The following is a 71,235-nucleotide window of genomic DNA, read 5'->3' as shown; positions in this document are numbered from 1 at the left end:
TTAGCAGAAGCTGTTGCGACAAATGCTCCCGAAATGGTTTCTGGAGCGCCGGCGGTTGCTTCTAACGGGAGAAGTCAGCTGCAGCTGCCATCCCTATGGCAATGTGGGGGAAGGCAGGACCCGCTGGGATCCCAGTTGAAAGCCTTAGGTCTGACAAACCACGGCACGGCAGGATGAGATGACGGGCCGGGGCAGCTTCACGTCATGCAAATGGACTGCTAATTAATGCAATTTTTTTTCGCATTCGTCTTCCCGTCTCTGTCTCCATCCCCAAGGCCTGACTTCTGCAGCAGTGTTCAAACCCATCTCATAAATGGCTCACAGCTGCTGAGTGACGGCTCTCGCCTGGTGCTGGGAGTTGCTCCATCACCTCCAGAGGAGCCTGAGCCTCTCTGAGATGAGTGTGAGCTTTCCCTGTAGTTTGTCGTGGCTTTGGGTGAGGCTCGTTGTGCCCAAACTCCCCCCATTTAAACAAGAGATCAGAACAACACGTCACCAAGTTGTGTGGGTTGTCATACAGGGCATGCAGGAATGGTCTTTGATGGTCCTTGCATGAAACCATACGTAACTGATTCTTCATGGAGTGACCTTTGGTCGTTCCTACTGCCCACAAGGCCAAGGGCATCTTGTGTGTATCCCCAAGCACGGCCTGGTGGTGGGTATTTTTGGAGGAGTAATGGTGTGAAGTGGGCACTGGTTGTGCTGCAGGAGTGCGTGTGGTGGCCGAGTGGTGATGGAAGAGCTGCCATGTCCTCATGTGGAACCCAAAGGAGAAGAGGAAAACTCTGTGCCTGCTTCTTTGCAGACAGAAGGTGAGTGATGAATGAGAGCTGTGAGTGTCGATTCCCAGCTTTGATCAGCATGCCAATTATACATATATATATTTATGTATATATATATATATGGATGGATTTTGTATTTTTTTCCATCAAAGTTCAGGACTAACTGCAGTGTCTCTTACTGCTGGGAAATGGAGGAAGTGTTCTCTGGGGAGAAGAACACAGCCAGTGTGTCAGTTATGTACTGAACAGACTGAATGTCTGTTCATTACCAGCATCCCAGGGTGGTTGACCTGAGGATTAAATACACAGCAGTGGGGCTGTGTAGGTGTATAGGAAAGTCACCGAGACTGCTGGCAATTGGAAAGCTCAATGTGGGAAATGTGCTGGCAAGGGCTACAGTGCCTTGCAGAGAAATGACACAAAATAAAGCAGAGAGCACCAAACTGGAAGAGTTGCCCCGGTTGAGCATCCCTTGGTTGCTCTCACTGATAATTTGGGCAAACCATCAACATTGCACCAAGGCGTTGCCAAGACCTCGTGCCATGGGATTAGGACATGTCTGTGCTTCCCTTTTCTTCCATATTTGCAAAGGCAGAAGGGACGTGCAGCTGCATCCCTCACCCTTCGATCCAGCACTGCAAATCACCAGGGCCAACCACTGACCCCCAGTACTCCACTCCACAGCCCCATAGGTTGCTCCTGAAGCCCCACTTCATAACATCAGCTCATCCCCAACCTCCTGGCTCCCTTCCCCATCCCAAACGACGAGGGCTGAGGCATCCCACCCAGCACTTTGATGCACCCGCAGGGACAGCTGGGCTGTGCCACAATCCCTTTGGCCCTTTGGGCTAAGCCAGCATTTTAAAATAGTCCCCCCCAGCCCAATGGTGACAACTGCACAATTATTTTAGATGCTGTTTACGGACCCGCGGCGTAACCGGAGCCCACGGGTGGCACAGAGGAATGGGAGGCAGTGGGTGAAGGGGGCTGGAGGTGAGAGGAGCAATGAGTGGTTTTCAGCCTAATGAGCAGCCCCTTGGCTCTCACAGGGCAGCTGAGGATGGTGGAAAACCCATTCATATGTGCAGAAGTCCCAGGTTTTCTCCTCTCCGGTGGTTGAGCTGTATCATGGCTTTCAAAATACACCTATTATTAATTGTTATTTATTTTTAACTTTTCAGATTTGGAACAAAATTATACCGTTCCATCCACCCTGAAGCCATCTTTGGTAAGCCAGAATCTGCCAGCAGGTGCTATTTCACATCAGAAAAACAGGGATACAATCTGAGATTCACCATGAAGCAACAGCAGACCCCAAAAAGGGACTCAGCCTCCATCCTCACTGCTGCCTGGGGCGCACAGCTGGGCGTGATGCCTCAATCCCCCCCTACTGCTGGATACTTTCAGCCTTTCCCATCCGTTTCAGGGCTGAACGTGTGGCCACATCACCTCCTTGCTGGGATAGATGGGGAAGGAGGCTGCGCGATCCCCCTCGTACTTCAGTTTCCCCATCGCCAAAAGAGATGCGAGGGATGCTCGGCCCTATAAAAACCTCCCTGCGGAGGAGAGAGGGCTGCGATAAAGGGACAGGAGGGCTCGGGGCCGGCTGTGCGGTGGGAAAGCAGCACCTCGAGCATCTCTCGGAGCCGCTCCGTGCAGCCCCAGCACCACCTGGCGGCTCCTCATCGCCCCGGGCGGCGCCTGCGAGCGGAGCGGTTCGGGATGGCATTCCTCCCTCTGCCACCGAGATGCGCCCTTGCTCCACGCAAAACCCTCCGGGAGGATTTATTTATTTTATTCTTTCGTTGTTTCATGACTTGTTTTATCTTCTCTTACCTTATTTTGTTTCGGTTTTTTTCCCCACTGTTCCCATTTCCCGCAACTCTGTGCTCCCTTCTCTCAGCCTCCATCCCTTCTCTGCGTTTCCCTCGCTGTTTTCTCGCTATCCACCTTCACTTTCCCTTAAATTCCTCTTGTTTGACTGCACTGTTTTTTTTTTAATGATTTTTTTCTGTCCCTTATTAACAGCTTTTGCCTTCCCAATCACTACACAGTGCTGGTGTCCTGCCTGATGGATGCAGTTGGAATTGCAGCACAGCTGAGCTCTCTCTGTTTTTATTCATCTGATTTCACCTGTTTTTACCCACCCAGCGGCTCAGGTCTGTTCATGGGGGCTATCCCAGAAACCTTTATTTTTCTGCTTCATTTTGGCCAACTTGTGCCCCAAAGTGATCCCTTCTCTGTGTGCTTTTGGTCTGGCTGCATGGTGCAGCAGATGTCCTCTATGAAATGGATTCTTTTTCTCATCTTGCCTTGAGGCAGGAGCCTTGAGCATGAGCTGAAGGATTTCTTATTTCTTACCTTTATCTGTCAGCTTGCTTTCATGGCTGTGCCATGCAGCTCATCAGCCCGCTGTCCTGGCCCCTGAAATCACAGCTTACCTTCAGGCTGCCGTCCTTAACTTGCAGAAATGAGGAACTCATTTCCTGGCTGTGACGCTCCATCATTTCCCCCATTTCCCTCAGCAATTAATTCTGAGCTCTATCCAAGCAATTCTACACATCCTAGAACAGGAATTGGTGCCAGGGCTGATTTCACGTCAAGGTAACAGGGTTTGGGCACGCTGCCATTTGGGATGGAGCCTGGTTTGTGTCTGCAGCCCACGGTGACCCCGAGCCCACCCTGGTGGCAGCCCCATGCTCACAGCTTTGGAAAGCAGAATGCTGATGCATGCTGGGCAAGGTGCAGCCCATGTGTTGTTTCAAGGATGGTGGAGAAAACAACCTCCAGCAGAAGCATAGCTATAAATCGGAGATTATTTTTGTGTGCGTGTGTTTTGTTGGGAAATGTTTGTTTTGGATCATGTGAGCATTGCTGAGGTTAAACATGCACACATTCAGCCTAACTGCCAGCTCCGGGATGGCGTTTGCTGTAGTAAATACACACAGAGAGGTTTCCTATTTCCCCACCCCATGGGCTCCATGGTTTCGTTCTGCAAATATTTCACAGTGCAAATTTCCTGCTAGACAAGAAACAGCAGCAATAGGCAACAGAGCCTGGGCTGAGGGCAAACTTCAATTTCAACGCTTTGCCTGAGCAGCTCAGCTCTGTGACAGCAGGAGCCATAGCAGTATCACAAACCCAGCCCAGCAGCTTGGATTTCTATCACTGATGAAAGAGCAACCCCACATTCTGGTGCTTTGTTGATATTTGTAGACATCCCATGGCTTTCGTTCCATAAACTTCCTCAGGAGAGCCAGCCCCTCCGCACAGAGAAAGAATTATTCCTATTTCCAGGCCCTCCATCACTTACTGCTTACCTTTAGGTGTAGGGGTGAACCTAGAGACTAGATGGTTGGACTTGGTGACCCTTTCCAACCTTAAGGATTCTGTGGTTCTGTTTAGGGACACAATCAGTGAACATGCTGGGGAGGGGCTGGGGTTGGGCTTTGTGATCTCAGAAGTCTTTTCCAACCTTAATGACTTCATGATTCTGTGACATTAATGAACCAATTTAGTGGTGGAGCTGCAGAGGTGGAGGAGAGGAATGCCTCAGTGCTGCAACCCAACCCCTGTGCTGCAGAACAAGATGCTGCTGCAGTCAGCATGGAGCAGATGCCTGCAGGATGCTGCCTTCCTCCCCCAGCTCAGCAGCTCTCAGAGAGAAGAGGAACAAGCAGGGCAATATTTTTACAAGAAATCACCCATTTAAACAACATTGTGAGCAAATTGCTTTGATTTTCATAAACGCCCCTCTTCCTGAATGCTGGGGTGGGCAGCCAGGCAAAGCTCTGAGCCATGAAGCCATTTACAAAGCTCCCAGACAGTAAAACTCAGCTTTCTCCCTGCAAATTCCCTGCTGCAGGTGTATGTGCTCTGGGTGATGTAAGTATCTGTGCTGCCCCATAAAAGTGAGTTAAGCTGAGGGCTGGCAGGACTTTAGCACAGGAGGCTCTGTCAGTGCTTCTGTTACAAATAGCGATAATAACGCTTACCTCCCTCCCCAGGGTGTCGTGGGGGTTAATTATTTAACATTTGTAAAGCACTTGCAGGGCTGGAGATGAAAGTGGGAAGTATTATTAAGAATAAACTGCGTTTTGTAGGAGGTCTGGTCAGAAAATTGCGTTCGGAGTTGAAATATGGGTTATGATCGTGGGTCCCTGGAGGAGCATCTGTCACAGCCTGGGATGTGTGGGAAAGGAACAAACTGAGAAAATGAAGACGTTTGGTGACTCCCTTCATTGTTGCAGCACTGGGGGGGATGGGGATGATGCCCTGTGCCCCTGCTTTCTGCACAGGGTGGGTGATGCAGAGACATGGAGAAGGATATTTGGTTGTTGAGGTGATTAAGTATATAACCGTTTGAGGTTAAGGATTCTGCACAAAGCTTTACCATGGCCAGCCAGCATTGCTCATTGAGTCAGGAAGGTTCTGAAGGGAGAAAACTTCAAGCGAGCTGCTCAGTGTGCCTTGAGGTGTGGGGCTTTGGTGTGCCCGGCCCCCGGCTGCAGGTAGGTGGGGAGGTGCTTGAGGCGGAGCACAGCTCACCTGGGCGAGGTGCAGCAGCAGCTGGCAGGTAATGTGGGGCTCTGTGGGGAGGGACTGTGTGTTGGGCAGGGGTGGGATGGTGATGGATGGGATGGGATGAGATGGGATAGGGTGGGTGACCACCCCCCTGCCTTTGGTATTGCGCTGCAAATTCTGTAGCAGGGAGGGAAAGGAGCCCACCTGGTTGTCCAAAGGGTCCGTGAGTGGGCTTTGGGGTGGTGGACCCTGAAATTTGGTGTTTGGGTTGAGTCCATAAGGAGTGAAGGGTGTGGGTGGGTGAGGAAGGAGGTGCTCTCCATGGAGAGCAAAGTGGGGGTGGGGGTTCTGCCTGCTCCATTGCTGGGGTGTCCCACCAGCATGTCCCAGCAGTGGTGGGGGCCATGGGATGGGGTGAATAAGGATTCACAGGCTGCACCCAGCAGTGGGACACAATGGGTGGCCAGGCAGAAACACCGGGCAAGGAGGAAGTTGGAAATACAGCGCAGTGCTTGGGGCTCAAGTGCAGTGGAGGGGAGAAGAGCTGCTCAGGACAGGGGTCCCCATGAATCCCCCCTGCACCTCGTAGGGCTGCCTGCAGGGTGCCCTCCCCACTGCGGCTCTGCTCCTAGCCAGCTTACACACAAAGGCTCTGTCTGACAGCGGGACTGAAATCACCCTACGTGCACCGAAGCAGAAAGCCTTCCCCCATCCTCCTCTCTCTGCAGAATTGCCCAGAAATTCCTCTTTTCATGCCTGAAAATGAGGAAGGAACGAGTCCTTCAATGCCCTTCTCCAAGGCCGGTGCCTCCCCCAGCAGGTCTCTATTCTGGGAAGGTTTCTTCCTCCTTCCTACCAGCTGGAAACCAACAGCATTTCAGTTTTGCAGTGCAGCCCCAGGTGCCCAATAAGCCGAGGAATACAGGTGTGGGAGTTTTAGGTGAATAATTGCTTCTGCCTTGAGTATATCAGAATTGAAACGGTTTCTTAAATAGTTTGGTATATAAAGGCTTTTTCTTGAGGCGTGACAAAGGCAGTACTGTGCTGCTGGGTCACGGTGTGGGTCTGCCCAAATACAGCTCCAGGTGCAGCAAAGGGGAAATGCTGCTTGTGGGGCTGGGGATTTTCCAGGTAAATGGCAGGGGAGGAAGGAGCAGGGAGCAGTCAGGGGTTGATTGGTAAATTGGAACAGGGCTGTTCCAGAGCCGTGGGGATGTGGCACTGAGGGACCTGGGCACAGTGGGGTGAGGTTGGATTCGGGATCTGAGAGCTCTTTTCCATCCTCAAGAGCTGTATGAGACTGCAGAAGCAGCAGCTTTGGGATGGTTTCAGGACACGTTACTGCCTTGCCTTCTGCCAGTGGTGACTTCGTGGCACTTCTGGTGGCAGCAGTTTGGGGTTTGAGTCGCAGTGGGAGCGCAGCCCTGGGCTGGCTGAGTCCCATGGCAACCAGCACCTTGAAAAAGCACTCCAAGCTCTCAGGCAAAATGCAGAAGAAAAATGCCTTTTAAGATAGCAACACGTGTTTCCCAAAAGAGGTCGTTTTTAAAGTCAGACCCCGTTTCCTTAAAACCACAAATAAACAAATGCACATCGTAAAGAGAAGCAAAAGGATGACAAAGCGCCCGCCCTGAGCATCTGTCATTAAGGTGGCTTTAGGTAATTTGTTTTATTGCTCAGCTTTCTCTGCCGGGCTGGGGGATGGTCACTGCTTTGTGGCCCTGGGCTCACATCCTTCCCTCTGATGGAGTAAAAGCAGGATCTGTTTATGATGATGATTTTCAGCCTAAGAGGAAAAGCCCTATGTATCTTCTGTAGGCAGAAAGCTGCAGATGCAGCTGGGCTTGTAAGTGCTGCTAACAGATAACAACGTGATGGTTCCATGGCACTGGTGTGGGTGCAGGCAGAAATACAAGAAAAAAGATGATAATAATGGGATGAAATGGCTCAGTGGGGCTTTAGGCTGACGTGAATGCATCAGGGGTCTGGCTCCTGGGGGAGTGATGGAAGTGCTGCTCACACCAGGAGCAGCTCTGGGCTGCTTGGACAGATGGGGGATGTCAGGCAGCGGAGCTCCTATTTGTGCCACTTTTGCAGTTTTTTCACCTGCAGAGATGTTATCTCACTTCCATGGCTGCTCCTCCAGACACACGCTGAGACCTCCTGCACTCGCAGGATCAGCAACAGGAGGCCAGGACGTTCCCAAGAGGGTCTGAATTAGCCACTTTCTTCCCAGACGTGGCACCCAGAGGCATTTCCAGCTGGGATCCAGGCGGAGCTCAGCTTTTTTGCAAGCAAAGCCATTTCTCTTCATCCCTGAGTCAGTGCTCCCACAGGGACTGCTGCTGTCACACCAACACTGCAGGTCCTGCAGAGAGAGAGCAGCTCTGAGCTGTCTGATTTGTGGAGGCTGAAGGGCAGAGTTAATTGCACTGGTGATGGCTGTGAGCTGTTTCCAATCGCGAACTTTAGAACGTAATTTCCAAACTGGTGACATGGAAGCAGCGCCCTGAACGAGTCATTATTGATGCACTAATAAAACCTTTGCAAGAAAAAAAGAAAGAAAGAAAGAGAGAAAAGAAAAAGAGAGAAGTAAAGCAAAGAAGGCAAACTCTATGGCCCCAGGATTTGGCTGAAAAGAAATGGCACGGCCTCACATCAGGAAGGTGAGAGGAGGAAGCAAAGCCTGTCGGGTTCCTTACCATCCTCCTGACAGTGCTGGATGCTTTCCTGGGTGATTTGGTGCATTAGCTTTAAGACAAAAAGAAGCCAACTCCTCTGGGAGGCGATAAGAGCAGAGGAAACAGTAAATCATTAAGCCACCTCGGTGTAATGAACAGGCAGGGGACAAAGTGCATTAATTACAAGGGATGCGGGTGTGTTGTTGAGCAGATCAGACAAGTGGGAGCATTGAGAAGTCGTGCCCTGCAGGGATGCCCGGTGTCAGTGCTCACAAATGGTGGTGGCAACAGCAGCTGCAGCTCCAGTGTTTGGATTTTGGGTTTATTCCTGTTTGAAGGATTGCGCCACCCCTCTGCATGTGGAGCTGCATGGGCAGACAGGAGCTGCTCAGAGCTGAAACCAGAATCGTTGGCTTTTCTTCATCCTATCAGTGGGTTGTGCATTTAACACAGAGAATGGCCTTTCAGTTTCCCCCCTTTGAAGTCCGTCGGGTCCTATGAGCACCAACTATGAAATATAACTGCAGGAGATGGTTTGTGAAGTTATATGGCATGCAGTAGAGCATTATGACATGATGATCACAGCATTTGCTGCAGGAGTGCCTTGCCATGTTGTTCTCTCAGGGGTTTACTGTGCTTTCGGTCATTGCTTGGGCTCTCCTGCACGTACACAGTGTGGCTCATTTCTCACCACAACACACACACATTCAGCCTCCTTTGGCCCAGACCAGGCGCTCCCTTTGTTGCAGGGTACAGGTAGATGCTCTGATTGCAGGTTTGTCTCCTCGAAAGGACCAAAGAGCCCATTGTATTTGCCTGCTGGACTGTGCCAGCAGAGCTGGTAAGCAGCGCCTTGCTTTGATTTTGTCTTTAATTATCCAACGTGCCCACTGTCCATAAATCTCTGCTTCTAAGCCACAAAATAAGGCAGAGCCTTGCAGCACTGCTAAAACCTTCCTGCAAAGCTGCTATCAAATACAGCAGGAAAAAATTACTTTAAGCATGGCATTATCTTCCTAGCATTAAGTTCCCTCCTTTATTTTTGGCATGAAAATGTTGCAGGTATTTGATGAAGGCTCCTGCAGCACCAGCCTGGTGGAGGAGGCATAGTGGCTTGCAGGCAGCTGCATGCATAGGGCAGTGTTTGCAGCAGAAGCAATGTTTGCCCCAAAATATGCCCTCACCATTGCAGTGGGCCGCGTCTGTGCTGTGAGCTGGCTCCTGTTGGTGCAGCTCAGAGCCTTAAGGGACGGAGGAGGGATTGCTCAGCATCACCAGCACAGCCTTTGCTATCAATTAAAATCTCCTAATTGACCAGCTCGACACAGCCGACCTGTACCCGCGCCAAGGCAGGCCCCCAAACATATGCTTGAGCCCACATCAAAGAGCTAATCGTTTCTCCACCTAATTAAACAAACCGGCAAATGGCAAGCAGGAGCCGGCTGGGTTTTAATTGCTGTGATTCTCCTAGGAAACGGGTCCCTCTGCTCCTACAGCCCTGCACTGTGCTGGCACTGAGGGCTGAGCTGAGCTCTGCTGCGAGCTCAGCTGCCTGGTGATGCTCAGGGGGAATGCTGGTGCAGCTGGTTTGGGTTGGGGGCCATTTCTGAAGCTTTGTTTTTCACCAAACCCTTTGGCTTGGTGCGTTTGGGTTGAAGAAATTCCAGGAATTTAAAACGTTTTTGCTGATAGCACAGCACTCCCAGGGCTGTTCAAATCCTTCTGTATGAGCTAAACAACCCGAGTGATGTTTATTTGCAGCAGACCTCCCAGTTCTCCCCATGTGTTGGCCTTCCTGCCCAGCCCCAGCTCTGCAGGGGATGTTTTTGCTCAAGAAGCTAGGGAGAACTCCAAGGTTTAAGCAGGGATGCCAGAGATTGCAGCAAGGACAGGGCCTCTGCTAGACCAGCCTGGGCTCTGGTGCTTCCAGTGCTCCCCAAAAGGTGAAGGGAACAAAGCCTTTGTTTTTCCCCACAGCATCACACAAATGCCAATGTGATTTGTGTAATGGTAGTGTTTTTCTTTGCCTTCTAGTCAGAGGACGTTGTCAGCATGGCAAACTTCAAGGGCCATGCACTTCCAGGCAGTTTCTTCCTGGTCTTTGGGCTCTGGTGGTCTGTGAAATACCCACTGAGGCACCTCAGCCAGAAAGCAAGCAAGAAGTCCCAAAATAATTACTGCTTCCAGCGCATGGATGCCATTGAAGGAGGAGTTAAAATCACCTTTGCTCTAATAGGTAAGAGCTATGTTGAGTTGACAATGCCAACAGCTTCCCATGCTGTAGCAATGACCATTATGGAATCCTCGCTCCAGAGAAACTGGTCCAGATGTGGAAGGATGCATCTCCTTGATGCTCACCTTGTGTTGAGAGATCAAATCTCACATCCCTTCCCAAAGCTGAGCTACCATTAAGGCAGCCAATCCTGACCCTAGTCAGTGGCTGTTGCCTTCAGAAAGCCCCCGAGGCAACCAGCAGCATCAAACCATCTTTGCATATAAGCCACAATCTTGTGTGCCCACGCAGGGATGCTGGCAGAGCAGTTCGTCCCCGATGGGCCCCATTTGTACCTCTACAGCGGGGAGAAACGCGACTGGGTGAAGCTGATGAACTGGCAGCACACCACCATGTACCTCTTCTACGGCCTCTCCGGAGTGGTGGACATCTTCACCTACGTCTGCACCACGGTGCCGCGGGGGCTGGACCGCCTGATGCTGTCCGTGGCCGTGTTTGTGGAAGGTCAGTAGGAGATAAGAGGCGTCTTGTTGGGTGAGTCACAGTGAGAACAAAATTTGGCAGGCTGAGATATCGCCCTGGACATCCCCGAGGACAGGACAGTTCTGATATATTATCAACGGACTGCCTGCTGCAAGATGAGAAATATAGGCATTGATGCATCCTGGCTCTCCTGGTTTGGGGTTTCTGGTGCGACAGCGGGCTGAGTTTCCTTGTTATGATGAATTGCTGGTGGATAGCCCATCTATCTTACATCCACTGAGCTGTTTGCATGCCCCGTGCTCCCCCCAAGGGCCATTAATTGTGCTGCAGGCATTGTCATTCTCATCTGCTTGCATTGCAAGTGGCAAATTGAAGTGACTTATTCTGGCTTCAGCACATCATGAATATCATTATGTCTTCAGACTGTCTTGGATATTGTGAGCCTGGATTTCAGACCTCTCGGCTCACACAGGGCAGGAAGAAGACACTAGGAAATGAAGTTCTTGCTTACATTAGTGAGAAATATCGGTGGTAGGTGGGTGGTTGGACAAGATGATTGCAGAAGTCTTTTCCAACCTTGATGATTCTATGATTCTGATATTTTCTTTTCCCTTATCTCAGTGGTGTTTGAAGCACAGCACAGGCAGCTCAGCAGGTAATGTGTAGCATGCAAGAAAAGGGAATCACAGAATTGTAGAATATCCTGAGTTGGAAGGGACCCACGAAGATCATTGGGTCCAACTCAATGCACCCAGGAAACGTATCTCAGAGGAGACCCAGGTGCTCCCCGTGGCCACGCCACTCATGTGGCATTAAGAAACGATTTCACTTCCACGTCCTCCTAGATTGCTAATTTGATATAAACTAGGGGCTCACTTTTCCCATCGGATAAAGCTCCCTGAGAGCCGGTGGAACGTGATTGACTCTCAGTGGTGGTGGTCAGTATGGTTGATGCTACCCTAAGCATGGTGCTCGTTTTGGCAGGTTGTCTCTTTTATTACCACGTCCTTCACCGCCCCATGCTGGATCAGCACATCCACTCCCTGCTGCTCATCGCCATATTTTTGGGGGCCTGCAGCACCATGCTGGAGGTCTTCCTCAGGGACAACATCGTGCTGGAGATGTTCAGAGCCGGCATCACCATCGTCCAGGGAACGTGGTTCTGGCAGGTGAGGGCTGGCTCCTCCTGCAGAGCAGAGCACTGTGGTGGCAGAGCCACGTGGAGAGGAGAAGGAGCCATACTTCACGTCTCAATCACGCGTCTCTAGAGAGCAATTTTGCAAGTAGATCGTAACCCAGAGTGAAAATTTCCTCATCGCAGGTCATCTCTGATGGCTGCTCTGGCTGAGATGGCTGTTTGTCTTGGCTTATTGCTTCTCTGGGGGGAAAGGCAAGTGCTCACAGTAAGCAAGAGGCGTTCTGCGGTATCTGACAACCAAGTCCTAATTGCTTAATGTGTCTAATGCACCCTGCAGCACTCCCTGTGGCTCAGTAGAAAGATGCAGTCCCCACCAAGCAGTCAAATGGCTGAGTGAAAGCACGGCCACCTGCTCGCTTTGGTGGTGGAGATGCAAAGAGATCAGTTAGAGAGAACTGCTCCCAAAACTCAGCTGCCAGCAACAAATGTGAGCTCTCCTCCTCTGCCTCAGCCCCAGAGCTGCTGTGTTGACTCAGAGCAGCCCTTATCCAGGGATGTGAAACACCAAAGGTGCTGCACAGCTGCCCAGGGTGTGGTGGGGTCCCTGAAGGGGTTTCATAACCATAAGGATGTGGCACTGAGGAATGTGGGCACAGCTGGGGTTGGAGATCTCAGAGGTCTTGTCTGACCTTAATGATTCTATGATTCTATGGTTCTATGATCCTATGACTCTAAATTTGGAGGGCTGGGAGTCTGCAGTGCAGAGAGACAACTAGAAGCTTCAAAGCTCCTGTAGCAGCTTCTCATGCCTCCAGAATATCTTGGAAGGTCAGGAAGCGATAACACCGTTTGCAAACCAGCCCAGGCTCATGTCTCAGAACACTGATTTCCCCCCAAGGTAACAAAGTTCTCATCCCACCCAGGTCGGGATCGTGCTGTTCCAGCCATGGGGAGGTCCCATGTGGGATGAGAGCGACCACAGCAACATCATGTTCCTCACCATGTGCTTCTTCTGGCACTGGGCAGCTGCAGTGGTCATCCTGGCTGTGAACTACATCATTGCTTACAGGTACAGCTGGGGCTTGGGAGGGAGGAGCTGGGCTGAGATGTGAAGCCACAGCTGGATCCACAGCCTGTGCCTGCTGCAGGTTTCAGAGCACAGCAACAAATGTATGCTTTATTTGTTGAATGCACAGAATGCAAAATAGGGGCAGCAAGAGGCACAGGCACTGAGCATGGAGAAGGCAAGAAAGCACGACCCCGAGCTGCTGTGCAAGCTGTGCACTGCTGCTGCTCTGCAGTGGGTGCTGGCTGACACCTGAAAGTCAGCATTTAATTCAATAGAAAAACCAAAGCTTTCCCATCACCACCCAACTCCCGCCCTTTGTCCCCTCCCTCACAAGGACTTTGATGCATTTGACCTTCCTTGGGCTGTTAACAAGAACGCCTGATGTTTAGGACCTCTATAGCAGTTTATCCCCTTCTGTGTGTTCACTTTGCCAAACATTTGGGGTTGGGCTGTCAGTGATGTCTTGCCCTGTGTGTTGCAGCTGCATGCAGCGGTGTGGGAGAGGCAGTGGAGAGCCCTACATCAGCCTGGGGGTCCGGAAGCAGAAGGGTGATATGGGCTCCCAGGCTGCATTCCTGAATGGATCGGATGAAGAGTGAGGAGGATGCAACCTCCTCCTGCAAACTGGAGAAGAATCAGCTTTCCAGAAAGAAAAAATACAAACAAAACCTAACAAAATGTCTGGGGAGATTGGAGAGGGGCTGTCCTTGTGCTGCTTGGAATCCTATTGTCTGATGGTGGTCTCTGCCCTCTGTTGTACCCAGATTCACCAGCTCTGACACAAGCACTGGTTGCAGTGATTTTAGCAACAAAATGAAGCACAGAAATTGACTGTTAAGATAGATCCATAGGGATGGATGGCATCCTTTGGCCCTCCCCCACTGGCCCAATCTGCTATGCTGCAAGGTAGGGAAACTCCATGCTGGGGTCAGGCCCTCCAACACCCCCACACCACAGCATCATCTCAAGGAGGGAGATGGAAGGAGCAATATGAAATTACATCAGATTTGCAACACCACAGCTTCATCGTGCACCACAGGAATTTTATTGCCAAAGCTGTGAACTGAAGACATTTTAAAAACAGATTTCTATTCACTAAAAGTTCTTAAAGAGGGAATAAATATGAAGCAAAAATCCTTTCAGTCTGATAAATTCAGGAGTGTGTAGCAGTGGCTCTCAGACTTGCGGAGCCCCGTGAGATGCATTGCTGAGCACCAGGACCCACCAAACAGCCCTGATTTCCATAAGCAAATCCCCCACAGCTGGGAAAGTGTGATGAAATGGGTGCATGTTGTGTCCCCAGCCCACCTGTGCTGGATAATTCCTGGCAAAAAGGTCACTTCCAGGTAAGAGGAAAGCAGACGCTCGGCCTCCCTGGGTTTCCAGCCTTTGGAGCAGGTTTGTTTCTTGGTGCTCATTTTCAGGAGGCTCAAATGGGCTCAATGCAAAGGGAATTTAGCAGCACAGCAATTCACCTCTGCAGATCTGTCCAATTAATGCCAAGCAGTGAAGTGCCATGAACTGTACCTGGAGGGTACCAGCAGATGCTCATTCTGCTATGGTTGGGGGCAGCTTTCCCCAGAGCACACAGTTCTCCTCTCTGCTGTGACACGAGACCCAGGGACGGCAAGCAGGAGGAGTTCAGAGTCCTTTTCTGACATTAACGATTCTGTGATTCTACGACAGCGCCGTGCAGCCAGCAGCTCCTCACGCACAGAGCGAACCTCGCTGCAGGGCGGCACACCGAGCACTCGGGGGCTCCAGGGGGGCAGCAAGCAAACCTAAGCGGGCAGCCAAAGCAGCTCGGTGCGATGAAAACAGAAAAGCCGACGCCACTCCTTCCAGCCCACGGCCACACGAGGGCAGAGCTGCCAGGAGCTGCGGGCGGAGGCGCCTTGGGCTCCGTTCCCCCCCCCAGAGAGGGGATGCCGATAGAAGCCGACCCCCCCCCCCCAACCTCAGCATCCCCTCGTCCCCACCTCACGCTTTTCCTCTCCGTAGCTGGAATAGCTCTGTCTGCCTCATTAACTCCCGGCCCTACAAACGTCCTCTGGTGCGGCGCTCGTTAATTTGTTTCCCTGCTCGGGAATGTGTTCTTTCCGAGGTATGAAGGTCAGCAAAGGAGGAGAGAGGCAGGCTGTGACCGTACAGAAAACACAGGAGGAGCGTGGTTTGGGAGGAGAATTAACAACTTGTGTTTTAGCTGAAAAACGTTTGTAAATAGCTGAGGTACCCAAAGAATTGTTCTGGGTGCTCGGAGCACAATAAGAGCTCCAGAGATGGTTTATTATACATCAGGCACAACCAAAAGCCATCCTCACATTTATTTCTTGCGTGGCAGACATTCCAGAGCAGTTCTAAATGATATATATTGCTTTTAACACAGCCTTGCTTTCGTTCAATAGGATCCTGTATAGCATATGGAGCCGTACAAATTGAATTATCCATTAGCATCTTGAAACTTGGTGCTGGGCCCAATGTTGGTGCAGCTGGAGGGGGGGCCTTTGGAGGGCTGTATTGCCTGGGGTTGGTTTGGGACAGTTTGGTTTTTGCTGTGCTCCTGGATGGCACTGGTTGGGGCGCAGGGATGCTGATGTTCCCACAGCTGGAAATCTGCTCGTTCAAGGCAGGAAAGAGCTGCAGGTCCTCCATCTAGCCCCGTTTCTTCAGCATGCCAGGAGAACACAGAACATCACCCCAGAGCACCAAGTATCCCACACCTTGCCATCCTCCTATCCACCAGCCTCATCCCGTGCTCTTCACCAGAGGTAGGATCTACCACTGCCACTCTCTGTGGCTGCATTTATGTAAAGCTGAAGGGATGCAGCACAAGCCCAGCCTATGCTTCTACCACCTGCTTCACCTCCCCTGTTGCCTGTTTATGAAAGCCTGTCTTAGCATTCGTCATAATAATAATAATACTTTGCACTTCCCTAACAACCATCCATCTGCAGAGCCCGAGCTGCTGGCAAACCTTTAATTAGATCGTGCCTCCCACCACCCCCAGGAAGCAGGCAAACATTATCACATTTTTTCATTAGCACTGAGGCCGGTGATGAACCTTCAGGGAGAGGATGTTGCAGTTACAGCCAAGAAAAGAAGAAATAATTAAAAATGAAATGGAGTTCCGTTTGCTGTTTAGCTTGAAAACATCAGGGCTGGAGCTCAGGGAGGGCAGGAGTTGCTGGGACCATCCCATAATACTCCCCTGTGCCCCAGCAGTCTGCAGCTGGGGGCTGTAGGTGCAGCTCACTGAGCTCAGCCCCTCAGGCAGTGATTTCAGCACACAGTGTGGCTGATCCTCCAAGAGTTTGGGGGCTGCTGGCATTTATCCCACCTTACCGTCAGCACTTACCCTCACTTTCCATTGCAGGGGTTGTTTCAGTGGCTAGATCCCCTTTTCCCCAAGCATTTCATACCCCAGCTCTCCCCAAGGACTCTCACAAACAGGCTGGTAAGCACTTGATTACTGTTTGCCCTTTCTATGAGACCTTTCTCTGCTTGCTGTGCTCCTGCTGGCTCTTTAAGCTCTCTTCCAAAAGGCACCTTCAGCTCCCAGCAGCTGTGCCTTGTTTTCTCCCCTCTCCCTCCAGCTCTGACCTCCCACTGCTGGAAGTGTTTTGTTCCTTCTGCTTGCCACCAGCTTTGAGGTTAGCTGGTTTTTGGGGGGATGTTGCTTTGTAGGGCTGGGTGAGGAAAGGAAGGAAGAAAACAAAGGCAGAAAGGGGAGCTGAGTTACACAGAGGCTGCTGAAGGTGCTGCTGCTCTCTGCCAGAAACCTGGGTCTGTAAGGAGAGCTGCTATGGGGGCTTAGGGAGAGCACTTGTACCCTGCAAGGTGCTGCAGCCCTGGTTTGGTGATGCTGCACGTTCTGGCATCCCCTCTAAGCTGAAGGCTCCTGTTGCAGCACGCTCAGCTCCCTTTCTGCCCATGCAGAATGATGAGCAGCACCTGTGGGTGAAAGCACTGTGCTCCTGTCCCCATGTGCATTTCCCCTCCCTGCCAGCACTGAGCTTCCTCCCGCTGGATGGAGCTTTGCACGCTCTGCAGCTGCCTGCAGGAAGGCTGGAGGCCTGCACTGCATGGCAGCACGCCAGCAGCTGCCTGTTTTTCCTCCTTCCTCCTTCTTGCTATTGCTGATATGGAGATAAGTTGTGTAAAAGGGCTCCTGGCTATGGCTCAGTGGCCTTTATGGCTGTGCAGGAGAGCAACCCTGGGGGAGGCTGCTTGTGTTGTTTCCCCTCCTGCTATTCCAGCCTTAGGGCTTCCCTTGGGTGCTGGCTTATGTGTGCAGCTCTTGACAGGGCTGAGCACTGGGCACAGCTTATCCTGCAGCCCGGATGGGGGATTCTGGGGATGCGTGGGACCCTATGATGTGCACCCACATGTGTTGCTATCCAGAGAAATATTGGGTTGCAACTGCACCGAGTGCTTTTTGTTGCCTACATCTGCTCCTTGGGCAGGGCTCATTGCCTTTGCACCAGGAACTCAGTGATTTGAAAGGAGATGGGGATGCTGTGGGGTCACAGTGTCTGTTTACCTCGAGGCACTTCATTCATTGCTCATCTGTGCAGCTGGTGAGGTGAGAAGGCTGGATATGCAGGGATTACTTTGCATGTTGGTATGGTTTGTGTCTGCAAATGCTTAACACTGGGCAGCACTGAGTCAGACAAGAAAAAGGACAAAAACCAGGCTGCTGTGTGCTGCAGAGTCTGCTTTGGGGCCAATTCTTCTCTCCCCCTCTTGGTTGCTGTGGGCTGGAGATGGAACTCACAAGGGCTCCGCTTTGATTTGGAAACCCTGACCCCAAACTCCTGCTCACAGGCACCTTTCATATGGCATAATCTCTGTACAACCCCATGCAGAGATTACTGTGCTCAGATCAAGGAACTCTGAGCCCTTCCAGCAGAACCTGGCCTCGTTGCTGCCACCTCTTCATTGGCTCTTTCCCCAGCCATCCAGAAAATAACATCATAACTGAATACACATGGTCACCACGGGAAGGGGAATCGGCTGCTCTTCCCAATTTAGTGGCAAACTGTGGGATGCTCCTTGCTTCTGGCAGATCCAGGTGTCCCCTATTGTGAAACCACGGCTGAGTCAGTGCTGCAAGCTGGCCTGCGGGGAGCCCAGCTCCAAACATCCTGTCCGAGGGCCACCTCCCTGCCTCACCTCTGCCTTTATCTGCCCCTTCTGAGTAACAACGCGTCTGGCGAGGGAGAAGGACAAGCAGAAGCTGCAGGTAAATTCTTCTCTTTGCCCATAAAGGGAGGCCGAGCTGCCGTGTTTGGCATGGATGCGGCTCCTGGACCTTGGGAAGGGCCGTGGGGAGCCCAACTCTGTGATGTTTTTTTTCGTGTGATGGTGGCTGCTGGAAAGCTGTTGGGGTGGTGTTGGTACAGGCAACCTCCTGCTGCTCTGCAGTGTTAAGGCTTGTCTGGGGAGCTCTCAGGTTCTGGGGTCGTGGGGGAGGATTTGCAGGAGGAGAAGAGAGAGGTGGGGATTTCTGCTCAAGAGAGAAGTGCCCACATAGCAGAGATAGAGGAGGAACTGCAGAGAGGGGTATGTGGGGAAGGCTCTCCGGAGCCCATCGTTCAGCACGGAGGATGCTGGATGCTGTCCTGGATGCTGCCCCTCACACCCGTGGGTATTCACACATCCATCTCTGCCTGGGGCCAAAACCACCCATGGTGCTGCTTTGCTGCTGTGTGATGGAGTTCGAGGGGACAGCCTGGCAGCTGGGCAGAGCTGCAGTCCAGCCCACACCAGGCAGTCAGCACACTGTGCCATAAGGAGAGCGGGCAGCTCCCATATGGCTGCTGCAGGAGGGCACTGCAGCCTGCAGGGAGAGAAAGACAGCACAGGTAACAACTCCTGACTGCAGCCATGTTTCACGTCCTCTGACAGGCACAGTTGCTTGCAGGAAAAATAAATAACCCAGCACTGCACTCGGGGGCTGCGACTCGCCTGGAGCCTGACCAGCTTGTGTGGGAGCGTTTGGGTGCTGGGCTGGGTTTGTCCTTACTGGGACGTGCTGCACCTCAAATGTGTGAGCTGTGAGAGTGGTTTGTTGCTTGGAAACGTGTCTGGTTTCTCTAAGAAATAGTGGCTGTTCCTTAAAATAAGTTTTTGTTGTTGATTTTTTTTTTCCTTTCTCTGAGAGAGATGAATTCAAGCGTCTGCTTGACCAAAGGGTTGGGATGGGGAATCTCTCCTACTTGAAAGATAAACCTCTGGTTGTTGTTTGGAAGCCTGGGTGCTGCTCTCCTCTTCTCCTCCATGGAAAGCTAACGCTGTGGCTGTGTCCTAATCCAGGTGCAGTCCTGACTCCAGCTTCAGGCTGCTGTCATTGCAGTTAGCATCCCTGTAGGACAATGGTAACATTTGGTTATATATCATGCAATTGTGCATCGCTTAAATGTGATTTAAGAGCATTTGTTTTTAGTCACTTCAGCACGTGGCTGCGTGTGCAAGGAAGATAAGTGCCCTGGATGGGTGTCCAGGCTATAATCAGCAGAGACACAGCCCCTCCTGGGGCACGATCCACCTCACCCTGCAGCTGAGGTACAGCAGAGGACCTGAACCAACTGCTGGGATGGGGCAGCTCTCATCAACCCTAAGGGCTGTTGAGTCATTTCCCTGCCATGAGGAAACCTTAGCATGGCACAAAGAGTCCCAAGCCTTCCCCAGATCACCCATCCTGGGTGATGGATGCTGATGCTCTGGAATCCACAAGCTGCCCCAGCACTGCAGCTCCAGCCTGGCCAGGGATGTCTTGCAGAGCTCTCCCACACCCGAGGCACTCGCCATGCCACATCCTACCCTTATTTCACAGTGCTAATTACTTTCTCGTGTGGGAGGACTTGGAGAACGTGCTGGAGTTGTTCATCCAGCCTCTGCCATTTCCTTTGGTATTTATAAACACGGCGAGGATGTATTTGTGATGCAAGGGGCCCCCTGATGCAAGTTGGTGTGGCAGCTTTTCTACAGATGAGTAATGCTTTCTTCCACACAAAGCCCAGAGGTGGAGAAGGAGCAGAAAGGCTGCGAGGAGGGCAGGAGTGAGGGCTCCTCGGGTGGTAGATGTATAGAGTGTGGAGAGATGCCTTGCTCACATTCAGCACAGAGGCTGTGTGGAATACACATGAGGCTCTTCTGGGCTCACGTTGTCACGGCTCGCTGTGAGGCTTTGGCTGATGGGAGCTGCTGGGCACTCCAGCTGGATTCACACTCAGCAATTATCTGGTTGGGAAGGAGCTGATATTCCGAGGAAATAATTGCCATGCTGCTTTTTATGAGCAGAAGCATTGTTACGGGACCTCAAAGCATGGAGCTGCCACGTCTTCTTGAGTGTTAACATCATTTTTTTTTGTCACGAGGAAGTTGAGGTGACTGAAACACAGATACAGAGTGATGTATGCCATCACAGAGTACACGTGATGGCAGCTTCTCCTTTAGGCACCGTGTCTCTGCATTCCCTGTTGCAGTGGATGGTGCAGCTCCCCAGGAGGCTGAGCAAGCTCTGGGATTAACCTGAGCCTGTTTGTCCCTACAGACACCAGGAGTGATCCCAATGCCGACGAGTTTCCTTGGCAGCGCCCTCCGAGGCACCTTCTTCCTCATCTTTGGTCTCTGGTGGTCGGTGCGATACCCCCTGAAGTATCTCAGAAGGAAAACAAATGCTGAGAACCAGCCAAGCTATGGGCTCCGGCGCGTGGAAGTCTTTGAAGGGGCAGTCAAAGCTTTCTTTGCCCTGGCAGGTAAGGGCTGAGGAGTCCCTGTCCCATCACCTACTGCCAGCTCACTGAGGGCTGTCACGGTGGCACACAGCTGTTGCTGTGTGGGAGGACTTGGGGACAAGCTATGGCTTGGTCTGCTACCATCAGTATCAATATTGCTGGGCGGATATCACTATGAATTCCCCATCTCGAAGAAACATTTCCAAGTTTGCCCTTTCCTCCATGTAAAAGGAAAACGTGACCTTTCTGCCCTCTTCCTAGGGATCCTGGTGGAGCAGTTTGTCCCCTCTGGTCCCCACCTGATGCTGTACAGCCCCAAGACGCACAGCTGGACGGACCTCACGCATTGGCACTACACCACCATGTACCTCTTCTTCCTCCTCTCTGGCATCGTGGATGTGGTCTCACACTCACCACTCAAACTGCCATTGGGTTTAGATCGGCTCTCGCTGTCTGTGGCTCTGTTCATGGAAGGTGAATGGGGGGCTGGAGGGAGGGCTGGGGTGTCACCAGCATGCATCAACCAAAAACCCCCAGGCTGTATTTTGGTGTGGTGTGCTCCATGTGCACAGGGGTTTGGAGTTCTCCTGGTGAGAACTTCTTGCTCTCTCCAGCATCACAAAAATGCATTGACTCTTCTAACACAAAGAGACAAACCCTGATGCAAAGCTCTGTGATGCCTTATGAACTGCAGTTGCCCATTTCTGGGCTCCTTCCTGGCTGGGACACAGGGATGCCTGTGGCTCTAGCAGTGCCCCTAAGCTATGGCTTGGTGGTCCCCAAAGCTGGGAGCTGCACAGTCCCTGCAGAACAAGGTGATAGCAGTTGGCTGTTTGCTGCTTCACCCTTCCCATCAGGCAGATCTTAGCGAGACCTACAGCATGGCCATAATATTCAGATTTTTTTTTTAATATTTAAAAGGCAGGAACAAATCCCAGAGCATCCTTTCCTAATGAAGTGTTGATTTTTGTCAGGTTTGCTCTTCTGCTTCCATAACTTTGGTGATGCTGCACTGGACCAGCACCTCCACTCCCTGTTGTCCTTCGCTATTTTTGTTGGAGCCCTCTGTGTCCTTCTGGAGGTGTTCCTCAGAGATCACATCATCCTGGAGTGCCTCAGGACCAGCACATTCCTTCTGCAGGGCTCCTGGCTCTGGCAGGTCAGTGGGAACCCAGCGCTCCCCCCCGAGCTGTGGGCTTTGCCCCAGGAAGGAGTAGGGATGCTGTGATCATAAGGGTGGGAAACCACACTCACGATTTTCCATTCTTATTATGAGTAATGTTCCAAGTAATGTTTGGATCCCTTTCCCCAAGATGAGCATCCCATGTCCATGACAGTTTGGCTGATGAGAGCACTGAGGCAGTGCTGGGTGTTACAGGGATTATTTTGTCTCCATCTCATGGCAAGCTGCAGCAGCAAAGGGATCAAAAGAGGAGGAAAAGCAATGAGCAATCATAGAACGGCTTAGGTTGGAAGGGACCTTTCAGATCATCAATATAGTAAAGCCTGATGCTTCTGGCTAACACCTCTGTCTGTGAGCAGATCGGGTTTGTGCTGTCCCCTCCCTGGGGAGGACCGGGCTGGGACCAGACTGACAGCAGCAATTTCTCATTCCTCACCATGTGCTTCTGCTGGCACTACGCAGGAGCCCTCATCGCCCTGGCAGCCAACGCGGCCGTGTCACGCTGGTATGTGAGCAGCTCCAAACCAAAGCCTCTCTGGGAAGCCCAACGTTGTGTTACGAGTGATGAAAATCGTGTGCCTGCGTGGAGCAGGGGGGCTGCTGGAAAGGGAGGGGGAAGGCTGGGTATCAGGGTGCTCAGCATCCTTGCTGATGGGTTGGGGTGAGCAAACAGCTCTGCTGCCTGCATCCTGCTGAGCCGTGTTCCTGTCCCTCCCCACAGCTGCAACGAGTCCTGCCAGCTGCGATTCGGGGACATCGACGTCGAGTTGGACTGCGGCCTGTGCGTCCGCAAGAAGGGCTCTGGTGGGGCACTGCTCCCCGAGGGCGGCCCTGAGGAGAAGTGAGGCTGCAGTGGGCAGTGGCGGCTCCTCCTGCTGCTCTGGGGCTCTTGAGATGAACTTTGGAGTTCTGTTTGGTTAAACTGGAAGCAGCGGAAGCGGGAGGTTGAGCCCCAAAGCTGAGCTGCTCCTGCGTGCTCCCGGCCCCCTCTGACAGCGAGGAGTTTGCCATTTTCTCAGGACTGGTTTGCTGGCAGGTGATGTGGCTGGTTGGGCTTTCTCTGAACCCAGCAGGAGGGATGCAAACTGCCCCCCTGAAGCAGCTCCTGGTGCCTGCTGCTCGCTGTGCCGCTAGCAGAGGGGTTTTGTACAAAGCTTTGCATGCAGAGTGTACACTGTACACTGTCCCAAATAAAGTGCTATAATAAACCTCTTTATGGATCTCCTCACTGTGCCTTGAGGTTGGAAGCACTGCAAGGCAATGTCTGGCTGCTGGGCTGTTTGGGAGTGAATGGAGAACTGGTTGGGGCTGCTGGAGAGCAGGGGCACACAGCTGCAGCCCTGCGGGTTTAGATCAGAAGTGAGAAGCAGTTTTGGAGCAGGCAAGTGGAGCACAAGGATGTGGCATGCCCAGGAGATGGGGCCTTGCTTTTCTCCTAGGTCTCTCACTTGGCTTGCAGCTGGACAGCAAGGAATTGCTTCCTGCCACTGAGACCAAGTTGCCATTAGACAGGATTAATGAGAGAAGAGAAAGTTCATCGATGGTACTACATCCCCTTCCAAGGGCTGGGTGAGGTGGCTTAGCCCACACCTCCACAGACCCCACCAGGCCTTGGGGGAGAGCCCACCCTGCCCAGGGCAGTGCCATTCCCAGCCCTGCAAGGTCCCTGCGAATGGTATTCACTGCCCCTATGGGACCAGAGGCATGGCCACACAGTCAGCTCATTACAGACTGGCTGCCATCGATGGGAAGCTGAGCGCAGAGGTTATAACCCCATGTACTGTACTTTGATGGAAAAAAAAGGGAAAAAATCCTCTTTCCCCTTTGATCAAGTGTTGCACTTTGCAGTTTTTTTCTTGTCTTGGTATTACCTGGAGTAGCAGAAATGCTGAGGCACAGCCTGAGGCAGTGATGGAGCACCTGGTGGGAAGGCAGGGCCAGCACAGGTGCATGCAATGTACTGAGTGATGGAAGGGCTGCAGCCAGGATCCACCCCTTCCCAGCCCTCATTCTGAGGTTGGCAGTGGACGTGAGAACATCTAGTTGTAGATCTCTGCATACCTGAGGCCTGCTAAAGGTAAGCAGCTTTTTTTCTTTTGTTTCTGTGTATATAGCAGCTGTATTTGAGCATATCCTCACTTGCTGTAGCTAGGACTTTGCTTCTTTGGTATTGTTGCTGTGCTTTTCATCACATTATAACATCACAACTAAGGAATGTGGAATTGCTCTTACTGAGGTTTTCACTAGTTAAAGTCCAGGTTTTAGTGGAGATGTTTCCTTTTCCTTGAAGAAATGCAAATAAGAGCAAATACTTAATGATCCTCATGCCTGTGTGCTGAGTGAGCTCAGCTCCGTGCCCAGAGCGAATGCCTGAGGGTTCCCTTGAGCTGTGCACACAACATGACCTGTCACTGAGCTGGGCAGTAGCACTGGGTGGTGTTGAGATGTCACACATGTTCACTGAGTCAATGGCACAGAAAGAAAGAAGCAGGTTGATGTAGCTCTGATTGCATCTGTAGAGCAATTCCTAAGGAGCTGCAGGTGGAAGCGATTCCCTACACAGCTTTAGCCCCAAGCTGAAAGGCAACATATCTTGGTGAGTGGGCAATGGCAGCAGTGAGGAAGTTCTGTGGGCTCTGCTGGTGTAGCAGTATGGTTTGGTGCAAGGACACCCACCTCCCTGCAAAGCCCTCATGTTCTGTCCATGTTTCAGCCCCAGGGAGGCAGCAGTGATGTGGACATGCCATTCCAGGTGGTATTATTATCCTCACGGTCCATGACTCCTGGAATCACCTCTACCCAAAGCAAAGCCTCCATTTGCATGCTTGCAATCCATTAATGCCTAACTAAATGACAGTGCTGGAGCCAGGAATGAAGGCAGTACCCACTTGTGTTGTTGCTGCTTCCTGTCTGTTAGTGTAAGACTTGGGTTAGTGGCAATGTTTTCTGTTGCACAGTTAGTCAGGGATTGAGTGAGCTCCTGTGCTGGGGGAGTAGTGGCTCTCCTGCTTCCCACCTGCAGTGTTTGGTTATGGATTGTGAGAATTGTGTCTTAGCACTGAAATTCTTGAGCCTCTAGACCCAAATGCTGCTCGTGAATCATATGCTGAGTCTCAGTGGCATTTGCAGTGGAGTGGTATTATTGACACAATGTTCTGTTTTTCCCTTGAGATATTGCTGAGTGTTGTGTTTGGTGCTGCTTTGCAGATAGGAGCAACCGCAGGTTGGGGAAGAAATATAGTAAAGGCCAAGCATGGGGATGTGTGGCACAGAATAAATGGTGGTGTTTGGGGGGCATCCTTTGGTATCTAACAGCAGAGCTTGCAGGTTTATGGCTGCTCAGCAAGCAAGCTGTAATGTGAGCATTGCTTCAGATAAGAGCAGTTGCCTTGTAAAGCACAGAGCCCAAATATTGTCACAGAGCAGCAGTGTTCCAAGTTCCAGCCTGGGTTTTAAACTGAAGCCCAGAAATTGCTATCTGTTTGGCAGGGCAGGGTGAGAAGTGTGCTGTAATGCTGTCATTGGGGTAGCTGGGCTGGGGGCTTCTCTGAGAAACACAGGGGGAAAGAAATCCTTACAGAGTGAGCTGAGCATGTGCTGGGTAACAAAGTGCTTCCCCAGGGGAACCTGGACAGGTAGCTGGGAAGGTCAATGGGGTGCTGGGGCTGTGAGGGTTGGGGAACGCCTCTGGAACTGGCAGAATCACAGAACATAAATAACTAAATGCCAAAAGATGACTTTTATTATTTACTTGTTGCTATTTAAAGGGAATTCTAAAGCAATCAGTATTCCTCAGTGTGCTTAAACAGTCTTTTGTTTCCTGTGCAGGGTCCAACCAGGACATGCTGTGTCAGCCCATGCAAGCTGCAGGCATGAGATACAGCCATCCTCTTCCAACTGCCTGAGCACAGGTATCAAATAGGATTTTACTTCAATATATTTTTCCCCCCCCAGGGACATTCAAGAAAAGGGCAACTGGGCATAACAGCCTCTTAATTTATTTCCCCTTTCTTTTGCAGGTCGGCTGTGCAGAGGTGAATGGAGCTGTCTGTTTCTCCTTGTGTGCAGTGATGGAGACTGTCCTGTCCAGCAGATTGCAATGGATGCATAAATAAGAGCACAAAGCTGTTGTGTTAGCCCATTATGCTGCAGGGTCACTCGGTGTGACCTTCCCAGAGAACCCTTGCTCTCAGATGTGAGCACAGCACTGGGAGAAGAGCCCAGAGGGAGGGCTGAACCACTCCTGTTGCCATGGAGACAGCAGGGACCAGGAGGATGCTCCAGAGAGAAATCCCAGGTGGAACTGGCTGCCCTGCCCCTCCTGCTCTGGGATGGAGAACAAAGGGATGCTGTGAGAAAGGAGTGACAGACAACACAGGTTAAGTCACATTTGCCACAACACTCACAGCCCCATGAAGCTGGAAGGGGGGGAATCACAAGTCTGGAACACAGGAATAGCCCGGAGTTGTTCCAGTTACAACTAGCAATTTTGGAAGATGTTAAGCTTCCTGGACTGTGCTCAACCACATCCTCAGCTCTTAACTCTGCTATCACAGATTTTTTACTCCTTCTCACTGACAAGCTTCAGGGCAACCTCTATGGCAGATGGGACCGCTTCTCTTAGCCCCAGCATTTCTCCTTACCTTCAATCCCGTGCCAGAACCACCCAGCTGCCATGCAAAGGCTGCCTGATGTGTCACTCCAGCCCCTCCTTCAGCCTCCAGCCTGCTCTCAGTGAAGGATTGATGCTGCAAACAGAATGGTCTGAATTGAGCTGTCCTGGCAGACCGCACGACAGCCCACAGGCCATAGGTTAAGTGCTCCTGCAACAAAGCGCAGGCTCCTCGCGGGTCACTGGTAAATACAACAGAACTCTGGGCATTTTTAACCTCTTCCTGCAGAACCAAACCCCACGTTAACGCTGAGCAAAGCTGCCCAGCTCACCTGCAGTGATGCTGTTGGCTCTTATGGGACCACTGGGGGAGTTTGAGCAGAGGCAGCCCAGGCACTGCATGGGTTAAGGATGTCCTGACTTCACGCACTGCAGCACTTACAGCTCCCCTGGGCTCCATCCCGTGCTGTGCTATGGCTCACAGCCAGCTGATTGGCACGGGGTCCCAGTGGGGCTTGAGACCAGAGCGCACGAGCAACTTCCTACAGTGAGAAGTCACAGCAGAGCTGCTTGTGGGCAGGGGGATGTGGGTCTGCCTCAACAGAGCAAACACAATGCGCCTCGCCAGCCCCTACCACTGGGATCAATGCTCATCTCCAGCCACAGACATTTCTTTCAGGCTTAACTACATTCCAAAATACCTAACTTCAGCATTGAGCACCGCTTGCCCTCCATTTCCCTGCCTTACTCTTCATCATTCCGCTTGCCAACAAGAAGTTATTATGTCCTATAAGAACAGGCTGTCTCCCAGCTCATCTGCTTTGACTGTTTGACCCTTGCAGTGCACACACTGAAGCTTCTGCCATCTCTATGGATGCCAAGCAATGAGTTACAACTGCTTGAGACACCCAGACAGAAAGAGGTTCCTGCTGCTGACGCCAACCTCAGCCTCTGCACTAACCTTGAGATCTGCAGTTTGCTCCCAGAGGCATCGATGCTCAGTCCTAAACCACCACTGCTGTAACAGCAAAGGAGGTTGGCAAAATAAATCTGCCCACGCTACATCCACCTACTGTTGGGCACAGAACGGTTTCCATATACATTATCCCACTGCACAACCTCAGAAGAGCAATTATTAATGAGCAGAGAGACAAAGTCATCCCACACTTCCTCCCCTGCTGTGTTCCCAGCTCCCAAAGACACCCCACGTACAGCAAACACCTTCTTAGCAGAGATCTTTGAGCACATTCCTAAACTTTTTCTAAGGCTGCAGTCAAAATCCATCGTAAGGAATTGATCTGCAGCACTCAGCAGTGATCACCAGAGCATGGAACTAATAGATCGGGATTCGGGTCTGATGAATTTATTTTGGGGGTGTAATGCTATAATGTGATGGAAAGCACAGCAATAATTGTTGGGTAGCAAAGTTTTAGGCTGCAGCAAGTGAGGATAAGCCCAAGTGCAAGAGCCATGGACACAGAAACAAAGGAAGAAAGCTGCTTACCTTTGGAAGGCCTCAGGTAGGCAGGGATCTCCAATAAGATGCCCATATCTCTACTGCCAACCCTTAAATGAGGGCTGGGAAGGGGTGGATCCTGGCTGCAGCCCTTCCATCACTCAGTGCATTGCATGCACCTGAGCTGCCCTGTGCTGGCCCTGCCTTCCCACCAGGTGCTCCATCACTGCTTCAGGCTGTGGCTCAGCATTGCCACTACAGGGGGACCAATAGAATTTATTGAAGGAAAAAAATCTAATGCCCAAATTCAATACTAGAATTCAATCTACAGACTTCGTAATTCATTTCTTTTCCAGCCATCCTACCTGAGGGTGCAATCCAAGAAACAGCTTTGGATTTGAGAATCGCTGCAGCATCATCTAAATGAAATTCACAGCTAGAAATCAAAACTCTTTCCCAAGTAGTTGCGACAAGCCAACAGACGGCATTTTCTAGGACAGCATCTGTTCATTCCTGCAGTCTGAATAATTCAGCCAGAATATGGGAGTTCCAATGGAACTCAGGAGCCCATTTTAAGGAGAAGCAGAACACGCAATCATTTCCTACTGAAAGCTCTTAGAGCTTCGTGTGTCCTCCTGCCTTCTCTCCCCTCTGTTCAGACCCTTTGGGAACCACCCAGGTCAACACAAAGAAAGGCCAGGTCTGTCTCCTGGTCCCCAAAACCAGTGCTCAAACAGCAGTGACTTTGCAGTCATTTCTGTGAGACGTGAGAGGGGAAGAATTTGTGCTTGAGGTCACACTTCAAAGAGGGGAAATAGAAGAGAAACGACAGACAGAAGCAGGGACAGCTGTGAGCTTCACAGCCTGTTGGTTTTAGGTGTTCTGGAACAGAGAGTTAAACCAAACACTCAAGTTCCCTTCCTAAAACAAAACCATTAAAAGTGATACAGTAAATGCTAATTACAATTAGCAAACTGCTGCCATGGGCTCTTCACATCTTCAAAGTATTTCCAATTTGGCCATCAACAAGAAGTGCACAACGAAACTGCATCACACACTGAGGTTTGTCTCTCTGAATGCTCTCTTATCTGTAACCCACCCATGCTCCAACATGAGGATGTAATGCCAGTCAGGAGTCCCAGGCACTGCTTTAGCATCATGCCCACAGAACCACAGGGTTGGAAGGGATCTCTGGACATCACCTCGTCCATCCTCCCCCTGCTAAAGCAGGTTTCCTACCCAGGAATGCATCCCGTGACACTGAGCTCTGCCAGCCACCAGCTCTCAGCCCACCTCACTGCTCACTTATCTACCCCACACCTCCCCAGCTTACCTGCAAGGGAGGCAGCATCAAAGCCTTGCTTAAGTCAAGGTACACAACACCCACTGCTCTCCCATTTACCAGCTGCCATGGCATCACAGAAGGCTACCAGATTGGCCAAGCACAATTCTCCCTCAGTGAATCCATGTTTAGTCCTGATAACCTTCTTTCTTCCAGTCTCTTGGAGATGACATCCAGAATGAGGAGCTCCATCACTTTCTCAGGGACAGAGGTGAGGCTGACCAGCCTGTAGTTTCCCAGCTCCTCGTCCTTGCCCTTTTTGAAGGCTGGAGCCACACCAGCTTTCCTCCAGCCCTCAGGCACCTCTTCTTATCTCCATAACCTTTCAAAAGCAGTCTGACCATCGCTTCTGCCAGCTCCCTCAGCATCGCATCAGGGCCCACAGCTTTGTGTGCATGAGGTTGCCCAGGCGATCTCTAACCAAGTAGATTCTTCTCAACCAAAGGGAAGTTTTCCTTTCCCTTACTTTCTTCTCTCGGCAAAGGCCAGCAGGATCTGGAAGTACCACAGAAGACTCTGGACAAGGCAGAAGCGTCAATCTCAGTATCAGCATATTTCTTCAAAGATGGGAAGTATAGGAGAGGTGGACAAGGAGGTGGGAAAAGGTCTCCCCAGGTTTGGCAAGGACAAAGTGGGAGGCAAGACCACGAATAAGGAGAAGAAACCATCTGGAAGTTAAAGTGTTTATTGATGTGTTTAAACTTTGTACATTCCCCACAGACCACACTAAGGAGTTTGCAGGTAAATCTGTGCATAGTGGGAAGAGACATGGAAGGGAAAAGAAAGTAAAGTCACAGGAGAAATAGAAAAAATACACCACAGGTTACCAGAACCTCCAGATTTAAAAAAGCCGTGAGCATTAACACCAACTATACAAGCAGTACAAAGACAAGATGGTGAGCAGAACAATACCCCTTTTGTTCTTCTCGGGGCCTTGCACCCAATTTCCCTTAAAGCAGGCAGAATCCCTTTCCCAACTTAGCCCTCTCTCCTCTCCCCACGTTCATCAGCTCCCGAGGTGCTGTCGCAGTGATTTGTCATTCTGGGGAAGACCCAAAGCCATGCCTACAGCCCAACAGCACTGGAAGAGATGCAAAGGCTCAGAACACTGCACCTCTGTAACTACTTACCATGTTGGTGAGGCAGGAGAGCTGGGGAAAATTAGAAAGTAGTAGCAAAAGGGGCTGTTAATGCCAAGGTGAGTACTGAAGGAAACTGGTTGAGAACAGAGGATTTAAATTCAATACCAGGAACTTCCAACTCTAAAGCAGAACTGAATCTGAAAGGGGAATGTGCAGACCCCAGTATGCACAAACCATGTTCTAACATTCCACTAGAGCAACTATAAACAGAGATGCTAGAAGCCTTTTAACTCCTTGCCTCCAGGGAGTCTCGATTCCTAGAGCCCACACTGCTAAGCAGCAGGGTGCACATTACTGGTGTATGAGGATGGGATTTTTCTTTTTTTTTTTCCTTTTTTTTTTTTTCCTCATTCTAAGGATTTTTGTTCGTTGCCATTCCAAATTCCTTCCTTGTTTATGCTCTCATAGTTCCTATCCCTAAATTAATCTCTTTGCAACTCCCAGCAAAATTCACTTAAAGAAAGAAAAAAAAAAAAAGAAAAAAAAATAAAGGAAAAAAAAATACTGCTTTATATATAAAAACCAGAATGAAGAGCCACAGCTGTCTCCTTTTTACAAGGCGGGCTGGTACAAACGACCCTCAATATACAGGTGGTCTATCAGAAATAAAAATCAACATTTCCCATTTTATATATATAGAGCTTGTATCAGACAACAGTACAACGGAACTGGTATTTTTCAGATTATTAAAAAAAAAAAAAAGAAAACTACATCTCAGTCAAATATCTGCAATAGATCCATTTTTCCCATTTAAGGAGATTTATATATCATATTGTTATATTATCATTTCTTCACCCATTTAAAAGAATGGAAATTGCAACTCTACAGTAGTAATTATAGTCTTAATGATCCAGGAGTTCTGAATGTAAGATGAAGTCCTCTTGAAGCAACGGTTGGTCAGTAGTTGATCCAAAACGCTGGACCACTTTGGCCCTTCTGCCCTGCTCCTTTCCTGATCAGGGCTGCTGTATCTTCATCTCTTTTATATCTGCATCTGCTCCAGGTATTTGTAAGTGGGGTTCTCATAGCCATGGTTTTGCATCTTGCTCAGATGCCGCTCTTCTGGGGTAAGCATTGGGTCAACCTTTGGACAGACAGGATGATTTCTGGTCAAAGGAGGCTCTCAAAAGGCCTTGCTTCACAGCAAGACAGTTAATACAGCATGTTGGATAAATACCAGCAGGAAACAGAAAAAAAAACTACAAAAATTATCTGCTTAACAGGATTCCTCAGCCAGGTGTTTATGCTTTCTGCACTCCCCTGCTTCTTTGGGGATGTTCTCCCTAGATTTCTAATACATTATTTAACATGACAAATTTGGGACCCATTTCTCTCATTACAGTGGTCATTATCACTCCCCTCATCAGCTGAGCAAAGGGGAAGAGCAGCTTTCTCCAGATTCCATTAAGCTGCCATTAGCAACGTGCATTTTGGGAGCTGAAGGATGATGAAAAAACTGCTTCTCAGTGTTCTGCTGATCACACATAGTCGCTGTATTAGTTGGGAGGACAAATTACTACAGATTGACTGACTGACTCCCCTGCTAAAGATATCACCTCAAAAGCTGCTCTACTGTTAAATCCTACCGTGAGCCAGACAGGGATGCCTACTTGAATTCCTTGTGATAAGTGAATACAACCGTGATGTGACCCAGCATGGCATGCTGACAAGTGCTACCTGCATGCTAATAGATAAGTGACAAAGATGGCAGCGAGGGCACAGTGAAACCCCATCCAGCCGAGAGCAGAGCAGCTGATGGTTTGGCACCTACTGCCATCTTCGCCCCCTACACGCAGCATGTGATTTAATGCTGACTATTTTCATCCTCCGTTATGGAGCAGAGTGGTTTCTCACCTCCACAATTCCATGGCTGATGGTTCCATACTGCCTTTTCCTCAGCATCACCAAGCTGATGACTATCACAGTAGCTATGGCAACGGCAATCACCAACAGACCAATGAGGGCACTGCTGCTGAAACTGAAGTCATCACGAAGCGAGTTGTCATTATCCTGAAAGGAAGACAGCAACGGATCAGGCATAAAAAAAGGAGTGATGTGAGATCTGCAGCGCTGACTGCAAACCTAAAAGGAGGCCACCAGTAAGGTCTTCAACCAGCTGTGGTATCAAGACACGATGTGTGGCAGTGTAAATATTTAATCCCCTTCTGTCAAAAGGACAATGAACACAAAATTGTTTCCCCGTTTAGGCATTCCGGACAAGCACTGACCCACAGTGCTTTCATATCCCACAAAGCACTCTTGCAACAAAAGAGTCGAGTTAGCATCTAATACTTTTACTGTTATCTTTATGCAGGGGTGCCACACTGCATTACGCTCTGCATGACTTCCCAGAGCGCTGTCAACACAACCTGGGATTTGGTAACATGCAGGAACCAAAACGCAGCGTGAGGAGGTCAGCAGGACTGCTCTCAGCCCTGTACATACCGGCTCATCCACCAGCCCACCGACGCGCTCCGCATTGAAAATCATCTCCTTCACATCGAGGGTTTCATCAATTACCTGAAAACAGCCACAAAAGCATTTTATGAAAGGAGCTGTAATAGACAGGTGGGAGAGGGAACACGAAGCCAGACAAGAGACTTCTGATGAACACTCGCAAGGGCTCAGAACCACCTACCATTCTACCCTGTTCTCCAAAGCGTGGGATCATCTCCAACTTTTAGACCCGACCAAGAAAATAACTGCAGCCATTTGGGAGTCTAGACTACTGGAGGCCTGAATTAAAACACCTTGCACACAGCACTTCTGTCATTTAAGATCTGACACGTGGCTATAGGACGATTTTGAAAGAAAGCTTCCAAAAATCGACTTTTTCTTTTTCAAGCCAGGCAATTGCTGTAAGGCAGCTGTCATTATGACCGAGCAAATTTGTTATGCTGCAGATAGAGCTACGCCTACCGGATCACCTGCCTTGATGAGGTGAGACCTATCTTGCCATGAAAAGTGTGTGGGAAAGCAGGTGGAACACAACAGCATTTCAGTGTACTCAGACAGAAAGCTACCTAGCTAAAACAAAGGTATATCAAAGGGTCTCTTTCTGGGAAAGCAATTACTAAATCAGACACTTCACCAGCTCAGACTGCCAAAGATCCAGATCTCTCTCCTTCCCTCACCCTCCCACCCTTCTGATGCTAATCAGTATTAAGAGCCTACAATAGTCAGAAAACTGACTCCCCCACACCATATGGACAGTGAATACACTGGCATTCTGTTAGCAGGAAGGAGGAATGAAAACAAGCCACTGCTATTAATTAGTGCCCGCGGCAGGCTTTGCTTTATAAAATAAAGGTGGAGGGCTCACCACATTTTCATCCACTTTCTTCTTGCTGTTAATCACTTTTTCTTCAGCGCCAATCAGCCCATCCAACTCAGTCATGCCAGAACCTGCACCAAAAGAGCAAGGCAGGGACCATCAGTCAGCCCTTAGCACCACGCAGGAAGGATTACCTACTCTCTGTAGAGCTGCCACAGCTACTGCATTTAACCGCACGGACCGCCGATTATTAAGCTGTCTTCATGCTGTTGTGTCAGAAGGGGAGCTCATAAGCTATGCTACAGTGACAAGTGATCGGGGAGGTTCTGTTAATGAAGGGAAATGAGGTGGCAATGAGAGAAGCAGACAGGACTCACCAAAACAGGCTGAAGTGTGAATTCGGACACACCGTACTGTTAAGTACTGCTGTTAGAAGTTCCAAGACAACACATAACACAAACTGTGAGCGTGCAGTTCCTTCCTGCAAGTGTCACCCAGGGTCACCACCACCTCAACGTGACCCGTGATGGCAGCACGTCTCCTCTCTGCTGGCAGCCAGCACACAGGGAGAGCTTCCAACCGCGCGGTCAGCATCATCCATTCTTTTGGAATAGAGCACATCAGCGAGCGTCTCAGGAAGGAGAATCTCAAGGTCACCCAGTACAGCTCTGTAAGGAGCTGCTGCCCCAAATCCAGCGTGAGCCCAGAAATGGTAAATCCCAGGGCAAAGGAGGAGCGAAGCACTGCACTAGCCTTTGTACCAGAACGTCACTCACCCATTTCTAGGCTAGAACTACTATATGCCGAAAGAATATCAATCAACAGAAGGCTGCTCTAGATAAACTGTTTTGATCTCAAGCATTTATAAATAGATCCAATCAGCAACAATTTGATGCAGGATACTCCGACCGACTGCCACATAACAAGTTAGGAGACTGCAAGTTTTCCACTGCCAGGATGCACAACGTCATGTCCTTCACAACATCCACACCCCCCAGAGCACAGCAGGAGGCAGGGAAGCTGCAGGCAGGTCCCTCCAAGGAGGGGCACGAAGTGGGGGAATATATTACTACAGCACTTAATGCTTTGCAGGTGATTGTGTGCACCTCTTCACAAGCTGCTGAGCTTGCAGGCTGCCTGAGACACGACGTCAGCCAGTGCTGAAATTGGCACATGTTCTCTGACAGGATGCAAAGGAAAGGGCAGTTGGCTCCGTGGCAAGTTTTTTACCCTGACAAGCTTGTTACTGCACAAAAACGCCAAAGAAACCAACGTTTCACTCCAGCTCCTCCCAAAAGGAGCATCTACACTTCTGCCTCACTCCCTTTCCCTTCACAGCTCTTTGGAGACTGTAATCGGATTCCAAGCACGGCCACAACTGCCAGTCTGACTTCCCACGGCCGCTGGAGCAGCTCATGTTATTGTGAAAGTCAATGATTTGGATTTTCTGGACAGACTAGACACAAATAGTTTTTAAGAGAACTACTGTGCCAGCTTTTGGCCTGTGGCTGCTTCACCCAGTTCTCAGGGGTCAGCACAAGGCAGTTCCCAGAGCTGGGGTTCAGCTGCTGCACTGAGCTTTGCTGTTTGTCACACAGTGCTGTACCCAGTTCTATAGAGCTCTAAGGTGCAGTTTAGGTTATATACTTCCTAGGAAAAGAAAGAAAAAACCAACCCACAGTAACCACACACACAAAATAAGCACATCTCCCTGGCAGCCGTTGAGAAATTCGATGAAAAGAGGAAGAAGGGGGAAATGTAGGATGTAACCTTTGTTCCCACATCATCAGAAACTTCCATTTACCCAAATGGGGAGAAGGACAGCCTATACTTATCATCTTTAAGACAGCACATCAATCAAGAATCCAACTAAAGACTGTCACAATTCTTTCCAGTGTGGTCAGTTGTGCATTGCTCCGTAATGATGAAGGTGACTTTTGTAAAGAAATGCTGGTAATGCTGTCTGGTCTTTACCACATTACAAAGTTATCTGTGCTCACACTGGATGGCTATTAGCAAAATCCTTGGCTTTGAAATCCTGCACAACACATATGGAACCAAAGGCAGAATAGAGCAACTGTTTTACCCCCCACGTGTGCCACTGCTCTGCAACAGCATTCTGACAACCAGCCTTCCACTGCTACGTTAGCAACTGGCTCAGTTAGCAGGTCGGCTGGGCAGGATCGTTACCTGAGACTGTATCTGTGACAGAGTGGAACTGAACATCAATACTTCCATGCCCCTCTTACAGCCCAGTCAGCCCCTTTTTAGCCAGACACTACAATCAATAATGAGCTCAAGGAGAAACAGATAATCACACAGGACTTTGCTCGTATGGAGGGATGCTACTTGCGACAAACAGATGCAGAGAAAACACGAAGAAGGAATCTCCCATTTACCTGCTCCTGAACACATCTCCCACAGTGCCAAGGAGGGTGTTTAACTGGGAAGTACAGCCTGGGACTGCTGGGGCACTCAGATCCCTAGATCAGTGCTGTTGTCAGGAGCAGAACAGCCTTCAGACTGTTGAGACACCAGCACTACCTGGTTTATTTTGGTAAGTGTTGAGTATCTGAGTACAGACAATGAGATATAAAGTACTGCATGGCTTCAGACAGGCTGCTAAGCCCACATTTCTTGAGGGCAAAGAAGTTCATCTGCGTATTCTGAGACACCTGCTAGCCCATCAGAAAGGAACACGCAGAACCAACTGGATATTCAGACTAGCTTATTTTTTTAACACTAGGCCTAAACAAGCAAACAGAAGGTTACTAAACTAAATGAGGGCAGGGAAATGAAAACAAAGGTGAGTATGAAACTAAAATGAAGCTATTGGGCACACAGAGAAGGTAGGAGAGTGATAGAAGCACTGTGAGGGAGCAGCTTAGAACCAACCTTTTTTCATTGGATGGTACAAATCCGGCTGAGGATCTAGCAGGAGGGAAAACAAAAACAAAAATAGCAGAGAAAGGAGATTAAGAGAGAAAGGAAAAAAGGCTTGCGCGTGATTTCTGACTCAGACCCTGGGAAAAGCTTTTAGTCTACAGCTTTCTTTAAGCTCAGGACTCTCTCCAAGCGTTTTTAAAATAAATACACACACACGCACCAGATGCCAACACCCGCTGATAAAAAAATAGGTAAGTATTAAAAAGAAAAAAGATCCTAATGTCCCTTCAGCAGGTCATGGCACAAAGACTTACACAAGAATTTTTTGGTTAAACAGTGAGTGACAGTGAATTCCAGAATCAAGCTACACAGTAAAAACTCAACACTTCCTGCAAAATGGAAAGAGAGAAAACAGTTTTGCAACGAGCAAAATCAGGAAACCAAGAATGCAGCTCAGTGCAAATCTGTAGCAGCACTGCCTGTTCCAAATGGACGCAGTCTGAGCATACACAGGCTGGGGGAACTGCTTTCCTCTTCAATGACTCCAAGGGATGGAACATCCTGTGCCACTGAGCTGCCCTAGCAGTTAAGAAAGCAGTGCCTATGTTCCGTGAAGCCAGTGAACCCAACTCTTCAGTGCTACATACCTTCGTTTTCAGGCACAGCTGGGAATGTTTTCACCTGGAACGGACGGAAAGGTTTGCCCTCCAGGGGAATTTCTTCACTTTCCTCAGAGCTCACCCTGACATCCACCTGGGATTCAGAAATGGACGATGTGAACTGATCCATGTCTGCACGTTGCTCCTGAAGCAATTCATCTAAAAGGAATAAGAGGCAATCTTAGGCAAACTGCATGAAGCCTGGCAGGAACAGAAAGGGGCAGATGGTTTGAACTAGCTGATGCAGGGCTGCAAGGCAAACACTCCTCTGGGCTGCCAGGTTATCTTATCTTGCATACACCAGGGTCTCATCCGGAATGCTCACTAAAGGTACCCGCCAGAAAAACATGCAAATAAGAGTCCAGAGGCTTGAGGTTTTGGCCCAAGGTTTTGGCAAGAGGAGATTAAAACCCTATAAAACAAGAAAGCTTCTACTTATTTTTATGCTTCTTTTTTCATCTACCTCTGAATGACAGCTTTGCTATTCTGCCTGTTGTTGACTTTGACACAGTGAATGTTCTTAGGACAAGCTGCTCTGACCTGCTGTGCTGCAAAACCCACGAAATATCTGCCCTGCAGTTTCTGTGTCTACCCTACATGCTTCTTGTTTAGGGCATCCTCAAGGGAGCTAGCAATCTTTCCGCTTCACTTCCAAGGCAGTGATCCTAGGCTAATGCAGTGGCAAGGGAGCTGGCACAGGGACACTCACCAATCTCATCCTGGATTTCTTCAGCCACATATGGCACCTTGTAGAGCAGAGATAAGCTTTGATTCATCCGCTCCTCAATCACACGGAGATGTGTCATCACCTGCAAGCACACACAAACGTGTTGGAGTAGGCACAGACTGCCAGTCACTTTACTGGTACCAGTACTCCACTTACTTAATAAAATACCTATTACTAGAGGAATTGCTATGACAGACAGCAGAATGGGACCTTTCTGTTGGTCCATCTAGCCCAGAGAGAGCAAGAAAGAGAGGGAGAGGACTCAGCTGCCTTGCACAGTAAGCAGCTCTCTATCGGAAGCTCTGCAGATGGTTGTTTTTCATACCCCAGATACGGTCATAATTCATTTCATGCTGCAACTTCAAGTAAGTGCTTTGTTAAATGGATTATCATTCCTGACTACTAGAAAAGACTTGTGCAAAGGGAGCACACAATATTATTTATCCTCTGTTTTCAGAACAAAGGTGCCTTTCAGAACAAAGGACACATCATGTTTCTTGCACCCACTACACCCATTCACTGGCAACAGCTTTCTCCCTTCATTTGATAAATAAATTCAACCATAAATCACATTCCCCACGTGTATTAAATTCACTGGTGAAGTCAAGCCTGACCTGCAGAGGGTGCTGCATAATCAGGGATCACGCAGACCAAGAAACACATTAATACAGACAGCCAAATGTTGGAGAAAGCTAAGGAGTTGAATGGACCTCTTTTACAGTCTAATGTGTACCTGACCTTTTAGAGCAAGGATGAAAGCAATTTAATTTTACATGTGGCAGCTTGTCAGTCAAAGGAATCGATTGAGGAGCTTAAAGTGCATCTGAAAAGTAAAGTGAATGGAAATTGAACTGTACCACCCACATCCCTCACATGTCGATTTGTTGACACTGCAGCCTTCAGAACAAATTAAGGACTGTTGAGGTTTCAGCTTAAGAATACAGTTCACACACTCCCTCTTGGGCTTTGGCAGCTTCAGAACAAAGGGTCAGGACAGCCTGCGTTTGATATGCTAAGTTCTCTCTCAGAATGCTATGTATACTCTATCGCAAGCCAACCAACAGTTTGTAAACATCACAATTATTATCAATCTTTCTGAGGACATGCAGCTCAAGAAGAAAGCAAGAATCAGTGGTAGAACAGCAGAGAGACAAGACTTGAAGGTGTACCACTTGCCCTGAAAGACATGAAAAGGTCTTTAAATAAATGAAGGTGCATGCAAAGATGACCAAGTCTCCAATAAATAATTTCGTGGGTACTGAACAAAAGGAAACACATCAAGATGGCACCAAAGTAATCCTAATCCCCAGACCTCCAAGGTAGTAGAACCCCAGTCCTCAATTATTTTTTTTAAACACTGAGTCATGCACTGAAAAAAGCTGTGCAGAGTATCTGATGGCAGGCAGCACGCATACAGAATGGGAGATGTCCACACAAGCCTGTCAAGTTGCTATAGTACCCAGCAAACTCGCTTGAGGACTTGATGCATGCCATCTAAAGCCTCTGCTCGGTAACAACGCCTCCCTTGATAGAAATGTTCTTATACCTGAGATTTCATCTGTGCAGCCTTTTCTGGGTCAACTGCCAGGACATGCTGGTAATGGCGGATGGTGTGCAGGCGGTCCTTGTTCTCAGCACGGACGTAGCGCTTCAGAGCCTGCACGATGCGGTGGGGCTGCGGGATTTTGGGGAGGGTGAGAGGGAGGAGTTCAAAACCCACTCGATTCAAATAAAAACTGCTACTGAAATACAGCATTTGAGAGGTGAACCTGCTTTGCTACTGGACAGATCTGTACCAACCTCTTACATAAGACCTTTTTTCCCCTACGTCTGTTTGATTCAGAACGCTGGGCCTTACGAGCACTAAAGAAAGCAGAGTGATTTTAAATAGACAAAAAATAGCGTGAGTCAATCAGGAGACTCACAGCTAGGACTTCAGCAGGAACAGCCACAATGGAGAAAGCTTTACTGAGAAGCCCTTCCTAGCTTCTAACCCAGCAGGTCACAGCCTCCTCACCAAGCCATTCCCACCTGTCACTCCACCCAGCACTGCCTCACTGTAAAATACCACTGCAAAGGAACTCACTCGTGGTGGGACAGCTTGCAGGGCAGCCAGGTAGTTCTCCAGGGCAATCCGACGGCGATCATTCAGTATGGCTTCCACACGAGCCAGGTGAGTCTCCACAAGCTGCTGCTTCTCACTTGCTGCCTCTTTCTCCAGAGATTTAACCATTGCCTGGAAGTGCTGGAACAAAGAACAGATAAAACGCTGCGTGCTTCAGGATCTCTCTCACTCACATAACTCCTCAGAATAAACAGAGCCTGTCACACTGCATGTCCTAGACATTTTCAGCAGGAGAGAGGGGAACTGACAGATTGGATGCAGATTTTGTATTTGTGAGTTAACTACTAACAATTTACCTTCCAAGCTTCCTAAACAACCCATTTTAAAGGTCTGAAGGGGGCTCATGGCCTTGCACATAAAGATTATTTCAGAGCTGAGAGACCAAGACTACACTGAACAAATGATGTAATATTAACTCTTTCCCTTGTAACTCAACCTTGTAATGCAGGAACAAGACTGATCCCTTCACTCTAGAGCTATTAATCTGAATTTGCAAAAGTCAGAGGTATTGCATAAGGAAGTTTCCATCAGCACGCCTTCAGATCAAATCTCTGCACATTCTGGTAGAAAGGTCAGAACCAGAATCTCCAAACGAACCAGAGAGATTCATTAAGCATTGTTCTGTTTCATCAGAGACAATGGAAAACTCTTTCAGACTTGCACAGATTTCAAACAGCAGCTTATGCTGAACAATGTGGAGAGAGACCTGTGTTCCAGGATAAATCCAAATTGGGCTTCTAATCCTGTCAGTCACTTATTTGTACACTGGTTTGAGGGAACTTCATCTGTTTCCCATTGCCAGGAGAGTCTGCCTCTAACAATGCCATACAAAGCATATTCCTGATTAACTTCATCATCTAACTGAACTCTACTCACAAGGCCAAAGATTGGCATTTTGGCAGCAAACCAAGCTTTATCTGCTGTCTAAGTGGTTTTCACTAAGTCTGCCCAAACAGGAAATGTGTGACCAGAGCACCAGGGCCAATCTGAACAGGGCTGTGAGGTCGCTGCTCAGTGCAAAGCAGGCTGAAGGTCTGAAGTTACAATTTGGCTCCGTTGCTGCTCTGCTCTGGGGTGGGATAGTTTCTTCCTACTTGGCTTAGGAATGGACCTGGCACGACATCAGATCATCTCCAACTTCTAGAACAAAACATGCAATTGAATCAAATCTCCTCTAAAAGGTACCTGCTGACAGAACAGGAAAGCTGCTCTTCCATTTCAGTCATTTTTTGCTTTCGATATTGGTATCTCTCCCTTAGTTTATTGACAAGATGAAGGCCAAGCACCTGTGGGTTTCTTCTTTAGGCCCTTCAACTCTTACCTGAATGAGAGTCTGTCTTTCTGCCTTGGGGAGATTTACAGCTTGGTGCTCTGCTTCCTCCCATTCCTTTTTCACCTAGGAAAGGAAAGGACAGAGCAGATCAACAAGACAGACATTCATATGTGATCTTCAGAGAAGAGATAATCTAACTGCCATGCTGTGGCCAAGTTTAGGAAACTCACAGAAGCCAGAGACTGGAAAGTCAGCCTGCCATCAGTTTGTGCAGAAGCACGGGGGCAGCAGCCACACAGTGCAGTACAAAAGGCCAAAGCCAAATGCTCACCCGATCCATGCGGTTGTGGTGCCTGACCTCCAGCTGCTCCTTCGCCTTCTGGAAGCGGGCATGTTCATTGTCATCAGCTGGGGTTTCAAAATACACATCCACATCATCAGTTGGCACTGCAAAGAGAGGGTAAGGATAAGTGGAGGTTCAGAAAACTGTGATCCTGGACTGTAAAAGACAGGTAGGAGAAATCTCCATGCCTGAAGGATTAACAATCCGTCAGGTGGAGCCTGCTGAACCACCACCTACCACAAGTCCATTTTTGTATCTCTAAGCTGCCAATTTACTGCACAACATCAGTCAGTTACGTCAGCCCAAACACACAGTAATGCACTGTGACAACCAGCACCTGTTTGGTCTTCTCATTAGCTTTAAGACCAGCACTACTCAGCTCCAGGAACAGAGTGACTTGCATCGCAGAATAAAGAACTTGTGTTCTTTTCCCTTTCCCACTGGCTCTGAATAGTTTCAATGACATTTTGTGCATTAGCTGTTCACTGACAAGCTGGCTCCAGATATCATTATCATGATTAAGGAGCTCGGCAATAGATCTGCACAAAACACCACCCAGTATTTTAACACTTCAAACCTACCTTCCGTAGCAGATGCATCATACAGGACTAACAGGCAATGATATTAGACAAGACAGCAACAGAAGGAGGCTCAGTGAGACAAACTGACTTGTCCAATAAATTGGGGCGATTTGCATCTTTACGACATTCAACTCCGACAAGGGGAGAAACAGGATTTCAGAACTGACAGAACTGCAAGTTTTAGACATACCACATCCCAGAGCCCTTTCTGAAAGGATCCACAGCAAACAGGACGTGCTCTGTCACTGCCCTTTAACAGACAGAGAGCACAGTGGGAAAGCTAAGGTAACCCTTCAACCATTTTGCTAACATGGGCAGATAAAACCTCCAACACTTCACTGGAAGAGACTGCTTCTGAGCAAAAGTCACCTTGTGCTTTAGCATGAACGAAGGGGAAGAGTTTAGCAGGCAATGGACTCCACAGACCTTTCCCTTACTAGGGAGGGAGGGGGAGAAAAGGGGAAGAATTACTGCATGAAAGAATGGCAACATACAACACAGGCATTATTGCTGTGTGCAAGGACAACGCCAGACCTGCACTGTGCTCTGGGCCTGCTCATGGCATTTCTGAACCAGGCTCTGACTCTTTCCAGCCCCAAATCCCTTTGTAACAGGACAAACTTTCGTATAAAGAAGCTCCTGACATCCACATCTTTTATTTCACCACTTCAGTTAGATCAGCCCAATCTAAAGCACTTGCATGAAGCCCATTTTGTAAACAGGATTATGGCTGTATAGTCAGACTGCCAAGCCCCAGATAACACAAAAAGCCTTTCAAAAGGCTTTAATGGTAGCTGAAGTGGAAGTGCTGGAGTTCAACAATAAGATTAATAAGGAGGTTAAAATGTTTTTGGTAGTTTTATCATCTGACATAAAAGCCAGTTGAAATTGGTGCCAAAAACCTCAAGCTCTCAAAAAAAAAAAAATGCAGGGATTGAATCGTGATTCATATTTCAAACCGAGCTGAAAGTGGGAATCTGAATTCTACACTGCTTCACTGATGTTTTCTTGAAAATGTAATAGCAAGAAAACGCCTACCTCCAGGAGAACGGCAAGCTTTTCAGGACTGACTAGCCAAACACATGCTCAGCAATGTGACTGGGGAGAGAGAGAGTGCTTTCCTCCATATATTTGGGAAGAAGGCCACTATGCAAAAAGGCAAGCGAGGTGCTTCCATAACAAGAGGTGAGAGACAGACCCTGGTTCCTGCTATAGATGCAGAAGATAACCAAGCCCTTGGTAAGCCGCAGACCGATGGTGAGGACAGACAGCACGCGACCAGAACCACTTTTCCCCGTGAAAGTCAAACCTAAAGACCTCGAGAAGCAGAGACAAGAGGAGACTGCTGCAAAAGGACAGACACCAGAACCAAAAGGATGGGCTACACACGGATCCTCTCTTGACCAAGGCAAGGAGGAGGAGACACCAAACGCCAGACAGACAATAGCTAGCTGCAAAGGGGCCAGCGGGAGGCAGGACTTACTCATCTTTTTACACACAGCCATACAATACTCCTCTGACTCAAAATTGTTCCTGTTGCCTCCGCAGCCTCCATATATAAAGCGAACGCATTTTCTCTTGTTAGAGTCGAAGTACCAACGAGGCATCACAGCCCGGCAGGGCCCTGTCATCGCCTCCTGGGAGCAGACAGCTGTGTGGAGACGGGGTAGAACGTGAGCTGGTGAGGAACACAGGCCGTGCCGAGCAATGTACAACACAGTGGTGGCCCTGGTTCACACCTCCTTCTGCACATCTGGGCTCGGCGCTGCTACGTCAGCCCCTCATCAAAGGGCTTCTGTCAGTTTGAGGGGGATTCTTAACATCTGACAAGTGTTTGCCCCAAGGACTGCAAGGGAAAGGCTGCACGTGTCGCTGTGCAGCAAGCAGCCCAAGCCAGAGTCTCAACACGCAGCTTTCATCTGCAAGAGTAATTTCACATCAGTAGCACTAGGAACAGCAAGGATCTATTTTGCTGATGCCAGAGTTATGTCTTGGGTGTCCCAATGGTAGGGTCTGCACTGCACAAAACCAGCATGATGGAGAGAAAACCCATTAGGGCTGCTTAACGCATTCAGCGACGCCCTGTTCCACTGCACTCTGCCTGGGCAGATGCTCAGTGTCTCACAGGTGAGGTGTAAAAGCAAGTGAAAAGGCAGGCTAAGCACATGGAACATGATCGCTGTGGCAATTAGAGCTGTTAGATTTTGAAGGCTATGCACTAGATACTGAAAGTCCAGATAGCCATGGCACGTGGGCTGCTTCACAATAAGCAGGCAATGTAAGCTGATGGGTTATTTTGAGGCAAGAGAACAGATATGCTGTGTAAGTCAGCAACTGTACATGGTGCTTCAAGAAAAGAGACTGTGTACCCCCAAAACACTGCAGTCAAATTGTTCCAAATCTGCCTCAACATCTGCAGATCTGTAACAGCTCTGTACATGTATGACCTAAGCAAGGAAAATTATCTGCAGCACGCTGGCATTTTACCAGCAAGATGCAAGAACTGCTGGCAACAATTCAGTGATCTGTAGCTAATTGAATTTCAATCCCTCTTAACTCCTCCTTCTCTCTGCAGACTTCTCTCTAGGACACTCTGCAACACAGATGCCCTCAGAATGGCACTGACCACTTAGCAGGAGCTACTGCAAATACTTATGTAATGAAAGTGAACCGACTGTGCCCATTTTCTTCCTTCTGTGAAAAGAGAAGGATTCATGCAAAGGCTATTACTGTTTGACATGGAGACTGGAAGGGGGGCAGCAAGTATCATCCTCGGCCTCAAAGGGCAGCTTCAACACCATCTCTGCAGAACACACCCCGCCACTTTAAGCCTCCTTTTTGTGATCTGGGTATAACACACAAAATCCAAGGTACCCACCCCGAATCAAATTCAAGATGTATCCTATGTGTCTCTCAGATTTTCCAAAATTAGCCTATGCCAGTATTATTTTCTGACTCAACACTGCACCTTCATGGAGGTGCTTGTTGAGTGTGCCAAACACTGGGCTTTCTGCCAGCAGTTCTGCTGTTTATCTGGAAACATATGGCCCGTGCTCCAGAGAGTTAATTTCAACACTTGAAACACAAGCATCATCAGCTTCCCTCTGTTTGCTAACTTATCTGGCAAATAAAACTTCCAAGTGGCATTTACTGACTTGATCAAAAATCCATCACCAACTGACAGCCAACACGAGTACAAGGAAGGAAGAGGCCTGGAGGCCAGAACATGACTTACATTTCATGTCGCTGCTCACTTCTTTTTCAGAAACAGCCTTGTCACTGGTGGGCTCTGTAGTGGTCTCCTCATTGTAATCATCTACTTTGTAGCTATCATAATAGTAATCACGATCTTCCACCACATCCTCTTCTTCCTCCCCTTCGTCTTCCTCATCCTCATCTTCCTCCACAGCTGTTCCTGTGAAGTCTTCTACGCCTGCCTCTGTAGGGAACTCACTGAAGGGATAAAGCGAAGTCAGGGAGTTAAGGTAGAGCCAGCTCCTTTGCAGCCAGCCTTTGGCATAACAGAATAATGACTCCCTTTTCATCTGTTTTAGGACAACCAAAGATGATAAAATAAGTGTATTGATGGCCGATCAGCCCCAGCACAGGGACTCAACATTACAGGCAGAGCTACTTCGTGCCTCCAGCTCAGTGAGGGGCTCCGAATATTTATTTAAGTTTCTTTTCAGTAAGATCAAACCTGCAATATCTGTGGGGAAATACCTATTGCAGCCATCAGTCTTTCTGACTGAGAATGGAAAGAAGGGGCTGTTCAACTGCTGTAAAAGGAGTACTGAAAAGTCACTCGTCCTCCTGCAAGGCGTGTTAATGCTCAGGACTCTCCTTTGGGAAATTCAGAAGCACAGAAATTCTCCTCTCAAACCCCACAGCCTGTGTGAAACAGGTAACAGCAGCTTCACAGACAGGGCTGCTAACCTGCGTGAGCACTAAGAACCTCACCTTTTGTAAGTGTCATAGTCTTCATCCTCATCTTCATCCTCTTCCTCTTTGGACAGAGCCTCATCCACAATTTTTGTCTGGGGACAACATACGTACTCTGTTCCATGGAACTGGTCTACTCCACAGGGCAGCAGCATGCCATAACTGTGCAGGATCATCCCTTCTGTCAGACAGGCCTGAAAGAGGAGCCCACATGTGGCAGATGAGGATCACACCCTTGCTTTGGATAACGTTTGCCTAGCAGAGGTCCCAGTGATGGGAGGACCAATAATCTAAACAATAACAATGTACGACCTGAACGTTTGAACACTGCAAGCAAACGCATTTGAAACCTGTAGCATAAGCAAAAATCCCCAGAAAAGTCTCTGATCCAGAGCCATGCAGCACCTCCTGGTGTTAATGAACAACCCCCAGCCCCTCCCCTATCAACCACCCATTTGTCAGAGCCCTGCTAAGCTCTGCAGAAATAATCAGCTGCCAACTCAAGGGAGAGAGCACTTGGAAGAAAGGGAATTGCTGTTTGCTTTCCTGGGTTGGCCATTTCATTAAACTTTATCTATTAAACTTCACATGAGTAAGTGAGTAATTGCTCAACTGTGCTTTGTGTCAAGATTATTTTAACGTGCCGTAGATGAAAATCAATTGGATAATTCAAGAAAAAGCCCAATTCAAACTGTGCTTAGACATTATGTCTATACACTTCTCTTGAACTACGGAAATGTATTGTTTTGTGGCACTGCAGTCAAAAATGCAGTAAGAAAGGCTTTATTATGCAGATCAGAACTCTCTTCTGTTTTGCTTTGTAACAGCACGGATATGAAATGAGCCAAATATTTCTGGAGAACAAATCTGTTGAAAGCAAGTGATCTTTATATTTTCTGTACATAAAGTTTGTCCTCAATTAAAAAGCAATTCCTCTAGCACAGCTTCATTAAGACAGGTTTTTCTCCCAGGAAATTAAAGAAATAGAAGCTTAATTGGTACATCCTTAACCTCTTATTTACTAACACTGTCACAGTTAAATATTGTGTTACCCTTTCCACAAAATTTAAAACATGTATACTTAACTGTGATTTTTGTTTTAATTACTCTCAGCTGAAATGGGTGCACAGAGAATTTGTAATATTTTTGCTAGGCAGATTTAAAAAAAACTCCAACCAACGTACATAACAAACCACCCAAAGCCCCCCTGGTCTAGATTTGTTCTGAGAAGATAATCCATCTCTTATGTAAAAGCTCACTAATCAGTCACAACATAACTCGCGTTGCACTCCAAACCAAATCCCCAGCAGCAGCACCAACGTTAGTGGAAAATGTGCATGGAAAACCCCAAGCATCCTCTGACACTGCGACCATCCTCACCACGGGAGGAAGGACAAGGCACCGGTTCGTGTGATGCAGCCCGGGGATATGACTTCAATTCCCAGCTCCATCCCAGCCTATGATCTTGCGAAGCTGCTTAGGGCAGTCTTGCATAACTCAACCAGCTACTGAGCTTTTTGGTGTCACTTGAGCACTTTTAAGCATTTTTTTCATCACTCTGCCTCGGGCCGCAGCCTGCAACATGGGAATGAGGGACCCCAGAGATGAACACCTTTACACTCCATCTCTACAGCCATCCAAGTGCACGCACCCAGGGTAAACACTCTTGCCAAAGCATCTCAGTTACCTCTTTTGCTGCCGTGTGCCAGTGCTGATGGCTTTCACACACATCCATCCGCTCCTTGTGGAAGAACCTGCACTTCTCCGGGACCAGCAGCACGTCGCTCACAAACTCACCCACTAAAGAACAAGAGACGGCCACAAGGAGGTGAACAAGGGCCCATCCATCCCATCACAAACATCCTACAGGGGACACCTGATGCTGCCTTTGTCTCCAAAGCCCGCTCTAAGTGCCTTTAAAGTCAGGGCAGGCACATTTGTGGCACAGCTATCTGTGCTAAGGCAGGGAAAAACCACAGCCTTGGGGTTCCCAAGAGAAGAACAGGAGAACGGGCTGATGGCTGAGCGCTGCACAAACCCTAAGGCTGAACTGAAGGCAACACACTGGCAATAAATTGCTGGAGCAATTTCATGCAAAGCTTCGAGAACATTGCATCTGCACACGGAAGCTTTCAAAGCACTTCATCATCAATCTCTGAATGAGCTGTATCATACCAAGGTCAGTTCAAGCTGCCTGCTGTTGTAATATCCTGAACATTTTTACGTGCCACAAGTGTTATCTATGTTTTCAGTATCTGGGTATCTGATTAAGTCTTGTTTATTTTGTTCTTCAGGTTTCCAGATGGCTCAGCTCAGGATCAGCTGTGGCACATTCCCCAGCTCGGACAGCCCTACCCAAAACAGAGGATAGCAAAATAAATCCGAAAAAACAGAGTAAAACCAGACTCAGCAAACACACTGCATTCCAGCATTTAGATAACCACGGCCTCACCAGTGCAATCAAGCTTTGGCACAGCTACAAGACCAGACTTTGCTTTTGAGAAGAAAGGGGACAAAGGTATCAGTTTGCCCTGCAGATTTTGCATCAGTTGAATTTAACTGTTCAACTTAAATATCCACCACAACTCAGTTTAGCACCAACACGTCGCATCAGTATCAGACTCAGTCCAAACTCCTAATAAACATCAGCACTGCAGAGCAAAATATTACGTTTTCTCAGAGCTGAGATTTTTCTTTGCAGATTTAAAATCCAACTCTGGTAATTTCTAAATAAGAGAACGCCTAGATACCCTCAAAAGGGTAAGAAAAGTTCATCAGTCCAAAGGCTGCAAAGCAGCACGCTCACACACCTGATGGGCAGCTTCCTCCTTTCAAACTGACTCAACTGTAAAGTCAAGAGGCTGTGGTTTTGGGGGCAGAAGACTCAAACTGATCAGAAATAACAAGCAGTAATAAACAGCTGCCACAGAGCCTGTTTCTAATATAGGAATGAAAGACATGGAAAGTTCTCTCATCCCAGGCTGTAAATGGAAAACCACTATGCATGGCACATTCATGGGACTCCTACTTCACTGATGACCGCTATTAATTAAAAAAAAATCCTCCTTTTAGAATGAGAGCAGCCAGCAGAGGTGTTCCCATGGCACCTGGCAGCTCAGCCAGCAGTTTGCCTTTTCACACCTCACCAGTTCAGCCCCACTTCCACCATCCTATTGTTACCTCTGTTTTACAGCTGGGTGCTGGTGCTAGGGGCCCTGCTCTCCCCTCTTCATCTTTGAAATACAAAAGAGCTTTCTTTCATTGGCAGGGGAGAGGCAGGAGAGGTTAAACACAGTAGGACAGCAAGATCCTATCTCAAGACTGTCAGCTCCTCAGTGCAGCAAGGGAAACACCAGCAGCAACAGGAGGAAAACGTGCTGTTGGACTACAGTAAAAACGCCCCGCATACCCCAGAGGTGCTCATCATCCATTTACAACAAGCGGTTTGCAAACTGATAAAGACCACAAAAATGTATTTTATGACTCGTAACTCAGATGCAAAAACCAAAGAGCTGACAGGCTGAGCCTCACAAGCCCACAGCACTGCAGCAGATGACACGTGTGACAGCCTTTAACAGACAGCTTCACACTTCTCCAATTTTAGGGTTGTGCCACACAATCAGGTTAATTTCCAGCTGAGGAACACGCTTGGGAGAGGATTATTTTTAAAACAGATGATTCCTTATGAACCCAGAGACCTTGATTTCGTCCTTATTCCCACCAGCAGTACTCTGAACAGTCAGGTTTGGTTGCTTCTCCAACTGAGTTTCTACACCTACAAAGAGATGCGTCTCTTTATGGGGATGTAACCACACCAAATTCAGTTTTTACTAATGCTCTGCAGAAGGTTTTGCGTACAGGAGAACAGTACCTACACAGACCTCTGGAATTTCCTCGTGTTTTCTCATACCAACCCACATGCTAACCTGACATACATGCAGTTAATTAAGAAAACCAGCGCAGCAGTGTCGGTCACAGCCTACAGGTCAAAAGCTGCATGGTAAACAAGTGCTGCCTGATTGCAGTGGGTGGATGGACTCTGAAAAGTACAGTGAAATCCGTGACAGTTTATCTGATACCTTTCACAGTTCAAAACTGGGGATGAAGGATATAGCTGCAAGAAGCAGGGCCCTTTTGAATCAGCTAAGTTTAAACATAGGCAGTGAAACAGAATAGAGATCTCTTGCCAAGACTAAAGCAGGAAGCCTGAACAGGGAGAGTGTTTAAGTTTCCAAGGCAACAAAATATTAAAGCTCCACAAAAATAAGATCAGAGTATTAAATCCCAGTGTCTGAGATATTCAAATACAATAGCCTTCAGGTTTTTATGGCAGTTGCAGAGAGAACGGGGATTTCTTTTTCACGCCAGGCACCATTATTCCAGTGCAGCTGTTATCAAGCTGTTGATCTGCTGGAGAAAGGCAGAGTCCCATCTTGTGGAAATAAAACCATCTGAGTGGAAGTTGGATGTGGAAATGGCAACCTGATATGAGAGAAGCTTGATAAACGCAGATGTTCTCTCTCTAAGAAGCCAGGAGGCAATTCTTGACCCCCCTCCCACAAGAATGCAGGGAAGCACGTTGTGCACTTACCCAGGCACTTGTAGGGCACAACGATATGAGTGCGGTCCTTGCACTGCTTCTTCCCTCTCTTGCACCAGTTGTCAATACTGACAGGCTGATTGGCTTCCACGACATTTGTAATCTGAAGGTCTGGATACATCTGTTTAAAAAGAGCCACAGATAAATTCATTTCCAGAAAGGACAAGGAATGCACAAAATGGCTCTCAGCCAAAAGAAGCAAGGCCAATTCTCTGAGCGAGAGTAACTTCAAATTTGTACACGGATACACATTCTCTTCTGGATCAAGCTCCCAACAGCTGAAGACATAAAAAAGCCCCCAGCTTTTTATCATGCAGGGCATCAGCAAGAGAACGTGTCACCACTTCTTTACACGTGACAGGAGAAAGCCAGGTTAGTGGCAAGAGCTGGGCACAGAGCTGAGGCCTCTGGCTTTGCACAGAGGTGGAGGAGAAGTATTTTTATCCCCTTCCATTTTGGCTGGTGCAGTGACAGTGTGATACCCTCCGGAAGAGGGCAAGCAGCAATAGTAAGGACTAATAACATCTTCAGACTGCCTCATCATTTCCCAAGCTAATATGCACCTAACTACTCAGGTTTCCTTATGCCTGCTCCATTTATAACCTATTAACACTTCTGCTCAAGTTCTCAAGTGCAGACACTGATTTATATTTAGGTTTCCGCTACGTGAACCACATGCAGCCCCTGTTACATCAGCCTTGTAAAACAGTATTAAAAGTTTTCCAGTCCAGACATAGTGTGCTCTATCACTTTCCCATTAAAAAAACATTCCTGGTGGTACTTTACATGCCTGTCACCTCCACAGAGTAACTAAAGACACTCTTCAAGGCCAATATGCTGCAGTACCTGGAGCACACTGAAAGGAGATTAAGGCTTTACAGTAAAGTAGGAAGAACCTAAAAGTACAGCCAACATTTTGATGAAACTATTTGGCTAATATTCTGGCTGATATGCATTTGTCACTGATAGCAACACAACTACACTCCAGCTGAAATAGGTGTCAGGCTCCCAGCTGCTGGTCTAACTGGCCAAACCCTGAAAACAGTGATACCTCCCTGACCTGCAGACCGAGGGCCTTCTTGGGGCAGCGTGAGCTGATATCAACTAGAGCTAACTCCTAAATTCCACTGCAGTTCTGTGCTGATCTTCCATGGCAGCAACGCAGCAGGGCTGTTCAGAGAAGTGAGACAGTCAAACACAACCCTCCTGCAGGGTTAGCTTGCTACTGACTGGTTAAATTCAAATCCAATTCCTTTGCAGCAGAAAAGAGCCAGATCCCCCAGCAATCCTCACCTCCTGGCAGTACTGCAGAATCTCTTCCTTCGTTCCAAAGCAGCTCTTGGTCCCAGAAGTGTCAGGTTCCCATTTCCCGGTCTGGATATTCACATGCATATTTAGCTTCCCACAGAACATGGCAATTTGAGGCTCTGCCACCGCAAACCCTGTCCCAGCATTGGCTGCCAGTGCCTGTGAAGAGAAAGAAAAACAAAGTAAGTTGATTGCTTTACCTGACAGAAAGCAGAACAACTCAAAGCACGAGAAAGGCTCCAGCAAAGAGCTCTCACTTCCATCAGCAAAGTCTTGCAATTACATTTTGTAGCCATATTCCTTGAAGCTGATGGTCTCCACTCCAGGTTTTCACCAGCAATGCATTTGTTTTTCCAAACTCTCTTTTTATTTTTGCAACAACAGCTTCTTGAAACCAAAGGGTAATTCACACTTGAAGGTTGTGCCCACAAAAGCTAAAACAGATGTCTGAAGAACTTAAAGAGCCGCTCTCCATCCCCAGTATTTGGGGATAAATAATTAATCTCATTAACACCCGGCAGAAACTCCTTTCTGCAACTCTCAGTGTTGCTTCTGCTAATAAATTAATTGCTTCCCACTTCAGGATGGCTCAGAGATTCAAGCCGGGTGCTTGCCCAGAGATCTACAGACATCTGGGATATAGACACCTAGCTTGCCCAGCCCTCCAGGTAAGGATGGCTTCTGCTGATGCAGCTCCCCAGCCCTGCTCTCCCTCGCCCCACGCACTCCCAGGCTGCTGCCCTGCCAGGTTCTGCTGCCGTGCATCAGCAGACAAAAGCCTGACAACACAAAGGCACATCCGGGTCGAACTGCAGAGCGAGCACTGGAAACAAGGCCAGCTTCCCTTCCTGAAATCCTGCTGGCTGAACAAAAGAAAAACGAGATTAAACTAAACTGTAGAGCTGGGGTTTTTCGGAAGGGTTGGGAGTCGGCTGTCCTCTCCCTGCCGTCACTAAAAACCAACCCTAAGAACAACAACAAAGCAACCCACCCGAAGAACTCCCAAACCAAAAGCTCTTCGAAGTGGTTTGGGGGGAGTGAAATCCATTTCAATTGCTTCAGATAAACCAGATGAGAAACAGCAAGACAGCTCCAGAGCAGCGCTGCCCCAAGGCTCTGTTTTTCTGGCAGGCTGCACTGCCCCAGGCCACCAATCCTGCCTTCCTGTTTAACCTTTCAAGCACTCAAAAATGCATATGTCTCTGCAGGCACTGCTCATTCCCTACTGCCTGCAGATCCCCACCAACCTCAATCGACACACATACATTCACAGCAAGGCAGAAATGATCAAGAGAGGAATTCAGTGGTCAGCCCCAAGTGCAGCTCCTGCTTTCTAGATACTAGGGGAAAAAAATGACTCCCTTCTAACCCCAGTGTTCTCCTGGCCCCAAATCATGGCTGGGCCTCAGGGCTAAGACTGACCCGAGATACCCAGGCACAGTGCCAGGCTTTTTGAGGGGAAAAATACCCCTCAAATTTTAAGAACTATTCAACAGCACCTTTGAGAGAAGCATTCACATACAAGAAGTTTTATTTGCTCTGAAACCCTTTCACCCAGCAGACATCCATGAGAGCAAATCTGAGCAGAGATCACAAAGGAAAGAAGTACGGAACTGTGTATATCAGATACCAGCACCCACATCCCATAACAAAACACCTCCAACTTCCAACCACTGCTCAATTCTCTGTGCCAAACCTCACAGCCCAATGGCTGGCAGCCCTTTGCTGACACGTCGACAATGCAGAGCACCAGTTCTGCCCAGAAGATCAGAGTTAAAGCAACTGTTTTGCTATAAACAGCAAACTTGACATCTCAGAAGTCAAAAGCCCAGAAGTTACAACACACAGCAGGAACACACTGGAATCCCTTGCAAAAGAGAGGAGCAGTTTGTTGGCTTGCTTCTTGAGAGGCTTGGGAAGGCATGCTGCACATCTCCACCACTCACTGTCCTTGGGGGGGAAGTTACAGTGCAAAACCTTCACTTGTTCTCTGGTCTGTCAGCCTCCTGGAGCACACAGCCACCACAACAGAGGGGTGCAGAGCAAGAGAACAACACAAATGTTGTGCAAGAGCTGACCAACACCACACAGCAAAGCCTTGGCTCCTGCACTGCCTTCCTCACTGCCCCTCTGTGCCAAGAGGAAAAGGGAAGTGCAGAACGGTCCTTTACAAGCCCAAAAACACACGCAAACTTTCCAAGAGGGCCTTTAAATCCCTCTAAAAACAAACACCTTGTGGGTGTTTGCAACAATCAGATACATTAGAGGAAGCAATCCACAACAAAACTTTGTTTTGTTACATTATGACTACATTCAAGATTTGAGCTCAACTCTGAAAAGAGCGAAAAGAAATGCATCACAAACACACACAGCACTGGCCCTGGTAAGAACAAGGCATGTTTTGAACAGTTTGGACATTGCTAACACAGCCCATGCTTATGAAACTTGCTTTGAAGAAATGTACTCGCAAGTATGCAGCAAAATAAGGTCAGTGAGTAAGCAGGAGAGGTGCAGCTCCCATCCAGGGGCAGAAACATCCACAGGTAATCCATTCACAGCTGCCTTCGGGAGCAAAACTCCTGCTCAAACACATACCAACCTCCTGAAGTCACCCACTGTTTACATTCTGCTGTTAGCTGCTGTTTAGTCCTGCTCTCTCTCTCCTGCCTGACACCTCACACTGTGGCAAAGGTACCATTCCTCCTCCAGGATTGCTCCAACAGTTTGCACATCAGTGGGTGCCGTTGCCGTGGCTACAGGAACATGCTAAACCCCAATTCGCAGCTGAACAAACGAGACTAATTACTTGCTTGATTTCATCACTTTCAATCAAATGGAAAAAGTCTGCTCTGGAATCGCGCAGTTGGGTGAGTTAATGAACTGTGATGTGCAGGAGCTGAATCTTTAACCCCAAGATAAGATCTGTGAGTAATGAGCTCCCATTTTTCACCAACCACATCGCTTACTTAACTCGGCATTTTGATCTCATCATACCTGTAAGGACAGAACGCAGCACAAGGAATCCCAGCGGAGGCCACAGCTTTAACTTCACCACTCAAATGACGAACCTCACCTACATGGGGTAAAGTCCAAGGTTCCACTGCCCCACATTGGTATCAGTGTACCAAAAAGAACTGCTCGGGCTGAGCAGGCCCTGACTGCCTCTGAGCACAGCCCGCATCTCTGCTGCCTCCAGGCACACGTGGGGATTTCTCCTTCCATAGGACAGGCTGGTCTCTGGCAAAATTAAAAGAAAAGCTCAGGAATTGATGCACAGCCACAAACTGCAGCACTGGGGCCTGGTGAGTACTGCAGGAGAGCACACGGAGCAGAGCCAAGCTGGCCCAGGTCTCCGTGCTCTGCTCAGCATTCGACCTCACACCCAAGGCATTCTAAACAGAATACTTAAGATTCCCTGTATCTGGATTAATAACTCCTGAACGCGAGCAGAGCTTTCCATTTGTGCTTCCAACGGTGCTCCGAGTTTGTTTTCCTTACCCTCTTCCTCCTGTTTTTATTCAGCAGATAGGTGGCTTGAACCCAGCAAGGCTGATGAACGTCTGACACAGCAGGCAGTAAATCTACAGACCAGCAGCTCATCCTAGCTCTACTGCTTTATTTATTTATTTCAATTGCTGATAATTACAATAATGCACATGGGCAGGACTCCAGGACAGGAAGAATTATTGTCTGCAGGCAGATCTGGTGTGAGCTGATAATACCAGCCTGTGTTTGCCGTTGAATTTAGGAGGCAGAAATCTCAATCAAGCAGCCTACAGCTTCCTGTAAGTTGCTGAAGGGGAGGCATCTCATCTGCTCCTCCTTTATCAACTTTGGTGGTGCAGCAGCCAAAAACTGGGAAGCGATGCAGGAGCTGCACTGCTGGCTCAGTGCAGTTTATATTTAGTTCCGCCCCATGCGTGGCCAAAGTGCAGCCTTGAACGCTCAGAAATTCAGTGACTACATCCCATGTCCTTTCAGATGTGCTGACAGCAGCCAGAGCGCTACAAACACCAACACGAAGCCAAAGCCCAGGGCATTATTGCTCCTGCACTCTGATCTGCCCTTCTCCAGAGAAAAGGGGCTTCCCACTACCTGTGGCTCACAGGCAGCCTCTCTGCCCTTGGAATGTGCACTAATTACACAGCAGATTATCTCCCAGCTCCTCCTCTAGTCTATCGTGCTCCACAAACCAAGCCTGCATGAGTCACCGGGCAGATAATCTGCCCATCAGACATCTGCACTGGGAGCCATGCGATGCAGACAGGGAGAGCAGCACTGCTGCACGGCTAGTTGTGGGGAGCAGACTCAGCAAAGCCACAATCCAAGGCTTCCCGAGCTGCTTGTGTAACATGCTTGCCTTCAGCATTCTCTTTTCTACCCCTAGAGAGGCAAAGTTCAGATCTACTCATTCAAAACGTTTCCTGAACAAATGTTACTTTGAGCAGCCCCACTGACTGCCCCAAGCTTTCCTGACTTGTGTGTAACAGCTGGGACCAGAGCAGCTTGCCCTGAGAGCAGCCCCAAAAGTCCAAGGTTGAGAGAAAAGACCAGCAGCACATCACCAGCAGTTCCATGCCACCATGCACAGACGGGTGCCAAGACTGCTGGCCATGCTGCCCTGCTTCAGGGGCTTCACAGCATTGGGGCTATTTAGTGCAGAGCCCTCCTAAGTCACATCACAGCACACACAGACCAAACCTGTTTACTGAGGGCCTAAACGAAGGCACAAAGTCAAGTGACCTGCCTAAGGTCACGCATCAGAGGCTCAGCCTGGACTAATCCTCAGCCCCCGACGCTCCAATCTGTGCCACCACGCTGCCCTGCACAGCAAGACTAATTACTGCTTTCCCACTTGAGTTATTCGGGCATCGGAACCATACAGAGTCAAGATGCCTTGCTATCTTGCCCGTAAGGGAAAACTGCAGTACAAGATAATGTTTTCACGTGCACTAAAAATCCAGTGAGGGAAAAGCCACTGGGAAACGCAGCACGTGGCTGAAAGCAGAACCGTGTATTTATGGCTGCCAGCAGCACAATGCAATGTGAGGAGCAGCATTCAGACATGCTATTTCCTAAGTAACTTTTCCACACAGTTCAATAATGAATCCTTTCCATCTCAAGGCACTTTATCTACATAATAGCTGGGGAATACAACCACTGCAGTAACCAGGATACAGAGATTCCGTAATACACAGGAAAGTACAGTTACAAAAACCTTTCACCACTTCCAAACAATTTGTTTGAAGCAAAAGCAACTAGCTCCTAGACCAAACCTCATCCCAAATCATGTGCATACTCTCGCTCCCTTGTCTTCCTAGTGGGCAGAAATGGAAGAAAGGAGACAGAGAAGAATTTATTATCACCAGGAAAAAGAACCTGAGCACTTAAAAGTGCTGATCCAAAGCGATTCAGCATTCCAGAGATATATTTAAAAGAATCAGTACAGATGTTGTGTTAGAGAGCTGTGAAGCTCACCACGAAAGGCTGTGGGGGGGTGGATGCTGCAGAAATGTGGTTTCTCAGCCTGACCACACGTCTCACCGCCCCGATGTCACGCGATAAGATAAAAAGGCTGCGCAGATTGTGGTCTGATCTGCACCACCACGATCCAAAAAGCAGGCAGGAAACAGAAGAGCGTATTTCAACCGAGCATCAAGAATGTGAAGTGGCAAGGAAAAATACCTGGAAAAAAACACGTGAGATAAAGGGAAAAATAAGTGGAAAGTCTGCAGTGCAGGCATGCTTTGCTTTCAGCCACTCCTGAGCTTGAGTTCAGCTCCCCTGAAGGCTGTTGCTCTGTATCACCACTTGGCTGTTTATGTGCATGGACTGCAATGGTTTGGAAGCATGATAGAATACCCTGAAGTCCTGCACTTGGGCAACACACAAACCTCCTGTAGCACACGGGCAGAGCTCCACAGGCGCTGCTCACACCACGCTGCAGCACTCCATGCTGGAACTCAGATCTTCTGGAAAACACCTGAGCTGGTAATTCTGACACACAAACAGCACAGACCAAACTTCTCCATGGGAAGGGGAAACCAGGAGGTTTTCACACGATTTTGGCATTCCAGACTGTGCTAATGACCATCCTCTGAAAACAGGAAAGCCTCTGCTCCAACACAACGTTGCTCCCATTCTGCCAAGCAGCTGCTGATCCAGGCTCCACAGAGTTCAGTTTGCAGTTAAGCTGCTTGTTAGGAAGAGATGGGTTGGGGGGGAGCAAAAAAAACCCAAAAAAGTGAAAGAATTAGCTCAGAAAAACCCATCTCCAGTTCCCACACAGAAACAGCCCTTCAGTTTTTGTGACTGCAGCTATTTTGGATCCCAGCAAACAGCAACCAAACCGAGGAGAAACTGCCAGCTTCCCTCCACCAATGCTGGCAACTGGACGTGCACAAACAAGTGGTTTTAAAGAAACCTATAAATAAATAAAGGCAAGTGCTGAACGACTGCAGGAAGGTGGCCTGGAGCAACACCCGAACCGCATGAGTCAGATGGGCAAAGTTTATTTGCTTCTTTCTAAGTTCATCACCCAACCGCCAAACATTCCTACGAAGCATCCCAGCACAAAAAGCAGGACTCAGCCTGATCTTACCACCTCCTTCCTTCTTTCAAGGGCTGGTACAGAAGGTGAACCCCTCCACCCCAAGGCTCACCCACTGAGATTCAGCATCTATCAGAAGAGAGGAGCAAGAGCAGAGCCTGAGGACCCCTCAAGTTTTGCCAGCAGTGGGGTCACACAAAGCCATGAAAGGACTTTGGAACACCTTAATGGATTCCCATCTTTTACTCTTTAAAAGCAATCTTGACTAATTCAGGAGCATTTTATTTCCAAGGCATTAATTTATCAGCTGGGGTTTAACAGTCACCATGTCATATCGTAGCTAAATCAGCATATGGAAACTCTAATGGATGTATTAAACAGCTCCTTTAAGAGGAGTGATAGGCCTCTACTTAGACTAACTGCTTAATGCTATTAGAAAATTAAGGAGTAATTTATAGCACAGACTAAAGCTGGACCGGATCCCCTTTATTGATTTTGCTGATCCAGAAAGTAAAACTAGTTCGACAGAAGCCAGCACAGAACATCAGGGACGTCAAGGCTGCAGTCCTGTGAGAGTTCAGCGATGCTGCACATTGCACAGGCCTGCCCAAATTGCCTGTGCTAAGTTTTACAGCTACAGGAGCTATGGAGGTCTATCAGTTTGCACAGCACTGCACAGAGACAGAACAGAAGAAAACAAAACACTGCTGTTAGCAACTTCCTCCTGGTTTCAGGGAGGAGCAACACGTGGTACACAGAAACCCCATTTCCTACAAGCTTCCTTAAGCATTTTCTGCCAATTCTGAAGGTAGGTGTTATAGAACAGTTCTTTCCTATTTCCAGCCAACTTGGTGTGAAATACATGAGCTGGGCAGCAGGCATGGCAATGTTCTGTGGCTGCACGTTCTGCTGCTCAGCCCCCAGACAGCTCTTAAGGAGCATGAATGACACTGCAGCAAGGACTTCGAAGCACAAAAGCATTACAACAAACCACAAGCTTTATTACCAACCTGGGAGCAAAACCTGCCCGTCCTGCAGCAGCAGGGGAATTCGCCCTTTGGAAAAGAACCAGCAGAACAGTTTTGGACAATCTAGTTACACCTTCAGGAACAAGAGGCAATATACACCTACCCAGCAGCACAGCATAAATGCTCAGCTGTCACAGGTCTTACTTTCTTTCGCTGTACAAAGCAGATACGGACTGCAGTGGAAATGCTGACTTCACACATAAACCCCACCACTACAGAGGGACGGGAGGGAAGATCGATGGCAGTATTGATGTAGCAGGCCATTCACCATTTTCCTAGCCATGGGCTGAGTAGCTCCAATAGTTTTCTCAAAGTCAAAGGCTGAGAACACTGCACAAAGTTCTCACGCCAGGGAGTGGCAGTTTGCTTTTCATTAGCTGACTCCAGACGCGGCCCAGCAAGATTTGTAATGCAGACACAAAGCTGCAGACAGCAGCCTCACCAAAACCTGGCACATCTCTGCAATGGATTAGTCCTATGGAACGTGTTCAGGTGCCTCACATCATAAGAAATCAGCACTTGAGGAGGAGCCATGCTGAAATTACAGCTTGGTGATGTAATAGCACCAGAGAGCCAGGAATGTCTCATTCTAATATCCTTATTTTGGATGGATATATAAAAAAAAAACTTTGAGGGCCTCAACGTGTTCCTAAGCAGCCTAAGGCTCAGCTGTCTTTGAGGCTGCCTCTCCATGCGCCTCCAGCTAACCCAGCAGTGCAGGATGAGTTTGGCAGGAGCTGGGGATGCCAGGGATACTCAGAAGGTTGTGAGAATCCTGCACTGAGCGCTTCTGGCTTTGACTGAAAATACACAATAGGTTAGGAGGAGGAAAGTGGGCAAGAAAAAAAATCTCACGTGTCAAGGCTGCAAAGCAACCATAAAACCTGGGCAGCAACGATGGATGGACTAACTAACCAGCTGCGTGATTCCATTGGAGGTCACCTGAACTTTGACAGTTCTACCTCCAAACAAAAGGGACAGGACTATTAGTCCAGAGTAGCAGGAATACAAAGAACAGTTCTCTTCACCGGGACCACTCTTCATCCCTGAGGGCAGTTCTCATCACTGCAGGACCAACCCACTACTAAGCAACCTCCCACCAAGTGCACAACTTCAAGTCTCAATCAGGAGGGCAGGGGTTTCATAGGGACCCCAACTACCCATCCACACATGCCAGAGAAAGAGAGAGCAAGAAGGTGTTCGTACAGACACCAACAGGCTGTGTTGCAGCACCAGGTTCATATTCCAGCTATTTGGAACCTGAAATTCAGATGAAGATGTCCCCATCCTGATGCATTCCACCAGACTGTACCACTCAGGGATGCTCAGAACATATCTTCCTTTATTTTGTGCTTCATATACTCCACGGTGTATTTGGCAGTTCCACTGCTAAAGAGCATCATCTTACATGTGATGTACATACATACACAGATGTTACACAGATGCTGCTCAGAGATGCATCTGAAGAGAGATTCTAAACCAGAGAAGTAATTCCAAAGTAAATATTACAAAACACACAATTCTCTGCTTTATAGATCTAGAGTATTCAGAGTTATCTGTTGTAAAGGGTCAAAATTGACCAGCCTCCTATTATAGCATGGGGAAATGAAGAGTCTGTATAACTGGCAACGCATCTCAAAGTTAACATCACAGCAATAGGTGCTGGAAGTGCAGCTACAGACAGCTGTGAACATTCAACTCCCCTTAGGTGGTTACCTTTGCTGCCAGCTGTAGCTAAATCTTGGTTATGCTCTCAGTTCTACAACCAAGACAGATTTAATAATCACAGGCTATTGAATATAATAACAGAACAGCATGAATAAAGCCATCAACCACTTAGACAATAAGGAATAACAATTTAACTTGTTGCAAAAATCTTTTAAGGACGGTGACAGGGAACACAAGAAGTCAAACCAAACCCAAGGCCAACCAGGCAAAGGAAATCGTGCTGTGGCTGCTTCAGCCTGAGGCAAAAGGCCCACTGGCCTCTGCAGGCAGCGCTGCTCACTTCTCCTCCACTCTATGGATGAAGCTTCCAGCCCCACATTCTGGGGACATCTTCATAACTTGCTTCTCTGGAGCAACCAGTTCAACTGTTTGCATACACCTGACTAACAAGGCACTGGCCCTTTCAGAGCTGTAATACCCTTGAAATACATCAGCAGGAATCACAAAAGGGCTACAGTGATCCATTCTGGTCTGTGCCCCACAATGAAAGAGGGAATTAACGTGCTACAGATGCCCTGTGGAAAACCTCCCATGTGGTTACACTTTGAACAGTGTTCTTCCCCCCGCACTAATTCTCATTGTGGAGCAAGGTCCAAAAGCTTGCTTAATACAACTGAGCACAACAAATCCAGCCAAACCCAGGAATTCCAGCCTAGACTTCAAAATGCTTTTTGCTGGTATTGCAGGTTTGACAGTTAGGCAAATCTGAACGGAGATTTCTGGGTGTCTTAGCAGCCCTGCTCCATTAGGAATCCAGCTCTTCCCTTCAGTCTTCCTCGGAGGCACAGTGCTGAGCAAAGGATCCTGAGCAAAGGGAGAGAAGGCAGAGGGATCGCAAGGGGATCAGCTGGCTGAGGGTTATCCCTTTGACTCCTAACCTGAGAAATGAAGACATTCTGAAGCAAGTCACAAGAACTGAAAATGAAGGAATACATTATCCAAAACACGATGCATCAAAGCAGTGTAAGTAATCCACGTCAGATGCTGCGATTGAGCGTGACAAATACATGTTGAACACGCATAGGATAAGAGCACGAGCCCATAGCTGGAAGGTGGGAGAGCTAAAGCAACCACAGGCTGTGATGCAGAGCACAAAGCCAGCTGCAGAAAGCGCAGGGACAGGGCAGCAAAACACTACACTGCAACAAGCCTGCGCTCTGGCAAGCCATTCATCTCCTGCCTTTGTTATTGGGAAATTGCTTCCGAGAAAGCGGCTGCTGCCCTGAACAGAATAGCCACACAGTGCCCAGCTTTGTTGCACAGCAAGCACTGATGCAATGGGAACAAGCCAGTGTTTATGAGGAGCAGTGGAGGGGGCAGCGGGTACGAAGCTTCTGATGGTGCTCTTCAAGCCAAGCTTCATGTTTCAAAACCCCAAACTTCTTTTGGTTGGCCTGCAAGAAAACACCTTCCCCACTGCTTGATGCTTCCCATTCTGGGGCTATGAAGCCATCCTGAAGAACTCCGGAAGTTATTTGAAACCCTGCAGCTCCACTGCTTAGAGGCACTCATCTTAATCCAACAGCCCAAGTGGGAGCTGCAAGAATCCTGCCCCACTGCAGAGCAGCAGCTGCTTTCCATGTCACCTTGTGCCCTCAACCACCTGTCTCCCTTTCTCCCAGCACACACAACACTGAATGAAAACACGAGCCTTGCCATACAGCCAGCACTGCAGAGCTCACCTCTAGCCAAGGCTGCTATGCTGGCTAAAGTGCACCGCTTGGATCTCAACGCTTTTCCATTCTTTTGGGCTCCTAAATGCACACCTGATCTTGCTGCGTCAAACGATCCAGACATCAAATTCAATTTCTTCAGCGAGAGCTTTGATAAATTATGCAGAGAAAGAGTCACGTTCAAATGCCAATACGCTCGCTGGGAACTCAAAGCCCAGGTTTGAACCAACGTTTTGCATTTAATCTTTGGAGAGGAATACTTAGCAGATTAAAGCAAATCTGCCCCTCTCTATTTCAGGCCACAGTTACTGTAAGACGACCAGGGTAAGAAGTCAGCACCCGACACACAGCATTAGTGACTGAGTGTAGTTCACATCTATTGCTCTAGGACCACTTCTGTCAAGTTATGAGTCCCAGCACGAATGGGAAATGATTGAACACCGATAAAATAGGAAAACTGCTAAGACCCAGCAATGTGCCACACCAAATCCAAAACCACAGAGGGAATTTGGTGATTAAAAGCTTTATGCTGCAGGCCACCATATGTCTAAGCAGAGCCCAGCGTCTGTGGTGAATATGCACTCCAAATCCACTTGAAATCTAACATGAGTGCATGATGCTTATTGTAACAGATGGCACGGGCAACATTTTTCTTTTTGTTGCTGTCACTTCACATTACGCAATGACATCATAATTAATGGGATTCACCAACCCCAAATCCAAAACAACAGGGATGAGTCTTTTGGCAGGGAGCTGGGGGCTAAAAATAATGTAAAAGCCTTTAAAGAATAGCCCAAAGCAAATGCTTGGCTTTTCATTTAAGCACCTCAGTTTCCAAGTTAACAGAGGGCAACTCCCCGAAAATCCCAAGTCATTCACCCAGCCTCCTGTGCCCCTGCAAGGACAGCAGCAGCAGATGATTTCTGAGCTGGTATCCCTGTCTATCACAGTGCTTCAGGACAGCACAGCTGCGTGAGGAAAGACAAGCCTGCATAGAGATAACAGAACAACTTTCCCCAATGCAAGAATGAAAAGCCCACTGGCCAGCAGCTCCCAGCACACGCTCAAGAAATGCCATCTCTGCAGCAAACGTTTGCTGGTTGCAAAAGCAGACCTAAATGAGAAAGGGCACTTCCAAGGTTAAGCACTACTTTTACTTCAACACATCTGCTAAGGCTGGTTGTCAGCTTGCTTGATGTGATCGGCAAGAAGACGGCAGTAAGATGATAATTAGCAACTCTTAAATGGAAACTTCCCTAAGCAGCAATCTTCTGTGACAGCCAGGAGGAACCACGGCCCGGCTGTGCGTGCATCTCCCTCCACGTCCTTGACCTGAATCAGGCCATACTTCTGACTGCTGTAATTTTGTTAGAGAGCTTACCGTATGAAATTACCTAAATGCATCCCTGACACAGAGCCAAAGCCTGGAATCCCAGCACGGTTCTCTCCCCCAGCACAGCTCCTCCTACATGATGAGTCACGCTGCAAAGATGCACTGTGCCCAGCCTGCATGGCACACAGCTCCTCCAAACCGCCCAGCAAAGGACCATCATCCAAAGCTCCATCATCTCTGCTGTTATTTATTTTCGCATCGCATTTAAACGACGCAGGCAATTTTTAAGCTCTTTGCATTCGGCGACTTGAAAAAACTCAAAGTCATCATTTCATAACGATTTTCAGTTAGTCTGGAAACGCAGCAAGGCCATCCAAGCCAAACTGTTATTGATTCTGTCTCCTCAGTAAAGCCCTCCAAAGCTTCACGGAACAGCCCTCACGAAGCAGAGGGTGGCCAGCGTGCTGCAAGGTTAATCTCCATAGGGTGGAAGGGCAGCCCAGCCCCCAGCATGGCCCTGTGCAGTGCCACCAAAATAAGGAGAGCATTCTCCCTGCTGGCAGCACAAAGCAGTCCTGTAACACTGGGCAGTCAGCAGCTCAGCAGCACGTGCCTGTGGTCACCTGGCTGTGCAAAGCCAGGCTGTGCTCTGCTGCTGGTGAAATTGGTTTGCTATCCTCTGCAGATTAGGATTTCCATCGTTTGTCTCAAGTCAGAGGTTTTGCAAATGCAGATGAAGTTAATGTGAGACTGCAGAGCAAGCAGCAGAGCCACAGAACAGTCAGCTGCACTTCTGCCTTCTCTTTTCTATGGGATTGTTCAGGAATTTGGACAGGAATATACACTCGTCCCAGCTGAGAGGACTGCAAGTCTATTGCCAAGTAAAAGAATTGCTATCCACAAGCAAGACCTCAACGAGGATTTGGTCATTTACCTCTGCAGGAGCTCATAAACAACGAGAGCAACAAAATAAGAACCAAAAGCAATTTTTCCTGAGATCCCAAACCCTCCAGCACCCACAGCCTGCAGTTGGCCTCAGCCCAGTGACCACTCAGCCCCAGTGCTCCCAGTAGAGCCATCAGATCTCCTAATGAGGCAAACTGAGTGAGGGTGCCATCCTGGATGAAGCACAGCAAAGAGGAGTCCCCAGTTTATCCTATTTGTTAAATAAATAGATACATGGAAGAGTCACTCGAAGACTTTGCACAATGCTGACTCTCTCACAGACCTGAGATTTAATGGCACCTGCAGCAAAGCGCTGGAAATGGAAATTCAGAAGTGGAAAAACAAAATGCATACAGGCAACGTGCCTGGAAGGCCCCACTCAGAGTAAAAAGCAGTGATAGGAAATGGTACTATGAGTGCAGCTCACTTTTTGAGAGAAAAAGGACAACATCACAAGTTCAGGTACAGTTCTGAAGCAAAAGCCTCACCCAAATGGTTTATGGCCGTGGTGAATATTGAAGTACTCCAATTAAGAGCCAACATCGTCTTAAATTAACAATGGTCCAGCGGTGCTGATTGCATGAATTAAATAAAAATGAATAACAGCACTGTTTTACTGCACATAAGCAGCACGAGAGCAAACAGCTGAAGGACGACATCAACTTCCACAAGCTCACAAGAAGTGTGAGATGCCAAAGAGCACAAACATGAAGGCTGCCTTGTCCCAGTATGAAAGGCTGGGGAGAGCACAAGCCTCATGTTTCCAACTGGAGAACAAGGGTATGGTTTAAGCACAGTTGTAGAAGCAGATGCTGCAGTCAAAATAACTTATGTTTACAAGATTGAGTCTTTACGCCTCTCAAATACACGTGCAATGGGAAAAAATAAAAGGCAACATTTTTACCAGCAACATCGAGAGAGAAGCACCACCCGTACAGAACAGACCCCAAATTGCTTCTTCCTGCACTGCATGGTACTGGAGAAGGTGAAACGTGCAGCAATAAAGCCCAAACACAGCCAAAGCCACCCGTACAATGGATTCTGAACAGCCCTCGTGTTGCAATGGGTGTTCTTCACAAAAGAAGTCTAACCCAAGGTTGAGAGATATTAATGCCTCATTAACATTTAAGGTCACTGACACAACACCTCACAGCTGAGGCTCAGGAGTGCTGCAGCAGAGCACAGAGCTCACCTCCATGGAGCAGCCCAAGGCAGCGGAGCATCCCACAGCAGCAGGTGTCCATCATTGCCTCCTTACACACATCTCTGCTTCAGAGGAGGTTTTGTGGAGGCTGAGATGAGGCACTGCAAAAACTGCTTTGGTAGCAAAGCATTTTTCCTAATGCTTCCTGGGAAGTGAAGCTTTGGGAACTGAGTGCAAAGCAAAGGCCGTGCTCAGGACTGGAATTTTCCTGAGCTGTTTCTCCTCAGGACTGGAACACAGAAGTGGAAATTTCCCCTAGGTGGAGTTCTTTGTTCAATGCAGCAGGCAATTACAAGTCCCTAAGGTCTGCAGAAATGGCACAAGGCTGATATTTTCGTTAGTGAGAATTTAAGCACACCACACAAAAACAACAGCAACACAAAAGGCACAATCCTGATGCAAGTCAGTACGTTGTTTTCTTTACCCCAAACCTCCGTTACCTGAAACGGTAACAGATGCATTCAGGATAGCTTGGGAAGAGGACCAGTAAAACCAAAGGCTATTAAAAAGAAAACCAAAAGCAGCATCAAGTCTGCATTGCCTCAGATTCGATTACACACAAAGGTCAAGCGATAAAAAAGAAACTTTCCATCCCTGAAGGCCCTGGGGACACAGCACAAGCAGTTTATCATAGGAACAGAGATCAAATTAGAATGGATTCATTTTCTTTTTTTCAGTTGGCATCTGCGCCCCATTTGAAGTTCTCTCAGATTTCACAAGCAGAACGCAGCAGCCCCCAGTTCAGACACGAGCCCAGGACACATCACCCCACAAAGACAACAGCCCCACTAGGGTGCCCACGTCGTCTCTGTGCTCCTACATCCCAGCCCGTCTGCAAGGAGGCTGTCAGAGGTTATCTGAAAGGAGGGCTGACACCAGCCAGGAGCCCTGGGGAATGCCCTACTCAAAGGCTCAGATGCCAGTAATAAATAAATAAATATGCCTGCCACTCCTCTTCCTCCATGCAGGGGAGAAAGAAAAACAAATTGTAGTCGATAAGCGGATTAACGGGTGTTCCGGGGACAGGGACTGCTAGCTAAGATAATCAAGCAAAAGAAAATCCACCTAATGGGACATTGCCAATTCCACTGAACTGATAAATGCAGCCGCTGCTATGCGTTTTCCTTCACTCTGGAATGCTTTCAAATGTCCTCTTTATAAAAAAATACATCTATCCCCTATTTTTCATTACATTACCTGCTATCCGCCAGTAAAGGCGATAAAAAAAACAGCCACCATTTCACTTCCTCAGCTCTGCATCCAGCTATGATTCCAGAGCAAATCTGGCAGCAAGGAAGACCTGCAGTCCCCCACTGACAAGGCAATGGTGGAGAACACAGCAAAAAAAAAAAAGAAAAAAAAAAAAAAAAAGTAAAATGTGACAACTGACATTTTGCGCCAGCAGATGAAGGAGGCTGTCACGCCTTCAGGATGCAGATGGTGCTGCAGGAATGGCCGAGCAGATTGCACACCGAGCAGCAGGGTGCACCGTGTAACCCCTGATCCGTAGCTCAGGAGCAAAGCCTCAGCCTGCAGCAGGGCGAGCCTGGGACGAGCAGCGAGGCACGACTGGGTCCAGGTTAACCCTCTTCCATCAGGTCAGCACCGCTGCACTGATGGCGCCGTCCCAGGGCGCTCAGGGCTGCCAAAGCCTCTGCTGACCCCACGACGGGTGGGTGAACGCTGAGCTCTGCTTCTTCAGCCCCAGCACAACAGTCTGCGGGCCACATCTGCTCCCACAGGAGGACGCTGGCTTTTCGTAACACAAATCCACGGGCACGGCGGCTTCCAGAACGCGTGTTGAATGTGACAGAGGAAGCGACCTACAGCCGGAGGAGCTTCTCAACAGGTGCGCGAGATCGGATGGACGCAGCCACCGCCCAAACCGCCCCCCCGGGGGACCCCGAGTGACCTCGGCCGGCCAGCCCTGCTGCAAGCATCCTCAGCACCGGCCCGTCCCGATCAAACGAGCGTTACGCGGATTTAACGCAACGATACGGAGGAGACGGAGCGCTGCGCCTCCATAAGCGGGCAAAGCCACGGGCAGGTGGCACGCAACGCAACCTCAGAAGCTCGGCTTCCTGCGGCAGAGCTGGGAGCGCTCCGGCCCCAGCCCGGCCCGGCCGAACTGCGCACCCAGTTGCGGTCCGCCCGGCTCCGTGCGCAGCGAACTGCGGGGCTTCCCTCCCCCGCCGTGTCAGCGCCTCAACCGCACGTTGCGGCGACTTCCACGGACGAAGCCGGAATTTCCCTCCTCTCGTTATCTCCGCACGCACGCATACGTGAAAGCCGTACCCACACGCAGGCGAACTGCAGCGATTTACTCATTTCTGCGCTAATCGGGCACCGCTCCGCCGCCCGAAGCACCGCTCGCAGCCGCAGCCAGGCGCTCCGGGCAGCGGCCGCGCCCAGGGCCCGCCGAGCCCCGCTGCCAAGGCAGCCCCGCAGCGCCCTGCAGATCCGCTGTTAGACGGCGAAGGATCCCCCGCGGCACCGCCCCGCGGATCCGAGCCGGGCCGGGGGAGCCTCGGCCAAAGGCAGCCTCCGGGCTCCGCCAGGCGATTCCCGGCCCCCAACGGCCGGCCGCGCGGCTCTCGGGACTCCGCTCGCACCCACCTCGATGTATCCGGCCAGCGTGACGGCGGGGCCGGCCAGCCCCAGCAGGAGCAGGAGGGGGAAGCGCCGCGCCGCGCCCATCGCTGCCGACACCGCCGCCGCCCAAGCGCTACTGCGGCCCCCGCGCCCCCTGCGCGGCGCGATGGGAGCCGCCTCGCCAAGCCCCGCCCCGCGGCCAATAGGAGCGCGGCGGAGGTGGGGCTCCGGGGAATGAGGGGGATTGGGCGAGAGCCACGCCTGCCTCGCCGCACTCGGCCAATGGAAGGAGGAGCCGTCGCGGCGGAGGTCCCGCCCACGGGGGCGCGTTCCCCCCGACCCTGAGGGAAATGGCGGCCGCGGGTTGAGGTGTCCGAGCGGCTCTTCGTGTGTGGAAAAGGGCCGCGAGGGGTGCGCGGACAACGGGCGCTTGAAGCTGTTGTTTTGCTCCCACCGGCGTGGTCAGGCTGCAGACATGAGGCTTCCCCACATACTCGGAACGAGCGGCAGCGCTGCTCACCTCCTTTGCACGCAGGGCGCTCAGCCTGCAGCCCTCCGTCCTTCCCAATGAAAGGCCGTTTCCTTTTATTTGCCTCTTCAACAAAAGCCGTCACACAGCAGCACGGCCCGCAGGGATCACGCCGTGCTCCAGCATCACCGCAGATGGCACATCTGACCGGGCACATCCCTGTCACGTTACATAGAATACGTGGGTTCACTTCAGCATGGAAGCACCCTGTGGAGAAAAGCCCTCAGCACAGAACGTTATAAAACACCTCCATTCCCAACTTCACCCTCAGCTTCTCCTACAAGCACTGCTGGCTGGAAAGGTGGAAGGGAATATTGCTGAAGTGCTGCAGAGGGGGGTAAATCTGAGCAGTAGATCAATAAGCAGCCCCAGCTTTAATTAAAGCAGCTGCCTGGCCCACTACTCACTTATTACAGTCTCTTTTTTGTAGTGTTTGAACACCTTTAAATCTCCTTTGCTGCAGTCCTCAGGGATGTGTAATTTTCTTCTCAGCTTGGCCAGCTTCAGTTGGAAAACGCTTTTAATGAGTTCTTTCTAAACTGATAGATCTTAATGAAAATATTTTATTGTGCGGTGTGAATGCAGGACTAAATAACCGAGGATATTCAGTCAGGCTCAGCCCCTCTTTAAATAAAAACAAGCATTTCTCCTTCTCCCAAGGCCAAGGGGTGGAAGCTGGTTACAAATCTTTGGGTAGAGGCTTTCATTGCTGGCTGAACTCATACAGCATTTAAAGCGCTATATAAATCAATATAATTTTAACACTTAATATTTACATACTGCTCAGTGAATATTTAATATTCATAACCCCTCTCAGCCGGTGCATTTTGCAGATGTCAAAAAGGCTGCCAAAAAATTGGTCTTGTGAATTTGAGGTACGAGAAGGTTTGATGCTCAGGGTACAGCAGAAACTGAAGTAGTTGGCTGCAGGTTTCTGAGTACCTCCAGAAATAAAGTCACGAGTGGCTGAGGCATGCAAAGCATCAGGGCTGTCGTGAGAGCATGAATTCCTACAGCCACGCTGTGCCCACGTGAGAAGTCAAAGCGATACAATCAGAATACAGCGAGTCCTCTGCTGCAACCTGTTTGACCACCTGTAGAACTACTGCACGACCAGAGTGTATGACAGGAGCAACAGGAGCAACCATAGGGTGAGTGGATTTACCTCTGCTGTGCTCCGTCAGCCATCGTGGAGCCCTCACAGAGCAGGAGCACAAAGTGCTGGAGCATCAGGCTGCAGTAAGGGCTGAAAATTACCTTCCAAAGCCCACCAGTGATCCACCACCCCCCACAGATCCACTTTGTACAGTCCTGGATGAGTGATCCTGGGACTGCTTCATTCTGCTCAGCATTAATGTGGAGGCAGTGTTTAATATATGCTCCGTGAGGCACAGGAAGGTTACATTAATGCCCATAAAACCCTTTAAGATTCCCAGGTGAAAGGTTCTGTGAAAGTGCAAATAACTCACATACTTTATGTTGTCTAGAGCCTCTCTACTTGCTTTTAACACACTACTTATAGCTTCTGGAGCTTTCCACACATCTGTGCTG

General features: G+C 48.9%; 2 protein-coding genes across 13 annotated transcripts; one reads left to right on the top strand and one right to left on the bottom strand.

Moving 5' to 3' along the window:
- Window positions 1-10,039: 10,039 nt before the first annotated feature.
- On the top strand, window positions 10,040-22,677 carry TMEM45B (transmembrane protein 45B; the record flags this gene model as incomplete). Its single annotated transcript, XM_079545874.1, has 11 exons — window positions 10,040-10,223; window positions 10,512-10,724; window positions 11,688-11,872; window positions 12,765-12,910; window positions 13,392-13,505; window positions 14,214-14,256; window positions 20,466-20,670; window positions 20,911-21,123; window positions 21,624-21,808; window positions 22,192-22,337; window positions 22,554-22,677. The coding sequence occupies 11 exons, from the start codon at window positions 10,040-10,042 to the stop codon at window positions 22,675-22,677; spliced, it is 1,758 nt and encodes a 585-aa protein (XP_079402000.1).
- Window positions 22,678-31,366: 8,689 nt separating this feature from the next.
- APLP2 (amyloid beta precursor like protein 2) lies at window positions 31,367-69,260 on the bottom strand (the record flags this gene model as incomplete). 12 transcript variants are annotated; one of them, XM_079545783.1, is made up of 18 exons in its annotated part: window positions 31,367-31,468; window positions 32,239-32,394; window positions 32,830-32,904; window positions 33,707-33,789; window positions 36,554-36,589; window positions 37,192-37,362; window positions 37,913-38,012; window positions 39,477-39,605; window positions 40,017-40,175; window positions 41,377-41,451; window positions 41,660-41,775; window positions 43,736-43,903; window positions 45,488-45,705; window positions 46,213-46,388; window positions 47,882-47,994; window positions 50,786-50,915; window positions 52,088-52,261; window positions 69,180-69,260. In XM_079545783.1, 18 exons carry the CDS (start codon window positions 69,258-69,260, stop codon window positions 31,367-31,369), a joined length of 2,262 nt encoding a protein of 753 aa, XP_079401909.1. The 12 variants fall into 12 exon arrangements, with proteins under 12 accessions (XP_079401909.1, XP_079401915.1, XP_079401914.1 ...); XM_079545789.1 differs by having other exon boundaries at window positions 32,245-32,394; window positions 69,180-69,230; XM_079545788.1 differs by having other exon boundaries at window positions 41,377-41,445; window positions 69,180-69,230.
- Between the last annotated feature and the right edge of the window lie 1,975 nt (window positions 69,261-71,235).

The sequence above is a fragment of the Tetrao urogallus genome (assembly GCF_951394365.1).
Source record: "Tetrao urogallus genome assembly, chromosome: 22".
In the NCBI taxonomy this organism is placed as follows: domain Eukaryota; kingdom Metazoa; phylum Chordata; class Aves; order Galliformes; family Phasianidae; genus Tetrao; species Tetrao urogallus.
The sequence above is the reverse complement of the archived record's forward strand: the minus strand, read 5'-3'. Positions and strand labels throughout refer to the sequence as shown.